This window comes from Ursus americanus, chromosome 16 (genome assembly GCF_024610735.1).
Source record: "Ursus americanus isolate L20-20 chromosome 16, mUrsAme1.1.p, whole genome shotgun sequence".
NCBI classification, from domain to species: Eukaryota; Metazoa; Chordata; class Mammalia; order Carnivora; family Ursidae; genus Ursus; species Ursus americanus.
In genome coordinates this window covers 21,378,878-21,450,966 of record NC_142142.1, presented here as the reverse complement: position 1 = coordinate 21,450,966, position 72,089 = coordinate 21,378,878, and the positions used below count along the sequence as shown (strand labels likewise).

Below are 72,089 nucleotides of genomic sequence, written 5' to 3'. Positions count from 1 at the left end.
GTGGCAATAAAGCTACCACTGTGATTAGGGTTAGAATACATGTAATCTTCTTAGCCTTAGTTGAAACTGTGAAAATCCCTTTCATCTTCAATTATTATTTATTTGGCCCTTTTCTCTGGAGGGCAAGGGGCTGTCTAATCCCCCAGGCTGAGCCTCAGGAGTCTGTATCAGTAGGAAAGAATGCCAACCTTGCATACCAGGAGCTGGAAGACCAACGGGCCATGGATTGGAGAGGCCGTGACCCTGATGGGGGTGGAGACGGGCAGCATCGGGAGCTTGCTTGCTCATGGTTATTCTCCAAGCGGACGGCTTTCAAAAGGGCCCAAGGCAAGTTCCTCACCATGTAAAGTTTTCCTAAGTGGAAGAGAATTAACAAACTGTAAAACCTTTTATTAAAACAAAACAACAATATGTAACCTTGAGTAAACGGAGGTACTATGGAGTGACTCAGCAGTAATTCAGCTGATTGAACTGTTGCCTTCCAGAAGGCTCTCATGTCAGCACAGCCAAGAGGTGCTCATTGGAGATGCACAGATTTTATTCCAGAACAGCTGAGAGTGTTGGAAGATGCGACATCAAGCTCAGATGCCTGGATTGGATTACCTTGGAGTACCTTAACTTCAGTGAGCCAGTAGTACAGGCTTGGTTAAAGAATTAGTTCATTGAAAGAAGGAAGCAGCAGCAAAAACCACTCAGCAGTGGCTGTCACCAGGAGCTCTGAACTCAGTGGAGGAGGCGCTCTTCCCTCTCTATAGCTGTTGTAGACACTAGTCCCCTGGGTCCTGGAGTTGTGAGTACCTGTAGCCTGGATCTTCCTGAGCCTTCTGGTACCCAACAACCTAGGAAGCTGATGCTTTTTTTTTTTCTTTTTCTTTTTTAAAACTTATCATGAAATTACCAGCCTCACGAAACCCAACAGACACATCTGGGAGGCGTCTGGTCCTCCTTGAAGCTCTATTCCCTGTAATATAGGCCAGTCTGTGTAACAGTAGGCCTTACCTGGGGGAGGTGATCCCAGCTGTCTAGCTAAGTATTTCTTCTCCAGGGGAACTGGCTGAGAGAAGCCGGCTTCTGACCCAGGTACCCAGCTGCTGACAAATCTGGGATCCAAACCCTTATCAACAGAAAGCTATTTCCAAACCCTATTAAAATGGGTAGACTGGAGTCTAAACAGACCAGAGCCAAGAGGGTTTTTTTTAAGAACAACAACAAAAACACACTCCCATCCTTCCTCTTTGCCCATGTTTTCTCTTTCCTTTGAGTTCTTCCTAACCCAAGCTTCTGAACTAAAGAGGGCCATTAGATAACTGCGGAGAAAGCAGCAAAAACTAGTCGTTTTCCCTACCCCCTAGCTTGCCCTGAAGTGAGTTTAGTTCACTGAAAGGGTCCTCCAGTATTGATCAAGGCAATTTAAGAATTCCTGCTCCCCAGTGGTCATCTTTTACCTCTTTCACAAAACTCCTAGGTATTGCTGAGGCTGGGGATTGTCAGAGCTTGCAAATCTATAGGCATCATACAATTACAGTGCTAAAGACTTTCAAGTGCAGTGGGGTCGGGGTGGGGAGAGCTGGTGAAGTTTCTAATAATGTTTAGGAAGCTGCTATGAAATTGTTTGCAAAAATCAATGAAGAATACTTATCGATCAAGGTATATATTTATGTTTTTGGAAGCTGTCACATTTTTAAAAAGTTGTGGCTAACAAAGAAACTTTCAGTGGAACACTTGGAAAAGCAAGTCAAGCAAGTCTTCCAGAAAGTAAGATAAAGAAACAAAAAGAATGAAACACTAAAAAAAAAAAAAAAAAAAAAAAAAAAGTCTTAATAATGACAGTTTAGAATTAGATTTAAAAAAATTCAAAGTACTGCAAATAGATAAAAAAGATCAAGTTATCAAAGAAATAATGCAAGAACACTGCTGCCAAAAAAAAAAAAAAGGCATGGGATTACTTAGTTACTTCAACAAAGGTGTATTACTGTAAAATTTCAAAATACCAAGAGTAAATAAAAATAAATAGTATTTCGGTAAGGTTCCTGACAGCTATACGTATAATCATGCACATATGTTTGCAAGGTTGGGATGATGTTGGGGGAACGTCACTGGCCACTCAGAGCCCCCACCCCCCACCCCAGCCTGAGAATATGGGTTCTGCTTGCCTCTCCTGCTTTCAGAGGCTGCTCCAGAGGCATAGCCTTGAGATAGTTATTATATAGCGTTGAGGATAACTGCACAGTATACCTGACCGAGCCCAGTTACGACCTCTTCATAAACTCCTAAGATTTGGAGGGCAGGTGTGGGGATTCATTCATCCTGCTGCCACGCAAGACCAGCCTTCTATATAAGTTCCCTTTGCTTATTAGAACAGCCACCTACCAGCCTGGAGTGGCCTGCCTCTATTCCTCTCTTCCTGCCCTCCAAGGATGGGGGCTGGCTTCAGATTACACCTGGGAAGCTCCCAGGAGGGTTGTGAACAGACAGATGATAACATAGATGTGTTTCATGTGAAATTTCAAAGTTTGCTTTTTTCCAAATAATATCCTAAACATTACATGGCACTAAGTATTTTTTTTCTTACAAATGTGATATTTAATAGCGATCAACTATTAAATTTTCTGGATATGACATTGTCTTTTTAATCAATTTTCTATTGATCGGTACTCGGGTGGCTACTAAAACTATTGTGCACAAATCTTTGAAAGACTGATTACTTTTTAGGCTGGATTCTTAAAAGAGGAAGAGCTGGTTAAAGGCATCTACTGTTTGTTGCATAATTACGCCTATTTTCAAGACTCTTCATGTATATGGCCCGATTGTCTTTGAGATGGTCTTACCTGTTTAGAGAAGGTATTCAAAAGGAGTCTGATAGTGTGGGGTGAAGCGACCAGGCCGACCTGGGAGTTAGTGGCAGAGTCAAAAATGGAACACAGCCCTTAAAACTTCTAGTCTAGCAGTCATGGGACTGCCCCCCCCCCTTCCCTTTGCTCTCTGTGGATCCCAGCAGCAATGCTCAAGTTCCTTGTAGAAAAAAGCAAGCAGCTTATTGCATCCAGGGCTCAAAGTGGTTGGCAGTAAGACATGGCCTCACATAGTTCGTATTTTCCATTGTCATTCAAACCTTTACTGTCTGCCCAAGCCAGGACAGTAAATGCAGCCGGGTCTGAAAGAAGACAGACCTCGTCTAGAGCCCGTGGGTGTGACACGGCAGGGACTGTGCCAGGTGCTGGTAAGATATATGATCAGTAGGATGGATTGGGAGGAAATCTCCAAAAGTAGTTCTGGCAGGATGCAGAGCCGGAACGGTGTACATAAACGCTGCTGTGATGTAGGTGTGCCGGAAGGAGAGGACCTTGTTGGACGTCAAGAGGTTTATCCTTTAGGATTTGGTTTGGTTGCATAGAACAGAAAACCACTCAGGAAGGGTTAAATAAGACCAAATTTGTTACTCTCAAACATAAAATCAGTTCAGAGGTTGTGAGTAGAGACGTGCCCTACTGGAAAAAATTATTTCTGAAGAAGATTGATCTCAGAGTGGTAACAGACAGGTCTAAGAAGGGGAAAGAGACCCAAGGGAGATTTCCTGAGGAAGCAGCCACTTGATGAGATGTCAAGAGGGACCAAAATGGAAAGCACAGGGTGAGTGGGAGGTATATCGGAAGGAAGAATCAGCAAATTGGTGTCCGAGTGGAAAAGCAGGACATGAGCAGGAAGGAGACGAGGAGGATACGAAGGTTTGGGAGAAGGCCATCTCTTTAGGGGAAAGACGATACCTCCTTTCAGGCAGCTGAGCCTGGGCTGCTGGGGCAGGAGCTCCAGGACAGCATGGGGAACCGTCTGACATTCTGGAGCGTGGGCCTCATTATGCCACCCATGAAATGGTGCCATGGTTCCCCTGGGAGGGCAAACATCTCAGCACTGATAAGATCAGTGGAATCAGGAGAAAGGTTGGCTGGAAAAAGACTGAAACCTAAAGCACCAATTCTGAGCACCTGGAGGAGAGGCCTAGAAAACACTGTTACACAATGATGGCTGAAGCCTGGAATGGGGCTGCTGGCCAACCTGCTCCAAGATCTGTTTGCTGTCCATTCATTTAAAAAAAATTTTTTTTCTTACTTTGAAATCAATAATGTTCCCTGTAAAAAAATATATAGAAAAGTAAAAAAAAAAAAAAAAAAAAAAAGTAATACAGCAAAGCAGTAACCTCATCATCCAGAGACAATCTCTGATAACAAATAGATTTTCCATACCTTTTTTTGGTGGGTATTTATGTATATATGTAAAATGGAAACTAGATAGTTAGATATGCCAAATCGGGTATTATATTTTATTTTTTTTCCAATTTTAAAATATTGTGAAAAATATGATGAACACCTTTCCAAGTCATTTGGTATTTTTCTTTTACCTCATTTTTATAAAGCTTGTATAATGTGCCATTGCGTATTTATGTCATTATGATATTTAACCTGATGCACATTTAGGAAGTTCCCATTCTGTTCTATGACAAGTAACACTGTAATATGCATTCGTGAAGTTAAATATGTACAAACCTCTAATGAATTTGTTACCATAAATTCATATCAATGGCATCATTCGGTCAAAGGACACATAACATTTTTAAGGTTCCTGATACATATAACCACATTTCCCTCCAATGGCTTTTTCTCAAATTATAGACCCACCACGATCATATGATCATATCCATTTCTTTGCATCTTTGTCAGTAATGGGCATTTTTAGTATTAAAATATATTTGCTTGAAAAGTGGAGGATGGTATCTCATTGTTTAATTTTCCTACTTCTATTATTCCTGGCTTTTCATTTTTCTTGTGTGGTGGTTTATTTATATTCCTGTCCGTTTATCTATTTGGATGTTTTAAAATAATTTACAAGAGCTTTTTATATATAAACTCTATTCCCTTTTTGTCTGTCTTAAAAGTTGCAAATTTTTCCTCAGTTTGCATTTACCATTTGTCTTGCCTCTGGTAATTTTTAATATATATACATTTAAAATGTTTTTCCTTTATGAATTCGGCCTTTTGCATAATGCTTAAAAATCCTTCGCCCTCAATAATATTGAATAGATGTTCACCTCTGTGTTCTAACAGAGTGGAGTAGAAGAAATGCACTTAGGAATTTGTCCAAGATAGAATCAGAGGACTCAGATGAGGGGAGGTGTGGGTAATTCAGAGGGAGGAGTCGAGTGTGACTGAGTTTTCAGGCTTGGTAGACTTTGGTGAGGGTGGAACCACGGACCAAAACCGGGAATACAGGAAAAGGAACAAGTCTGTTAGGGTAGATAATGTGCTCAGTTTTGCCTAAGCTGGACTTGACACATCTGCCAGAGAGCCTGGCAGAAGTGCCCCAAAGGCCGTATGGGATGCAGGAGAGGGTTGGAGTCTCAAACACAGATCTAGAAATCATCAGCAGACATTTGATAGTTTAGCAACATTTGCTTTTCAGTACATATCCTGGGCCAAACACAAGGTGAGGTACTTCACTGCCTAATTTCATGCAGGTGTCCTAAAAACTGCAGGAGGTGGAAATGATTATCCTCATTTTACACCTGAAGAGACAGTTTTACAGAAGCTACATTTCTTTATGGAAGTCCTACAGCTGGTTGGTGGTGAAGTTCAAATGGGAAACCAAGGTAAGTGGGCCTGATTCCAGAGTTGAATCCATAGTCTTGTTTGCTCCATTGCCACAGAAGTGGATGAGCTCAGGCAGGGAAAGGCAGAGCCCCACAGATGGAGACTAGCACACTTGAGTGGTGGGCAGCAGAGAAAGGAAGGAGCCAGTGAAGGGATCTGGGAAGGGGGCAGAAGGGGAGGTAGAGGCTATGTGTGTACTTGCTGACCAATGCTCTAACCAGAGTGCAAACATGTCGATGGTTGGGACTTTTTTTTTTCTCATTCAATTAGCCAACATATAGTACATCATTAGTTCCAGATGTAGAGTTCAATAATTCATAAGTTGCATATAACACCCAGTACGCATCACATCACAGGCCCTCTTTAATGCCCGTCACCCAGTAACCCCATCCTCCACACCTCCCCTCCAGCAACCCTCAGTTTCTTTCCCATAGTTAAGAGTCTCTCATGGTTTGTCTCCCTCTCTGATTTCTCCCCTTTCCGTTTTCCCTCCCTTCCCCTATGATCCTCTGTGCTATATTCTTATATTCCTCATATGAGTGAAACCATAATTGTCTTTCTTTTATTGACTTATTTTGCTCAGCATAACACCCTCCAGTTCCATCTACCTCAGTGTAAATGGTAAGATTTCATGGTAGGGACATTCTTGTGGATAAATCTGAGACCCCACTCCTGACCCTGACCCTCAAAAAAATTCTGTCATGGTGCTTTGCAGATAAATATTCTTGGATCAACACTCTGTCAGTAATTTTCTCTAGTTATCCTCTGAGCGAGATTATACCAGTCCCCTTGTCCCCACTTGTTCTGGGCTGGGGGCTCACTCCCAGGAGATCCTGACTATTATTAAACCGCTGCCTTCTCTGAGAGCATCAGAAGTAGACTCCTTGTCTTATGTGCTCTATGTTTGCTGACTCAGATCACTCCCACAAATGGATAGCATGCCATCCAAGTGGAGTGCTGCCTTTTTGCCTGTGTTGTTGAGGGAGGGTGCCATGTACCCTTTCATGTTTGAATCATGCATCTTTCTTTTTCTCCTTTATTGGATGTTTCCCTCCATACTTAGGACTTTGTAAAACAGAAATAGAATCACCCCTCCCCCCCCTTTTTATAGCCATGCTATCTGGGATAATAGCAGAAACAAAGCTGGAGAAGTCTGGATCTTGATTTTACCGCATGGCCACAGGAGTGTATAGAGTAGGAAAAGCAGGGATTTAGGAATCATGAGTTACAATTTTCATTCTGTCACTTTGGACAAATTATTTAAATTCTCCGATCCCCATTTCCCTCGTTACAAAGTGGGGATACCTACCAACAGTCTGGTTGGAAGGTTAAATAAGTGCATGGTAGGTACTCAATACAAGGAAGTTGAAACTCTGAGTCATATCAAGTCATTTTGCTCCGTGTTCTCAGATGCTTGTCTTTTGGCCATTCCATAGCCTATTTGTACTCGTCCATATTGGGTGGGTTAGGAGAAAAATAAATCCCAGCTCAGCCCCATCTGTTGAAAGCAAGTCAAATGTGTGCAGCTTTAGCATATAAGTTTAGCTGGTAATAAATCTGCTGAAAATGGTTTAGGGCATAATCTGCTTTTCTTGGTCCAAACTAAATGGTGGGTTCAAAAACTCACCTGCAATCAATTTCTGATGATAACCACTAAATATTCCATTATAGTTTTTCTTTCTGGGTAAAAAGTCCAACATCAAAATTCTCATAGACCAAAGTGTATTCATTTCAAGCACTTTCCATATAGAATCCATCTTGGCCTCTCTCCAAATAGTGTGAAAAGAGTTGCCTACTTCCAGATACCTGCTCAGTCCGGAGTCGATACTGGATATAACTCTCATTGCAAGTCAGTACAGGCTTCTGACAAGCTAGCAGATAAAAGGGGGACACTTTGAAGAGAACAAGAAATTTGTTCAGCCTTAACTTGGCAGAACTATTTATTAAAATGATGATTTAAGAGATTTTTTCAAATGTCACTCTTGGTTGTGGATCTCACTTGAGAGCTCTAGCCCTCTGCTTCAGGAATAAACATTCTTTTGGACAGCCCTGGCTTGTTTCTGTGGTTTGGTGTGATTATTAATAGGTCTCCCTTTCACTCTCAAGAGTCCCTGTTTGGATGATAAATTCTATGGTAATCTCTTAGAGGCCTTTTTCAGAAGATATATTGCTTGCATTAATCTATGAAATATTACCTTACCTTTCCTCCAACAGAGTCTTTGGTACCCTATCTTGAAGTCATTTAAGTAATTCTTCAGAGCAATCGTGAAGAGCCATATGAACTAATGAATAACTCCCTACTGCTCTGTTATTGGTGAAGGCAAATAAAGTAACTTTGTAGGGACTCACCTAGTGCAACAGCCCTGGGAGGGAAACATGCGGGCCTTACGTTTATGTTCGTAAAGCAATTTCCAATCTTTTAAATTAGTTTTACCACTGAATACATGCAAGAATACGCACCCATGTTGGATAGCAAGGGAATGGAGACCTAGAGAAATCTAATTCGGTGCTTTCTGGAATGGCCTTCCATGCTTGAATTCTGAGCACTTTGTGGTCTCATATAGCTTTTACAGCCTTGAGTCATCTCCCTTCCTGTTATTCAGGAGAGGGCATGCTGTGGTGTAGCAATTTGAGGGTAGTAAGATTATCAAAGCATCACCAGAGATGCTGTAAGGGTTTTTGTGGGAAACAGGTCTCCATGGTGCAGTGTGGCTGCTGGGAGGAGCCACATGGCACAACCCCAGCTATTCTCTCTGGAGGGAAGGAGAGCCGGCTTGTCAGGATAAAGCCAGGCATTCTCCCGAATAGTCCCAAGGTATCTGAGGTAGATGGATTCTCAGGTTGGGACCGATAGGTTCTTATGGCATCCCATAATCTGGGGGTAGAGGGAGGATAGGAGGCAAGGATGGTCGACCTATTGGCTAATGTCCTTTTCATTTAGAACTACTCTAGCCTGAATCTAGTGGATATTCTGTCCTCAACTTCCTGGCTCCCTGCTTGCAGCCTAGTTCTGAGGGAAGAAAAGTTCAAAGAGAAGGAAGGGGACACAGAAAGATATGCCATGCAAAAAATGTGCTTGGAGAGCCCTTATCTCTGGGGCAAATGTGGAGCAGCTGAGGAGAGAACGGAGCCATGAAACCGGAAGAAAACCGTGGCATGATGTTTGTTTTGAAATGGCCCTTCCACAGCCTTCTCCCAAATGTCCTAATTGGGTGGGGGGAGCAGATGGAATGCAGGATAGACAACGCCACAGCTCGGGCGGAAGGTGTCTAAAAGGCCCAGAGCTCTGACATGTGAGTCAGCAGTAAGCTCCAGAGATCTTGCAACCCAATTCCCGCATTTTACTTGGGGTCTTTCCTGATTTCACTAGCTGCTAGCCTGGCAAGCTCACCGAGCCGCTTTAGTCTAAAAGATTTAAAAAATATCAACCAAGAGTAATTTCTTCCCACTGTGAAGAATTGTCATGAGACCTAAATGAATGACTCTGGAAACAAATTGCAATACTTCCTGTCTAGCCAGGGAGCTCGCTGTCTCTGGTTACCCACTGCCCCCGACAGAGGGATCGCCTTCCCCCTGGAGATGCAGGGAGGCTAAAGCTTCAGGACCTGTTCCTTAATTTCTTCTTTTTGTTTGTTTGTTTTTTTTTGCTTAAAGACCACTCCCCCCCCCCCACCCAATTTTATAAGCTTCCGGTTTTGGAAAACCTGGGTCTGGGTCTGTCTGTCCGTCACAATGAATCTCACTGCCTGGTGCTCCAACATGCTCCTGATCAGCACAGGAGACCAGGTGAGGGTGGGGATGACTCAGCTGGGACGAGGCTGGGAAAACAGGCTGGGGCCTGTGAAGCAGTTGGGTCAGGCATAATAGTGAGGGCTGGCTCATGTAATGTCTCAAACTTCAACCCCCTCCTTGTTTCCACCACTGGCTCCTTGCCCAGATCAAACTTGTCTTCAGATCTACAGAGTCAGATTTTAGGTCTGGCGAGGGTCTTTGCCATTAAAGCTCATTTTTCAAGCTCTAAGAAGGGCCTAGGGACCCTCAGGTTTGTGAACTCCCCTCCCTGCAAAATGAAGCCACAGTGTTGGCCAATACCTTACGCAGGTAGAATACTTTGTTCACTCCTTAGATATAATCTGCCTGGTGTGTCCTTGCGTGGGCGGAAACCAAAGAAGGATGTCTACCAATCTAAGTATTCACTAAGACACAAACCAGAGCAATTCCGCACACCTTCACTTCATGCCCATTATGAGCAAAGCTTCTGAGTTACCCCCCGAGGGGCTAGAAAGCTGACAAGACATGATGCTGGTCCCCAGTATTTATATCAGAGAACGTGGTGTGAAAAGCTCGTCCCTCATTTGCTATTCCTAGCTGCCATTCAGCACCTACGACAGGCTGGGCACTTTGTTACATAGCCTCTACTTCTACCACCAACCCTAGAAGGTAGATGTCCTTACTCTCTTTTGTGGATGTGGAAACTGAGGTTATGGGACTTATCCGGGTCAGGCAGCTGGGGTATCCGTCTGCTTGTGAGGCCTGTGGAGGCTGAGGGACAGCATGTGCAGCGTCGGATGAAAACAGAAAGACAGTGGGCTGCCAAACGTTCTCTTCTCTGTTTCACACAAGCCTGTATTGGAATCCCGGTTTTATCACAGTGTGGGCTTGAGAAAGCTGCTCTCTGTCTTGCTTTTCTCATCTGTAAACTGGACAAAATACTTCCTGATACAGTTGGAAAGTTGAAATGAGATGGTGGGGACGTTGCTCAGTTCCTGGCACATTCGGGTACAAAATGACTCACTTTGGTACAGGGTGCTCATCCGCTCATTGCTTAGATCTGCAAGCCACTTCCTCAGAAATGGATGTTCCTACTGAATTGTTCCCTTCTCGGTGAGGCCTTCCCTGGCCACCCTATCTAGAAGGCCAACCCCAGTCCAACTCTTAATACCTGTTCCCCTACCTTATTTTATCACTGACTAATATGTTACAAATCGTACGCATTTATTTTTGTTTGTCTTGTCTGCCCCCATCCACAAGAAGGTAAAGTTCTTGAGACCAGGAATCTTGTGTTATTTCTGTATCATCCCAAGCACAAATATATATATTGGTTAAAAGAATACATTAAAAAACAAACAAAAAAACCCTCTTTGGCTCAGAAAATTGGCTTCTAATTTGGCTTTTTCCTAATTAGTGGTTGACACTGGGTGCATTACTTAAAATATCTAGGCCTCAGTTTCCTCCTTTGTAAAATGGGAAGAATAATGGTATCAATTTTAAGACTGCTCAGGTAATAAAGTGATATGTATATAAAAACTGGCATATAGCAAGTGGTGGATAAATATTTGCTATTGTTATCACTTAAAATAATCTGACTAGTTATTGAAATTGTCTTTCAATGTTGCCCAGAGCTTTTAGGATAGGAGAGGAGGAGGCTAAAAGCCAAGTATGCCCCCTGCATTTTCAGCCCCCTGGTTGCCCTTGTTAGGCTGCTGACAGTTGAATAGGTGTGAAAGTGCTGGATGTTCTCCCTGCAAGGCAGGTGACAGGTCTGGGTTACCATTATCACGTCACCGAGGAAGAAAGCAAACCGAGGCTTGCCCTAGGTCAAATGACTTGCCCAGGGCCACTCACTTCAAAAAACCAGGGCAGAAGGAACCCAAACCTGGATCTTGTCTCCTGAAATTGTATTGTCAGCTGCCTCTCTTCCAAGCTCTCTCTACAGTGCGGGCTGGGGGCGGGGCTGTGAGCTCAGGTGCCCTGGGTTCGCCAGGCTTGTCACTTTCATCTGCGGCAATGCACTGAACTTTTCCACACGCAGTTTTCCCGCACGGAAAACATGGAAAATAAAGCCCACACCTCAAAGCTTTGTCTTCGGGATCACAGGCAAGGAGGGGTCTTTGGAAACTGTAAAGTGCTGCACAAATAACCTTTGCAACAGGCATTAAGACTGGAGCCCCCTACGTGCCTTTTCCTGGAGACGCTCCACCCCCCTCCAAGGCGGCGCGGGGAAGGAAGGAGGATTAACCCCCTGGGCGCCTGTCTGGGCGTTTCTCCAGGCGGCCGGGGAGGAGTTCCGCCCCTCGCCCCCGCCCCGCCGCTCCTCTCCCTGGCGCCCGCACTCGTGCTCCCGGAGTCCGTCTCCCGCCCAGGCCCCGGCTGCGCTCCCCAGTCCGGCACGGCACGCGGGCTGCCCGCCAGGATGCAGGCCCCGCACAAGGAGCACCTGTACAAGCTGCTGGTGATCGGCGACCTGGGCGTGGGCAAGACCAGCATCATCAAGCGCTATGTGCACCAGAACTTTTCCTCGCACTACCGGGCCACCATAGGCGTGGACTTCGCGCTCAAGGTGCTCCACTGGGACCCGGAGACGGTGGTGCGCCTGCAGCTCTGGGACATCGCAGGTGAGCACCCCTCCTCGAGGGCAGGAGGGCCTCGCAGCGGGTCTGCAGTGCCCGGGCAGGGGGGCTGCGGTCCAGTCCCGGGTGCCGCACCGCACAAGACTTTTCCTGGTGGGTTGGAGACTTGGTTTCAAAGAAAACAAAAGTTTCTCTCTTGCTAAACTTCAAGTGCATTCCCTGGCGCGTTGGGGCTGTTGCTTGAACTCCCTCGCACACCCTCCCCTGGGATCTCTCTACCCAGTGCGGGCCTCCCCAGGGACGCAGAGAGAGAGAGAGAGAGAGAGAGAGAGAGAGAGAGAGAGAGAGACTGTTGGGAGTTCTCCGTCTCCAGCTCTTTTTCCGGGCGTGGGCGACGCTGCTGGTGACGCGGCCCTTAGTGTCATGCCCGCCACCAAGGGGGAAGCCCTTAGATCGGTTAACAGCGGGAACCAGGAGCGTTCCAGGCAGAGGGGCTTTCTTTACCCATTGCTCTTTTTAATCTCTTAATTTATTCCAACTCTTGCCCCCCTCTCAGTCAAGCGAGTTTGAGGTTCTCAGCTTTGAGGAATCCAAGGATCTTTGTGTGTATGTATTGGGGGTATCGTGTGTATGTATTATTTCTGTGTTTCTCTCTGGCCTCTGTAATCTATGAAAAGGAGCCTGTGGGGACGCCTGGGTGGCTCAGTTGGTGGAGTGTCTGCCTTTGACTCAGGTCATGATCCCGGGACCCTGGGATGGAGCCTGGCATGGGGCTCCCTGCTCAGTGGGGAGCCTGCTTCTCCCTCTCCCTCTGCCTGCTACTCCCCCTGCATGTGCTCCCTCTCTCTCTGTGTCAAATAAATAAATAAATAAAATCTTAAAAAAAAAAAAAGGAGCCTGTGTACCTACCTTAGGGGCACTTTTGTCAGAGTTTGACATTAGCCATAAGATTTCTTGATTTGCCTTTAAAATTTTCACTGAGAGATCTGGGAAATGAGAAGCTTCATTACAATGTTTGAAACCAGAATTTGCTTCTGAGGGTTTGTCCCCCCCCCCTCCCCCCCACCGCCCAGTTGGGCGGGGGGAGTCAGGCAAACGTGCGCCTACTCCAGGAGTGAGTCCTTGGACTGGAGCTGTTTGCAACCTGGGCATGTCCAACCCTTCATTACAGATCCTGGCTCTGCCGCTCAGGAACCTGCTCCGTGGCTTCAGACAAGTCCCTTCGGCTCACTTGCATCCCTGTTAAGTTGAAAGGGGTTGGACATGGCAGCTCAGAAATCTTCCTGCTCCGAAGTTTTCAGGTCCTTTGGGATTCTCTGTGAACAGTGCCACTTCACCTTGGACTGTTTCATGGCTTGTGGTACCAGGAACCTTTATAAGTGCTGGACCCAAACTGGCCACTTCTCTTTCAGAAAATAGGTTCCTTTTTAGCTGGTGTATTTGACTGGAAACACTTTATCATGGCTCGAAGCAAGAACAAATGTGGAAAATTTCTGAAAGGGCATTTCTGTTTCTGGGGACTTCAGTGCCTCTTTAATCATGAGCTGCCTAGTCTTATGATAAAACTTTTGGCGTTTGAACAGATTCCTACATCTGGAGTCATCTTCAGCAGCTCCAGTGGCATAAGGGTTATCAGAGACTGGACGATGTCATCAGCCACTATCCGATTTGGCTTTTCATCTAGAAAAGCCACTGTGAGTCTCTGCACTTTGGTTGTTGAATGTTTTAGCGTCTGAAAACTCTTCTGGTGCACTGATGTATCCAGAACTCAAGTTTAGAAGGAGCTTACCGTTTCAAAGGGGATGTAGCTATCATTCAGACTTTTGTGTCAAATGCAAGTAAGGATGTGACCTCAGGCATGTTAGAGAATGTCCATGAGTCTCAGTGTCCTCACCTAACAGAGAAGATAGAAAAGTATGGTAATTAAGAGCCTAAATTCCAGAGTCGAACCACTTTTGACTGTATCCCTGTTTTACCCCACATGTCCTGGATGATTTTAGGCAAGTTCCTTAACCTCCTGATCTCAGTTGCTTTATCCATAAATTAGGCAGAATGCTTTCTCCCAATAAGTGAGAAACGAGCAACCAACAAATGCCAGCTAAAGGTGATAATGCCTACTGTCTAGGAGAACTGCAAGGATTATTATCACACTAACATGTATAAATGCTAGGCAAGACGGACATGATATGAACGTGCTGACCAAGTTGTAATAAATGATGAGTCCTATATTACACCTGTGATATGTTCCAAAATACCCATTTTACAGCTTTATCCATAGTACAACATGCTGTCATGAGCAGTTTAAGTCCCAAGTTTAGAAATGCCTCCTGAGGCTCACCCAGGTATCTTAGTTGGTTAAGCATCTGCCTTCAGCTCAGGTCATGATCCTGGGGTCCTGGGATGGAGCCCTGCATTAGGCTCCCTGCTCAGCGGGGAGTCTGCTTCTCCCTTTCACTCTGTGCTTTCTCTCTCTCTAAAGTAAATAAATAAAATCTTAAAGAAACCCTACAACAACAACAAAAGAAATGCCTCCCAAGCCATGGTTCTGGACTGAAGTTGCTGTGGAGGCTATAGCGACGGAAGTCTGTGGAAGTAAGATATCCAACGAGCTTTGGGAAGTCAGTTGGATGGATACAGTGGCACCTCCGTAGGGGAACTTCTTTTTCCCAGAGCTCTGATGTTCAGTGGTAACCTGTCTTTGGCAGCCTCCAGCCCAAAGACCCTGGGAGCTGAGTTAGAAGCTGGGATCAGGCACCGCTCGTTGTGGGGAATTTGGGCCCTTGTGGGAAGGATGATTGGAGCATCATGGTGACATGATTCAAGCTACAGAGGTAGCCCTGTGAGGAGTGAATTCATATGAAATCCAACCTCAAGTGCCCACTCAGACTCTAGTCAGTTAAGTGTACCTTACAGCACCTTCAGATCAGCCTGTCTGTGCAGACATAGGAATGCTTCTCTCCCTTCTTTGGGCTCAACTCTGCTGTGTGTATGGAAAGAACAGGTGAGACTAAAAGGTGAACAGATGAACCTCACTTTGACATGGTTGGGAGTATGGATGAGATAGAGGGGACAGGCCCTGTCTTGATAGAATATCAGATCCATCTGCCATGGAGGGAATTTTGCTCATTAGATTTTTGATATTCATTCGATTCAATGCCAACTCAGGGCCTATTTGTCCAACTAAATTCCATAATATATCTCCTGTAGCCACTTTGGCCAGTCTGTTCCTGAAAGACTCCAAAAAATACCTCTCAGGGGGCGGCTGGCTGCCTCAGCCTGTAGAGCATGCGACTCTTGATCTCCTGGTCATGAGTTCCAGCCCCACATTGGGTTTAGAGATTACTTAATAAAAACAAAACAAAACAAAACACTTTTTTTTTTCCCTTTTTTTAGATACCTGTCAGGGCTTGTGAAGTAGGCCTGAAAACCAAAATGGTAAATACCACAAACCTCACTAGGAATGGCAATTGTCCTGAATCCCAAAGATTCCATCATAGAAGAGCAGCTGGGTCAGCTCTGGGTTCCCATGCTCTTGATAGCGTCAAGAGAAATTAAGTCACTCCATCCAAGGCCACCTACCTATTAAGTGGAAGAGCCAGATTAATATAGTTCTGTGTGACTTGGAATCATGCCATAGCTCTTCAAGACCACAGGCCTGTGAGTGCCTGGGGCACAGTTGGCCCACTGGGCTTATACCCTCCTCCCCTTTAAAGGTGTTGCTTCTTTAGATTTACTTACGGTTATCCTTGCCTTCTTCCTATTTCTAACATGTTTTTGGTTATTAATCAGAATGACTGTGCAGGTAGTGGGAGGAAATAGAATGAAAATCTATTTCTGAAAATTTGATTCTTGGCTATAGGGTTTTTAAAATAGATTTATCAGGAAAAAAGTAAATAAAAGGTTCACATTTGAGACTCTCCTATTCCTCTTCAAATCTGATACTATAATTACTCCATTAACATTTTCAAAGAGAACTCTACAATTTTGTCTAGAACTCTCAGTGTGCTTTGGGACCCCAGCTGCAGGAATTGGGGCAGTCACAGTAATAGTAGCTAATATTTCTTAAGCATTTATTCTTACAGTTGTCCACACATACTTAATTTTGAATTCCCCAGTAACATAGCTGGGTAAGTGGTAGCGCTGGAATTTAAAATTTGGCCATGGAATCCAGTACCCAGTTTCCTAACAGCTTTGCTCATTCCCACAATTTAAAAATAAAATACTTTTGGGGTGCATGGGGGGCTCTCTCAATTAAGCATCTGACTCTTGATTTTGCCTCAGGTCATGATCTCAGGATTGCGAGACTGAGCCCTGCGTCAGGTTCCATGCTGGGCATGAAGCCTGCTTAAGATTCTCTCTCTCCCTCCCCCACTCTTGCTCTCTCTCACTCTCTCTCTCAAATAAATAAATATTTTAAAAATTTTAAAAAATTTTAAAAATACTTTATTTTTTAAAGATTTTAATTTATTTATTTGAGAGAGAGAGCAGGAATGGGGTGAAGGGCAGAGGAAGAAGCAGACTCGCTGAGCAGCCACCGCAGAGAGCCCAATGTGAGGCTAGATCCGGGGACTCCGGGATCAGGACCCAAGCTGAAAGGCAGACACTTAACTGACTGAGCCACCTAGGTGCCCTGAAAATAAAATACTTTAGATATATTCTTTTTTTTAAAAAGATATATTTATTTATTTGAGAGAGAGAGAGTGCATGAGAGCAGGGGGGAGGGGCAGCGAGGGGGTGGGTAGAGAATCTCAAGCGGACTCCCTGCTGAGCTCAAGCCAGGCATGGAGCTCAATCTCAGGACGCTGAGATCAGGACCTGAACTGAAATCAAGAGTCGGATGCTTAACTGACTGAGCCATCCAGGCGCCCCTAGACATATTCTAAATATATCTTAAAAATATACTACTTGATGTTGGACAAGCCGTGGGAGATTGCTAGACCTCAGTTGCCTCATCTATAAAAGGCTCTTGTGTCATTCTCCTGTGATAGCACATATTTGTATTATGTAATCTCTTGCAGTTTCTGGCAGTTCTAATATATTTGCTGTGTGCCCAGGTAGTATGGGGCAGCTTATTCCAACTTCTTCCCTTGTTAGCTTTGGGTCTGGTGGGAGTCATGTAAACGTCTGTGCCTTGTTTTCCTGTCTGTAAACTTGGGACAGTCGCAGAACATGCTGCTTAGAATTGTTAAAAGAATGAAATGAGGTAATTCATTTGAAGTTGGGCCTGCCTGACACAGAAAACATGCTGAATAAATGTTAGCTATTACTCTTGTTCTTAATTGTTATTACAAACTACCTGCACATTCATTTTCCTGCTAGGTCTGCCCAGCATCGCTAAGGATACAGACAGATCAGGTAGTATTGCATCTATTTTATATTAGAGAAGAACAAGAATCAGAGAGGTAAGGGACTTGCCCATTGTTGCAAGAGTTAGCAAGTGGCAGAGGAGCAAAGTGGCCGAGGAAAAATACTGTCCTCAGGGCACATCGATGCTAACTTTCCCTGCCTAAACTGTGCGACAAAGAAACATTGGAGGACATTATCCAATGGGCAGAGCGATGGGAAGGAAGCCTGGGCCTAGAGTCAGGAGCCCCGGGACACTGAGTCCCCATGCCAGTGACCATGAGATTCATCTGGATCACAGTGCTGTGTTGTTTCAGGGTTTATAAAATGCTTCCGCATTGTGAAATTCAACGGCGTGGGGGGGGGAAGGTTTTGGACTTGACTATCTCTGCAGTGTCTATTTCTAAAAGACTGTAATTCTCCAAGGATTTTTAGAAGAAGGGTTTTAAATGTCAACATAATAGATCTAGAAATGTAGAAAGAGCTAAATTTGGCAACCGCATGTCAAGCAAAAAAAAAAAAAAAATGCATGTCAAGTTTGGGCCACTCTCTGGTGGGCAGTTTATTGCCTTATTTCTAGCCTGGCTAATTATAGATTTTCTAAATACCATGTGGACTAACATGGTTTGTGCTCAGGGGTAAGCAGTATGTACACGGAGCAAGATGGGGAACTTTCTAAGTAGGGTGAATGATGTGTGGGCAAAGCACCTCAGGGCTTTTTGCAGGGCAATCAGTAGTATCCCTGTCACAGACACAAGAGCATTAGGCCTGTGGGACATATCCACTCATCTAGGTTTTAGAGGACTAGTTCTGACAGGAGGGCACAAGCAGTCTGACCAAGGAGAGCTAAGTCATTTGAGAGAAGGATGGCATGGGGAGGAACAGCTCTAAGGGGCGTGGCTGGTTTCTTCAGCACAGATGTATATGAAGTGGCCAGTGTGTGTTAGAGACTGTTCTAGGTGAGGAGAAGACAAGGAAGGATAAAGAATTGAACAAGAGCTGGTTCCTGACCTCAAGAAGTTCACGGTTCAGTGGGCATGGTGGCATCAAAGCAAATCACTGTAACAGCGAATGAACTGTATCAATAGGCCACTCCAAAATATTCTGGTGGCGCAGAGGGGGTTCTGCCTGCCTGAGCTTAAAACTGAGGAGGTGGGATAAAACCTCTAGCTCATGGGATATTTCTAGTGCTCTTACCCAGTACCGCTTACTCCCTGTGAGTGATTTCAGGGCTGTGCAGCTCGAGGCAGAAGTTCCTCCTCTGGCTCTCTTTAATTCTGTCTCCTCTTGAGGACCTTACATGTTCCCATGGTTTTAAACTTTATGCAGGTGACTCCAAAAATGTGCATCTAACCTTGACTTCTCATGACCTTCAGACCTACAATTTGGTCTCCCTGCTGACCATCTCCATGATGATCTCTCACATATATTGCAATATCAAAATGTCATAGCAAAGTGGCATAAAAAAACAAAGATTGTTGTTTTTTCTCTATTAGTGAAGTAATATATGCTCAATATAGAAAGATTGGAAAGTAGAAGAGAAAACAACAGTAACAACAACAAAGGAATACAGAGAACATCCACATTCATCCCTATTAATGATAAGTAGTAAAGGATGCTATTTGTAGGTCTAAACTAGGCATCTTTCCCCACTCACTGGGCTTGGTATATACCTTTCCTGTAGTCACTTGGACTTTAAACCTCTGCCATCTTTTCTTCTTTGACTCCCCCAGTCAGATAGTGATTATACTTCACCTGCCACTGCTCTAGACCAAGGACAGCACTATTATTACTTCCCTGTTCTTCTGTAATAGCCACTTGGCTCGTTCTAGTCTCTTCTTCCTTCAGTTGTTATGTGTACCAAGGTCAAGTTCATCTTTCCAGAACATCACCTTGGTGGCTCCCCATTGCCTATAGATTATGTATGTCATGAAAAGAGGAATTAAAACACTAGAGATGGAGTGATAGGAGGGCTGATGGCTAGAAAAAGGACAGATTTCAAATCATAGAGCCATTGAGGGAGGAGTTAGTGGGGTCCTAGCAAGTAGGAAGTGACTGCTGGAGTCCTTGAGGTCTGACCAGGTCAAAAGGAAACCCAGGATCCATTTCACTTTGGCTTGTCATGAGGACAGCTATTGTCATTAAGGGTTGAAGCGGTACTTAAATACTTGTTTTTGTTTTATTTTACTGAATTTTATTTAAAAAGTCATTTTAAAATTTGAGCATTTGAGAAGTGTAAGATTTTACCTAGGAAAATTTATTCATTCACTTGATAAGCAGAAGGACTTAGGGATAAACAAAATGTATCAATTTTCGCACTTACGGAATCTGATAGTCTGGTGGGACATAAAAATATTTAAAACAGAGAGATAATTATTTAATCACTGTTTTAATGAGTGTTCTGAAGGGGAGTATCAGGTGCTAAAGGAAAGTCAAAACAGGACATCTACCCTAGCTGTGGTGTGGAGGTGAGGAGACACGGTGCGGCCCACGGTAATCCGGCATAAAGGTTACAACATGGGAGGAGGTGTTGGTGAGGGAGCAGCAGACAAACCATGAAAGGACCTATATGCTAAGCTAAAGGTTAAAAGTGATCTCTTAGTTGATCAATTTGCCAGGGCAATTTTTGCAATTTAAACACCACAGTGATTGTGACAAATAGGTCTTCTTATTTCCAATTTTGGAGGTGAAAAACCTGGGCTAAGCCCAGGTAGAACATGGTGCCTGGTACATAGTGGCTGCTCAGTGAAAGTGGTTTGATACTGGCGTCATCACTCACCTGAAAAGTTTTTGAGAGTAGTTGTTTTGTAGAAAGGCTTAGAGCCCTTTCTCTCCCTCTTCTGATGATTCACTCTGGGGAATCCTGCAAAGCTTTCAAGTCCTTAAGAACCGCCCTGCCCCCCACTCCCCTTTTTTTCTTTCTTTCTCTTGATTCTGAGATGGAAACTCCCAGAGGGATATGCTGGCCCTGCTACTCCTGGGGTGGAAATCCTCTTTATTCCATCAAGGCAAGATCCTCATGTTCTAGGTTGGTGTACTAGTGTCCGACTTGGCAAGGTCAAGACTGTAACTGTAGCCTGGGTTTCACATTACTGAGTTCCACTTTTTTTTTTTTTCCAGCTGTTTGAAAATTTAATTAAGAAACGATATGATCTTAAATTACTCTTTGAAAAAAAACTCAGGTTTTAACTTCCACCATTCCCCACTCCTTTTAGTTTTTAACTCCCAGGTAGTAATCAAATTCTATCTCTTCTGTCTTGAAAACTAACTCTGTCTTATTCCTCTATGAGTGGCCTTGTCTTCACGACTCATCGGGACTACTGTAGCAGCTTCCGAATACCCGTCCCTTCCTCAAGCTTTTCCCCACATTGGTTTATAACACATTCCAGTCTCATCTCTCAGACCTGATCTTGACCATTCCAGGCTCATATGATTGTCACTGGCTAAATACACTTTCCTCTTTTTCACTTAGATGACTCCTATGGATTCTTGGTCACTCAACCCATCTCACATCCCTTAAGAAATGTCTATTGAGCCCATGTGCCCATGGGAGGCACTGTTTCTCTGCGCCCATAATAGCTATGCTCATCCTGGAATAGAAGCCTTCTACTACCTCACTGGAATGTCTTCTTCTCCCAGTCTGTAACCCTAGATCCCGCGTAGTTCTTGAGAGTTAGCAGGTCCTCAGTGAGTGTTGTTCATTCAAAGTTTTCTAGTCAACTATTTCGTCATTGCTTTAATTCCAAGATATATTATTGACCTAAAAATTTCTCCAGTAAAACAAAGCAAAACAAAAACCCTTTGATTTGTTGATGCCTGAGATTTCATAATTTTATGAATATTAATGTATTAAAAATATATACACTGTAAAATTAATAAATACAGTAGTCACTTTTCTGAAGGTGGCATTCTGTTTCAGTTTTTCATCATAAAAACTGGGGAGTGACCTTAAAGACCATTCTTAAAAGCTGCACTTCATCATTTAACCAAGTCCTCATAATTTAGAATGAAGTGTTATTCATTTGGAGGTCAAATGGCAAAGCTGTCTTTATGATATTTTGATATATTAGATGAAGTAATAATTTTGAAGGGTAATTTTCACAGTTAAGATCTTGAGGGCTCATCAAACCAAACTGTTCCTTTTACAGAAGAGAAAGCTATGCTCTGAAAAGGGGTTTGCATTAGTTTCTCAGGCTTTTAGAGCTAGTCAATGGTAGGCCTGGAACCAGAATGCAGGCATCTCTGGTTTATTAATAATGAGATTTGAAAAAAAAAAAAATAATGAGATTTGAAGAATTAAAAGCTGATTTTTTCACACTAGATATTTTGGTGTAGTCTTAAGCACTAAGGCACAAAAGTGATTGAATTTAGTGGGCACCCAGCCCTCTGAAAATTCATGCAATGAAGAAGAGAGGGTGATGGGACTGGGAGCGCCCAGAGACATACACAGTCTGGCTCAAATAACATCCCTAATATTGGGATGCCTGCATGGCTCAGTCAGTTAAGCGTCTGCCTTCAGCTCAGGTCATGATCCCAGGGTCCTGGGATCGAGTCCCACGTCGGGCTCCCTGCTCAGTGGGGAGTCTGCTTCTCCCTCTCCCTCTGCCTTCCACTCCTCCTGCTTGTGCTCTCTCTCTCTTTTTCTCTCTGACAAATAAATAAATAAAATCTTAAAAAAAATCCCTAATATTATTTTCCTCTGCTCTCCATTATGAGGCTGAAAATTTGGCTATTGAACTCTTGCTTTCTTGTTCACACCCCATGTTCATTGCCTCTGTGCCTTTGCTCCTGCTTTTCTTGCTGGTTCACATACCCTTCCCTTTATTTCCACATATCCAAATCCTATGATGTGTAAGATCCATCTAGAAGGGCAACTCCTCTACAGGCTTCCCTAATTCTCTCATTCTTCTTCCCTTGAATCTCATGCAACTTTTTTTTTTTCTCCCTGTAGCACTTCTTCCTTTAGCCTTATATTAAGAGTTACTTCCAACCTTTCCAGATATCTCTGGTGTGGTTTAGCAGACCTTGCCACAGGTTGTGACATGATTTAATGAAATGACTGTGGAGTCAGCAAAGAGGTAGAGAAGGAGAAAGCACGATATAAGGGGAGAACCAAGCAAGGGCAGGTTTTTTTGGAAGCAAAGGAGAAAGAATTTTAGGAGAGGTTAGTCAATAGTTTCAAACGTTTGAGAGAAATCAGAATTATTTCTTTTTGCTCTGAGTCCCTACTTTTTGCAGTCTCTTTGAGCCCTAAACATTATCTAACCTTTCTTCCTCATCAGCCTTGCACAGAACTGCTCTCTCAAGAAAAGTGATGAAAAACTTAGCTTCTTATGCAGTTCCTCAGCCTAATGTGGACAAAGAAATATCCGTAGTGGGAGGGATCCACACAATTTGCAATCTAATTTAAAAGGGCAAAATTTAAAGGAAATTGACAAATTATTTGTTGGGAAGACTATCTTTCCCTACAATGTAATGTGTTATTAATCGCTGACATTGATGGAGCGTCAGGCATGGTACTATGTGTTTTTATGTATCATTTCATTTATTGCTCACAATGAGTGGCTCTGGTAGGTCCTGTTACTATCCCCATCACAGAGCCAAGAGAACTATGCTTAGACAAGCTAGAAAACACATAGTCAAGGAAAAAAAACCACATAAAACTTTTCAAAAGTCATACAGGTCATGAGGGATAGTGCTGGGTAGGAACTGAGATTTATTTGCTGTTTTCTAACTACTTCGTTCTACTGTTTCCTGAGTGATACAGCAGTGCAGTCTGTTTTCACATTCCAGAGATTAAGTTGCATTTAGAAGATGCACATTATTTATTTTAAAGAAATAATGTACTTATTTTTGTATCCTTATGCTTTTGGATAAAGCTAAGAATTAAATGAGCTTGAGCTGAATTCTTTGCACACATCACCTCTGGGACCGTGGGGTTGGCTTGGCTTAATAACAATGATCTTTCTTTCTTTTTTTTAATAAAGATTTTATGTATTTATTTGAGAGAGAGAGAGAGCATGAGCCGCGGTGGGGGTGGTGGCAGGAAGGAAAAAGAGAGGGAGAAGCAGACTCCCTGCTTAGCAGGGGGCCCAACACAGGGCTTGATCCCAGGACCCTGAGAGCATGACCTGAGCCGAAGGCAGACACTTAACCAACTGAGCCACCCAGGCGCCCCCCCAAGTTCTCTTTATTAAGTAGCTAGCACCAAACAGTTCAATAAGTATTATGTTCTAACAACTTAGTAGGTATTTGAAAAAAAATTGGAACACAAATTTAAAAAAATTTAAATTTTGTTTTTAATAACTATAATTATTTATTATTGGAAGACGTGTGCCTTTGGGCCATGGAACAACATCTCAAAATTTTGAGTCAGAGTAGACATGACCACTCTCATTTCCTGTTTCACGTTGATTTTCACATGATTCTTGCTTTTTATCATACAAACTGTGAAAACCTCAGTTTCAAAAGGATAGGATCGCATCAGAAGGAATGTAGCTTGGTCTAATGTTAAAATTGTGAACTATCTCAAGCGAGTCGTCCCTGAGGTGTTTGATTGGCTTGAGTACCACTGTGTTTGCCTTGAAATTTTAAAATATCCTATTTATCCTATTGCACCCGTGTGAGTTCACTGACACACCCCAGAGCACCTTTGTACATGTTTTGGGAATTACAGCTCTAGGAGAATCTGGAAATTCTTTTAAGAGTGAAACCCTTAGAGTCTAGTCCTGAGTCCTGGACTTCGGAGCTATTTGTAAAAGTGTTATACCTTGTGAGTTTTTTACTGTCTTGTGAGTTTTTTATGAAAACATCTTTGAAGGTTAGTTAGAGGTGATGTCTCACATGCTAAGTAATTCAAACATACCTTTTTCTTAATACATTTGAGCTTATAGTTCAGTGGAGATATTTTTAGGTTGTTTGTTAGGTATTTGTTTAAGTTGAAATTAGTTTAAGTAACAATATGGGATGCTGATTGTTTTACCTTGATTCATGCTGACCTCTCTTCTGTGACTTGGTTTCATTCCTTCCCACTCTCCAGTATTGGACATTACATTATTCTCTATTCAAGTGAATTATTTCATCTAAGCTGAGTAGTGTCGGACCTCAGTCAAAATAAATTCTGACAGAAAAATCTGGGATACTGGGGTATTAACTGTCTCTTACTGTCTCTGTCTCTGTTTCTCTCCCTCACACATACAGCCTGAAATTTAAATATAAATATAGAATTTAATTAGATATTTTGAAATTTATTTTAAAAATAGGTCAATTCAATTAATCCATCTGTCTTTTCTATAATGTTATTGTTTATGACACCTGAAGAACCAATTGTTACTTTTTATGTCGTCTTACTCTTGCACGCTTCAGCTTAATTCAGTGCAGTGCCTCCAGATTTACCGTCTTGTTGAATAGAGGTAAGATTGGCCTATAGGAGATGACAATCAGTAGTAAGGTGAAATGGGGGAACAAAAGAAGTTGCAGAAAGAGCTTGAGTGGTTCTGAATTGGGGACAGATTTTTTTTCCAAAGTGAATCTTAAGAATGAGCAGTAGTTTAGTACGCAGAGAAAATAAATGAGTTGGATCAAGATCTTACTTTATTCAGTTCTCTCCTCTCCCTGCTGGGGTTCCCCCTCACCAATAAGAAATCAATGTCAGTTGTTGTTTCATTACATAATGAGTACTTGTATTATAGTTCCCTTCTATTGTGCAGGTTGTTGTGAGCGTAGCCTACGAGCCTGCGAGTGTGTGTGCAATGGAGACATAAGGGAACGGCACTTGAGTAATTCAATAGTGGGCTCAAGGAGGCTCAGTGCAATCAGGGACATAGGCTACAGAGATCTGCAGCACATAAAAAAGCAGTACAAGGCAGGGATGGCCTGCATAAGTGGGGGGACAAGTGATATAGTCAGTGCTAGGTGAGTATAATGGAGGAAGAGGTGACTGTGGGGCCAAGTTAATCAGAAAGCTCCAAGAAGGTAGGGCTTGGTACAACCTTGAAGAATAGTTAGGATTTAGTTAGGTAAACAGTAAGGAAATGGGTCTGTTCCGTTGGGAGTGGAGGGTGCCATGGAATGAATGTGAATGAAAGCAAGAAGCAGGATTTAGAGGAGCGCCAGGCAAGGCATAGTTTTGGGCTGGACCTTGACCTCAGTCTGAGGATTATTTGCCTTTAACTTGTAGATCAAGGTGTGCAACTTTGAAAATCCCATAGGACCCCAGAGGGTAAAGTAAATGAACTCTTTTCTCTACCTGGGGACTTGATCCCAGGATCCTGGGATCATGACCTGAGCCCAAGGCAAACACTTAATCAACTGAGCCACCCAGGTGCCCCATCTGACTCTTAATTTTGGTTCAGGTCATGATCTCAGGGTCATGAAGCCCCATGTCAGTCTCTGCACTGAGTGTGGAGCCTACTTAAGATTATCTCTCTCCCTCTCCCCCAACCCCTGCTCATGCCCTCTCTCTCTCTCTCAAAAAACCAAAAACAAAACAAATATATATATATATATATAGTCAACTTGTTCTTCAGGATTTTACAGTGCTATGGTGGAGACTGAAGCATAGCTATATAGCATGATAAATGTGAATAGGGTAAGATAAAGAAAATGCTGTGGGGTGGTGAAAAGGATTCATTAGTTTCAGCTGGGAGGCCAGGGGAGGTTGACCCAATATAATGACATTTCAGGGCACAGTTGTAGCATGCACAGCATTTCACTGAACAGAGTGGGAGGAAAGATGGGGAAGGAATTCTGGCTTTGGGAGCAGTTGTATAAAAAAGCAAGAAAATCCAGGGAGTAATGGAGGATGTGTTTTAGAAAGAGTAGTACTCCAGTGTGGTTTGGCCATGGAGCATGTTGAAGGAAGTGATAGGAGGAGTTTGGAAAGATGGTCGGAGCCAAAGTCTCCTTGTGTGTTAATATTGAAGGTGTCTCTTTCGAGCATGTAAGAGTCATTGAAGGGCTAAAGCAGTGGAGCATTCTGGTAATGTTTACATTTTGAAAGTGGATTCTGAGAGAAGTAGAGTTTTAAGACTTCTCCTAGGGAGTGCTTAAAAACAGATTCCTGGGCCCCACACAAAACTAGCAGGGTAAGAATCTCTGAAGAGCAGGGCCCAGGGAATGGGTATTCTATAAATACCTAAGAGGAATTTTCTTTCCAGCTTTATTGAGATATAATTGGCATATAACATTGTGTAAATTTAAGCTGTACAACGTGATGGTTTGATATATTTATATATTTCAAAATGATTACCACGATAGGATGAACACCTCCATCACCTCACATGATTACCATTTTTTTGGTATGTGGTGAGAATATTTAAGAGCTACTCTCTTAGCAACTTCCAAGTATATAATACAGTATTATTAACTATAATCACCATACTGTACATTAGATCTCCAGAACTTATTTATCTTATAACTGGAAGTTTATACCCTTTGGCCAACATCTCCCTATATCTCCTACTCCCAGTCCTGGCAACCACCTTTCTAGTCTCTGTTTCTACAAGTTTGGCTTTTTTTTTTTTTTTTTTTTGAGAGAGACAGAGAGACAGAGAGAGCACATGAGTGGTGGGGGGTAGGTGAGGAAGGGCAGAAGGAGAGGGAAAGAGGGAATCCCAAGTAGGCTCCACACTGGGGCTCCAATGCGGGACTCGATCTCATGTCCTGAACTGAAATCGAGAGACAGACGCTTACACGACTGAGCCACCCAGGTGCCCCTACAAGTTTGCCTTTTTGGATTCCATATGTAAGTGAGATCATACAGTATTTTTTTTCTCTGACTTATTTCACCTAGTATAATGTTCTCATTGCTTTTGCCCATGTTGTTGCAAAAGGCAGGATTTCCTTCCTTTCCATGGCTGATAATATTCCACTGTATGTATATACCGCATTTTCTTTATTCAGTCCTTTACTGATGGACACTTAAGAAGTTTCCACATCTCACTCCTTATGAACAATGCTGCAGTGAACATGGGGGTTCAGATAGCTCTTGAAGATAGTGATTTCATTTCCTTCCAATGTGTGTCCCTCTGGTGGTCTCTTATGCTGCCAGAATGTCTGAAAACCTGTGATTACATTTATTTTAAGGGAAAGCAGGAGCAACAAGAGCGGAGATGCTGAGAGCCTCAGCTGGGGAGCTGTCAGGGCTCCAGGTGAGGGCCCGAATGGGAGCAGTAGCAGTGCTGATGGAGGGGCGGGGCAATCAGGACCTGCTTCTGAAGAAAAAGCATTGGTAGAATGTTGGAAACCCTTTAGGCAGAGGTGAGGAAAGAGTCAGAAGATGACTTGAAGGTACCGCTCTGGGGGGCAGTGTTACTATTGATGCCAAGAACTGGAGGGAACACCAGGGCGTAGCAGGTGGAGAGCCAGACGCCTGCATCCGAGGAGGTTGATGAGAGGGGTTCCCAGAGGCAATAATGAATTTAGTTTCAGGTATCCAAACCACTTTCTCTGTTTTACCAATGAGGAAAACTGAGACTCAGAATGGTAGAGTGACTGCTCTGAGCTCACAGAGCTAGTAGGTTAGTGGCGGAGTGGTAAAAGAATGGGCCCAGTTTAACAGAACACCCAATTCACTGCCTCCTGTTGTTTCTATGCTTATGTAGAGGATTCCCAACTTGGTTATGCCCACTGAGAACATCTCTAAAGTACTAATTACCAAGTGAAAATACCATTAAATACACATTAGGACTATATTACCTGTGTATATTTTTAGCTGAGTCTGTGATACCAAATGGACCCATTAAGGCTGTTGGGACAGAGGCCAAGCATTAATTTACTAGGAATATTTTAACTCTAGAAGCAGGAAAGCAGGAAGGGACTTTAGAGGTCAGCCAGAACAAATTCATTTTACAGGTGAGAGAACCGACTCTCAAAAAGAGAAATGGCATTTGTCTAAGTCTGCACTGGTAACCAGCAATTAAGACTAAGACCCATGTCTTCTGGCTATTCAGTTTATTGCCTTCTGCAGTAAGATTGTCCAAATGATTGCTGCAGCCATTGTATTAACTTTTGTGATTCAGTTCATTGCTTTGTCATTTAACTTTCCTGAAAGCTGGACACTGAATCATGAGTCATATCGACATGGCCATGGATGTGTGTGCAGAGTCTAAGAGAAATGGGAGCCTACATGGAGAATTGTATCATTTTCAGCGCAGGCATCTAGCATGACACGTCTTAGTTTAGAAGTTCCTCAAGGGCAAAAAACTATGTATTTGCAGCACAAAACACAGAGCCTGAGCCATATTAGCTATTCAGTAAATGTGTGTTGAATGAGTGATCTAATCCCACTGGAAATTTTTGAACTATGTTTTTTTTTGTTGTTGTTGTTTGTTTGTCTTAAGTAAATTACCTATAATAAATTCATCAGGTCTCTACATTGCCCATATGTAAGCACTCATGAAAAGTCACATGGTTCTCATTCTTTTAATAAGAAACAGCAGGGAAAGCTATCAACTGACAAAGGAGGGATAAAATGTGAGCTCTGGAAATGCCCTTGTCTGAACGTGACCTCTTGCTGGAGCACCGGAAATACAAACTTTTCAAGTCTCCGGGCCCAGTGACCTCAATATACAAAGATCACTTTTTTCTCCTTGTTTCTGATCTGGCACACTTACCCTCACAAACTCAAACACGCACAGACACATACACACAAACACACAGATGGTCCTTTTTGAATTCCTACAAAGGTGTTAAGCCTATACATTGCTTTTTTGCATAGTCTTAAAAACGACGCTTTGCCATATATTTGAACTGTAAAAATATTTCTTCTTGAGGACCTCCTTACTCTACTATGAAAACCTCTGGACAAGCAGATTACTGAATAACCCATGACTTTGCCTTTCATCTGATTAGTTCCCTGCAAGGGATCATAAGACAACTGCACAAAGCCCAGAGGCCGTCAGAGTCCTGCATGATCACAGAGGGCTTTTTTCCCCCTATCTTCCTGAAATGTCATGGCCATCCTGAGCAGCATCAAAGGGGATCACTGTTTGTATTAGGAACTAAAAAAGGAAAGGAAATAAAAGAAATTTAAAATTCATTTGGGAGAAATGAAAGTTCATCTGCGGGTTGTGTGTCATATGAAGAGTATTATACTACTTTCTTTCATTGGCTAGATGATTGTGGGGGGACAAAGAAAAGCTTCTGTGGTAAAACCCTGTAAGAAATGTTTTAGGATCGTCATGTGCTGGCCCTTACAGAATGCTCTTCTGTCCAGTGACACCCACTAGGACGACTAGGGCAGAACCCTGACCTGCATCCATTTTCACCAAGTGCTCATGGATCATGACCTCAGAATCTCCAGTGCTCATGCCCATGTGACTATAACAACCTGCAAAAGAGTTGTTTTTTGGGTTTTTTTTTTTTTTTTTTTTTAGGATTTACTTCTTTATTTGACAGAGAGAGCACAAGCAGGGGGAGTTGCAGAGGGAAAGGGAGAAGCAGACTCCCGGTTGAGCAGGGAGCCCAATGAGAGGCTCTATCCCAGGACCCTTGGATCATGAACAGATCAGAAGGCAGATGTTTAACCGACTGAACCACTCAGGTGCCCACAAACGAGTTCGTTAACATGAATAAAAACTCAGCATCACAACACCTTGTGCTCAAAGTTAAGTGTGAGGTGTCCTCAGAGATGATGATCTGGATGTTCTTCAGTACCTGCCAGTTTTGGCACTTTATTCTTTTTGCAACAAGTTGGCTTATTAAATGTGCACTTTGCTTTGCTTTAATTTATATAACTTTAAAAGACTCTTACCATAAATAAATGACCAAATCAGACTAAAAGGCCTTTGTTTGGTCCTACACTTCTGGAGTTTTGGGTTCAAAAAATACAAACCGAGGCTTTATTAGCTCCTGTCTTCAGCTACTACCAGTGGCTTGAGTTACAGACAATAGGATTCATTTCATTTTGTTAATCGGCGGAAATCCCAGTAATTTTTTGCCATAAACTCTGCTCTGAAACACTACCTACATCATATTGTCTTTCATAATTTTTAACATGCTGGAGAAAGGCAGGGAAATCTCAAGGGCTAATTAGTTCTAAGGTCCCGTGCTGGGTGCTTTCTGTATGTTCATTCATTTCATCCACACGACAGCCCTGTGAGGTACACATTATCGCTGCCATTTCGCAGAGGAAGGCTAACCTATTGTGTTAACAAACTGGCCAACATTCACTTAAAAAATTAAGAATCAGAGCAAAAGTGATTCTAGGTGATTGGTCTAAATAAGACCAATGCCTGCCTCTCCCTCGCTCTTTCTTTCTCTGTCCAAGGGGTTTTCTTATCCAGTAGACTGTAGAGCACTTAAGGCCATCTAGTTTACTGTTGTATTCCAAGCATGTAGTCTGGAGACTGGCATTGATATAAATACCTGTTATCTGTTTAGTTGAGTTGAGTGGGACACTCTTGGTACATAAGCCTGGAAGAGAGATAGTCTAAGACTAATGGTTTAGTAGTTGAGAGTATTCAATGTCGGCAAATGACTATGGGCTTGGATTCAAAAAGATCTGAATCTCAGTTCAGATTTGAATTCCAACTTCAAAGCTCACCAGCTGTATGATTTTGAACAAGTTACTTAGCCTCTTGAGGGCTCAACATTCTCACTGTAAAATGGGGGTAATAATTGTACCTTCATGATTATTTGTGTAAACTGCATTTTGATGGTTAGTAAATATAAATAAATGCTAGCTACTACTACGCTTAATTGGAATTGACTGGGGGCGCCTTTTAACATATTACATAATTTAGTTATCTTTATTACGTTTATAATATATAATCTATCACCCCACTAAAATGTAAGCTCCATGATGGCAGGGATTTTCATGTTTTAATGGTCGTATCCCAAGTGCTTAGAGCAGTGTTGTCCAGGAGAGCATTCAGGGATAATGGACATGTTCTATATCGGAGTCGTCTACTCCTGTAGCCACTGGCCAGACGTTATACCACACACTTGAAATGTAGGTAGCTAGAGTGACTGAGGAACTGAATTGGAAACTGTTTTTAATTTTAATTAATTTAAACCTGAGTAGCCATGTGTGGCTAGTGGCATTCTGTACTAGCACAGTTCTAGAACATTACATGGTATACAGGAGTTTCAGTAAATACATACTTGTTAAATGAATGAATCCATTCTGGATTCAAAGATCCAAAACAAAGGGGCATGATTATGTAGTCCGCTAACTCTGTAAAGATGAGCACTGAAGCACTTTCCTGAGCGATCTGCTCATACTGGAGGCCTCATGAGGTTCCAATATGTGATTCCGTTTACAATCGTAATAAGGTTTTGATTTCTATTTCTTTTTGGTGATAGGTCAAGAAAGATTTGGAAACATGACAAGGGTCTATTACCGAGAAGCTATGGGTGCATTTATTGTCTTCGATGTCACCAGGCCAGCTACATTTGAAGCAGTGACAAAGTGGAAAAATGATTTGGACTCAAAGTTAAGTCTCCCTAATGGCAAGCCAGTTTCAGTGGTTTTGTTGGCCAACAAATGTGACCAGGGGAAGGATGTGCTCATGAACAATGGCCTCAAGATGGACCAGTTCTGCAAGGAGCATGGTTTCGTAGGATGGTTTGAAACATCAGCAAAGGTAATGTGACCTTAAAGGAGAAACTTACTAGGCAAGATGCACAAAGAAAACAATCCTATAATCATTGTCATCATCATCATGATAGTAATACGTGTTTGTCCAATGATTTGTAGTTCCCAAATTGCTTGAGGCTCTTTCTCATCTCAAGGGGATGAGTGGACAGGGCAGAAATTACTATCCGCAATTTAGGATGATTTTGCTTAAGAGAGCAAAAAGCGACTTGTACATGGTCTCAGTGATAATAGCTAATAACTGTGTTTGTTTATTGAATACTTATTATATGTCAGGCATGTTTTATATGCATTTTCTCAATTAGTCCTCATACAACCCTATTAGATAAGTGAGATTTTAGAGTAAGTGAAAGAAATGGGCCTCTCATTCAGTGTCACTGCCTTATCCATGTATTAATTTACTCCATCAATATTTAATATATTCTTCTGTATGCCGGGAATGGTGCTTTGCCCTAGAAATGAAAAAATAGCAAGAATGTGGAGCTATCACATTGGGAATAGTGGAGTAGTGGAGTGAGAGCGTAGACAGCAAGTATAATTGCAAAGAACATTGTGTTGTTCCACACTGCTCACGCTTCTGGGGGCAGAGGAGTAGCAGGGTGTGGGGCACAGTCAGGGCTGGAAGACGAAGAGCCCGATGTGTAATGATAAGGAATTTATTTTTCCCATTATGCCCCATGCTGCTATCTCATTTGTCCGAGGCATGGTTTTTTCTCTACTTCCTTTTGTTTTTGCTTATATTTTTGTATCTCAGTATCAGAGAGAGAGAAAAAAGCTTTTATGGTAAATTTTGAAAGTTAAAAAAAAGCATAAATTAAAGAATAAATGTTTCACTGTATTTTTCTTCTATTTCCTGTGTGCATGTATTTTACATTAGTATATTTTAATATACATATATATTAAATAAAATATAAATATAAAATATATGAAATAATTTATGTTTTATATTTATAAATGAATTGTATACTGAAATATATTATATATTCATATAATATGTATCTATTTTACATATAAATGTATAAATATATTTTACATTATTAGTATTGCATTCTGCATAGTTTTATATCATAATTTTCCCATTTTTATTTATTTGTGGAAAACATAGTAAAAACTTATGGAGCATGGGCCCTGTGCTAGTTGCTTGAGATTCAGCTGTGAATAAGATAGGCATTGTCTCGGTACTTACAGGTAGCACACTCAGGCCTTATTGTAAACATTTATGCAATCATTAGAGAATGGTTTGAAAATATAACATGAATGGACGTCATTCAGATAGACTGAGGAGGAGTCTGTGACCCATTTTATGCTAGAGAGCCATACCCCAGGTACTAGGGGAAGATAGACAGGAGGCATGTCAACCTGGAGACAGAGTAACGTGGTAGTCGTTGCATTCCTATGGGAAAATGGCAAGGCTTTGAATGAGGTAAATGCTGTAGGGATTGGAAGGAAAAACCTAATTTGAGACTCTCACTGCAGTTTATTTTTTTAAAAGATAATTATTTATTTAGAGAGAGAGAGAGCACAAACAGGGGGAGGGGCAGAGGGAGAGGAAGAAGCAGGCTCCCCGCCGAGTGTATAGTCCAACATGGGGCTCGATCCCAGGACCCTGGGATTAGGATCTGAGCAGAAGGCAGACACTCAACCAACAGAGAAACCCAGGCACCCCTTGTTGAAGTTTAAACACCAGTGGATATTAAGCAACTGCATGGGTTGGGGGATGATGGAGATGGAGAAGACAGTGGTGGTGCCACTTTCTCAGTCATCGTTAGGATGCTCTTTTGTTCCGGCCACGTGACCTGGATGGTCTCAGTGTCTGCCTCCTCTCTCAGTGGTGTCTTTGAGCTGGCCTGTGTCTGGAAGTTGCTACTTTCAGAAGTTCCTGGGTTTTTTGCCTTCCTTCTTGGCGCCACGGCACACTAGTATGCTTTTCTCCTTCTCTCTTCCAAAACCCTTTGTTTCCCCTATTTCTTAGGATTTTTCCTTTGATTCATGACACAGTATCCATCATTTGCTGTTGTCTTTCTGCTTTTCTTGTCAATGAACACTTTTGGTTTATTCATTTGAGGGATGATTCCTGTAAAGAGAGAAATTTAGAGCAAAACTCACAGGTCTGATGAGGTTACAGAAATTTGAGAAATATGACTTTGTTTTTTGAATGCAGGGCTTGAACTCGTGACTCTGAGGTCAAGACCTGAGCAGGGATCAAGAGTCAGATGCTCAACGGACTGAGCCACCCAGACACCCCAGAAATATGACATTTTTTATAGTTTGATTTTTGGACGTTAGTCTGGCTTTTTTCATTTTTAGTGGCAAAATGCGTGTGAATTCACCTGCTCTCCTTATTCCTTAGCTCCGCACTGTTTCATTCTATGGTTTCTGCATATCCCTTCAAATTCCTTTGTTTCCAAAGAATTTCTCTCTTGCCTGGGAGCTCCAGGTACAGGGGTACAAGAGTAGGATTTTAGAGAACTCCTTCTCTCAATAGGTTACTTTATGTCTGAAGGGCAAACTGGAATGAATGACTCATATCTATATGGGTGAGGGAGTCTTCCATCACTCACTCACTCATTCATTCATTCATTCATTCATTCAACAAATGTTATTGAACAGCTGTTCTGTACCAAGCTCTGGGAATACAGAAATGTATAAAACAGAATCCTGACTTCATGGGTAATGATAACAAACAATAAAGTATAAGTAAAATATATAGGGTGTTAGATAGGGGAAAAGTGTTAGCGAAAAAAAAAAAAGAGAGAGAGAAGAAAAGAAAGGAAAAGACCTATGAATTTGTAGGGAGGACTAAACTTGCTTGTGGACCAAAGAACCTCTTGGCCATTTTCTTTCACCTCACTCAGACATTTCTTGCTCAACGCAACAGTGAAACTCTGCTTAAGAACATGAGGTTCATTAACTTAAGGCCTGACTGACCCACTGTACTTAGATACGGGATTTTTAATCCTCCAAATCCCTGCCAGTGTAAACTTTGAAGAGAAGCTTTGTGCAGAGAGGGTGGAGGGATTTCACAAGCCTGAAGTGCGTTGAAATGCTAAAGAGGGTACAAGGCCTCATTGTACTGCATTCAACGTCTTCTTCCCTCCAAATGTACTGCTATTCAGATTGTCCTGAATGTCTTAATAATGAGCATGTTTTCCCGGTGCCAGGTTAGTATTCAAAGTTAACATCTAGAATCTCAGGAACAATACTGCAGCGTTGATGCTGGAGTGTCAAACTGCTCCGAAAGTCTTTTTAAAAGATCTCTGATAAAACTCTGCTTCACTTCTGAGGTTAGTATCACAGCATTTACAAAATAGAGGCCCAGATCAGACTGTCTACATGAAGACAAGATGGCAGCATTTGGAGACTGCGATCCACTCCTCCTTTGATTACAAGGTTTGGGATCAGGGAACATTTCCCATAGAGATCTTTCTCTTAGAAAGTGAATCTACTGGGGCGCCTGGGTGGCGCAGTCATTAAGCATCTGCCTTCGGCTCAGGGCATGATCCCGGCGTTCCGGGATCGAGCCCCACATCAGGCTCCTCCACTAGGAGCCTGCTTCTTCCTCTCCCACTCCCCCTGCTTGTGTTCCCTCTCTCGCTGGCTGTCTCTCTCTATCAAATAAATAAATAAAATCTTAAAAAAAAAAAAAAGAAAGTGAATCTACTAATAAATAAAGTCCTTTTGTGTGATGTCGTAATCATTCAGTCTGGTGATAAACATCTGATTTCCTTTTTTTTACATCTCTAAAACTTCAGATGTGCCAAAGAGACCCCATAGCCACGTCTTGCGGCAGTCCTGTGGCTTGGCCATTTCTATTTTATGTATTCCTGTGCCCAAGGCCAGTCTTGACAGTACATTTTGGTAGATTTGTCTCTTTAGGATGAGAAGCTTGGTCTATTCTTGTTGGACCATCCCTGGTGTTGGGAGCCCTATCTTCTGGGGCTTTCTCGGTGGCCGACGGGGCCCTGCTACCTGCTGACCCATTTCCCTGATATATTGTTGATGCCCATGGCCTGAATCTCTACCAGTTGCTTCTTTAAGATTCACTTTTATGGCCACACCCACCCACCTTCTAGGGTTGTCGAGAGCATTAAGTGACATAATGTATGTTATGCCTGATTACACATATACACCATACCTACCCTTCCAACATAACATTCCTGTCATCTGTTGCCACAGCCCGTCCACTGGTCTGGATGTCACCATCCGTACTTCGCTCTGATGCACACAGCAGCCACACTTGGTGGAAGAGTCTGTTTCTATACCTTAGCCCTTTCCAGGCTGTTCCATCCTGCTTTTATGGTGCATTGATTCATGCGTGACTGTGTTTAGAAACAAGACACCAGGGAAATGCCTGGGTAGATGGGAAATAGTGGAAAAGTAATATCTATCCAATGGTGGTGACAGGAACCAAGGTCACAGAAAGAGCTGCAGTGCCCCTGGCTCATGCTCCCCTCCACCTTGTGTGCTACTCCTGGCAGATTTCTGTTCTATGTATAGTGACTTTTTAGGTCTGCCCTCTTTCTCAGAATGTTCTAAAATCAATGGATACCCCAGGAAGAAACTTTCTTATATTAAACTCCAACCAATTTTAGTGTCTTCCCTGCAGTTAAAAATAAAAATGTTGATGTGTGTCCTTCTGGGGGAAGGAGTATACTCAGCAGTAGCTCTCTATAAGAAGTTATTCATTTTTTACAGGGAGGAGTTGGTTGTCCTCCGTGTAGTGGATATTTTTCACGTGTTTTGGATTTCTAGCGATTATTACACGTTTGCTATTTTGGGGAACTTCTAGCTATAGCAGGCTTACCTCCCCAGGAAGAACCCATAAAACTTTCTTTTTTTGCTCTCTGCAGCCAGAACACAGGCATATGACCTAGATTCCACCAGTCATACTGATTGAGCAGCTAGACGAAGAAGGTGCAATATAAAATCCACTTTTTAGTGGGGGTGGGAGCTAGGTGGAGGCAGAACAGACCTCCATCCTTGGGAGACAGCAAAGTTTGCAGGGTCCTGTGCTTGACCCAGAAAGAGAATCACTACTGGCCCTGGGGACAGTTGCATTTAAGTTGAGCTTCTTGAAGCTTTGTGGATTTATAGGACCCAGTGCTCAATGGTGGCTGGCAGCTGTGTCCTCAGCAGGCCTGTTTTATGTGGGGTTTTAGTTTCTGGAAGCTTAGGCTTGAGCCTGTTTCTTTAGACTGCTGAATTGTCCTGCAAGCTACACAATATCTCTTAAGTAAGCTATTTCATATTTAACCAGCTTCAGATTCTGTATCTTGCAACCGAGAACCTGGATTAATATACATGGTCAAATACATTTGAGAAAACCAACCTGAACAACAGCTTCCCTTGCTGGGGGACTTCTTGGGACTTTGATATTCTAATGTGCATTCTGAACCTCCAGTAAGAACCATGGCTGTATTTCTTGCTGTTTTCTATGTGGGAGCTTCATGCGAAGATTTTTATGCATATGAACTCATTCAATCCTTAGCATGAACCTATGGAGTAGGCATTATTTACCATTTGAAAGGAAAAAGTTGAGAGGTAGGTGACTTCTCTAAAGCTGTATAACTACTACCTTATTTTTTTTTATTCTAACATACTGTTTATTCTTTCGTATGTTAACATTTCAAAATCAAAATATGCCCTAGAGCCAGTGTAGATTTCTAAAATGATGGTGTGTCATACAAATAATGGCTTTTTCTAGTATCTTCTCCAAGAGGGGACTGGACCATGCAGAAGTTCCTAAATATATTTGATTATGTACAATACTTAACAAAATATGGGACATGCTTAGGAAATGCTGGTCTAGAATTCTCATTTAAAGTGAAAGTTTTCCGCATTTCATCGTTTACTGAGCTCTTTATTGTTATTATTGTTATTATTATTACTACTACTACTGCTGCTTTGCGGGCTGAAATATGCAACAGTTAAGAAGTGGCTAGTGTTTCTGGAAGCTGCTTGAAGAGTAGTATCACATATCATTTATTTTCTAGGCTTCTAGAAAATAGGCACTTAGAAGCATAATGTCCTTATACAAATTGGAAATGCATAGATAATTGCACCTGAGTATGCGTAGAGAGTTATTCTAATTCATTTTTTAATGGGTTAAGTATAGTACACCATTTTTTAAAAAAAAAACCCTTTTGTTTTTAAATTGGGCAGTAGACCATCCCCGATTATTCCCATTTTTCAAATATCAAACCATGAAAAAATTCTTGACAGTCACTGGTGCATTCACTGATTCAACACAATTTGTATTGAGTGACTGTCCAGATCTGTGCTGTGAATGATGTATGTTAAGGCCTTTCTGAGTTCAGAGCATGCTATGATGTGCCAGTTCTTATTCTTAAAATGTCAGAATTTCCTATAGGAAATAGATATTCCAGGTTTTAGGCATCCGTCTCCAAAGAATTTAGATGAGGTTGTAGGATGTGCCTCTACTAACTTACTTGCTCCCAGCACATTTAACCTTGGATTTTTAGCTGATTTGATGAGAGCTGTCTGTACTTAAGGACATAAAAGGAAGGGCCCAATCTGAAATCTAAAATCAGAGCAAAGTTGTAAGACATCATTTAAAGGAAATGATGGCGGGGTGCCTGGATGGCTCAGTTGGTTAAGGGCTGACTCTTGGTTTCAGCTCAGGTCATAATTTCAGGGTCCTGGGATTGAGCCCTGTGTTAGACTCTGCGCTCAGCGTGGACTCTGCTTGAGATTCTTCCTCCCTCTCTCTCTGCCTCTCCCCCTGCTCTTTCTCTCTCTAAAATAAATAAATAAATAAATAAATAAATAAATAAATAAATAAATAAATAAAATCTTTAAAATTATAAAAATAAAGGAAATGATGGCCGTGTTTAATGGTCACAAACATTGCATATGATGAACTCCAGTCTGTAGTACAACCATTTGAATCATTGCTTCTGACAGATACTTAATGCCCTACAATGAAAGGTGGAAATTGTTTCTTAAGTTGAGAGTAGCATAAGTGCAAGAGCCTCAAACTCAAGCTAGTTATCTACTTAGGAATCAGTCTAAATTAATAATAATATTTTAATTTTTATCTTTAACTAAATTGGTTCTCCAGAGGTTTTCTAGGTCTATGCTTATAATTTCGTAGATAGTCTGAGATCCAACTGTGACTAAAACACTATAGGAAAGTAGATATGGATGCTCAGAGGATATCATCCTAGCTTGGTGTTCAGGAGGCAAGGTGTGATGTATGTCCTTCTTTCCTGTGTGGTTCCCATTGTCATTACTTAAAGCTTAGGTCTTTCTTGTCTTACACTTGGACAATTTTAATAGTCTATCTCCAGACTTTGCCCATGGTAGTCTGTACTGTATGGTGCTAAAACTCAAACTACCCAAGATAATTCGAGATCTTCTCCAGGCTCAACTTCTTGATTCAAATTTAGACACCTTAGAACAGGGGTCAGTGAACTATAGCCTGCAGCCCAGGTATAGCCTGCCCCCTATCTTGTAAATGAAGTATTATCAGAACACAGCCATGCTCATTAATTCACGTTTCTCAAGTCAGCTTTCCTGCTGGATCTTGATCTCCAACCAAGACTTCCTTCCCAAACTTCAGACTTCATATCCTTCTGGATCTCTACCTGGATAGCGCCCAGACAACTCTTCAAACCCAATACATTTGGAACTAAATTCATCATCTGATGTGGAGACCTAATGGCCACCTGGACATCTAAGCCATGGTCCCTTAGAACCAGGTTACTCACCCTTCAGAAATACCCCATTCCTGAGCATAGAAAACCCCACAGTGAGGTTCTTTCTTGCCCCTCCAGGCCTGTCTCTGGCTACCTTGTCCCTCCGTTTGTCCCCTAGAGATACTAAATTGCATCACATCCCCTGTTCGCATTTAGCTATTCCCCCTGTCTGGGACATGCTTCCTATAGTTATGCACCTGTCTCTTGATTCTTCCCTCAGGACTCGGCTCAAGCACTCTCTGTTACTGGCTCTTAGGTAGTTTCCCTCATCTCTTACCACAGTTATGTTAAGGTTCTTTTTCTGGGTGCCTGGCCCCTGCACTGCACTGGGAAACCCTTCCAGTCATCCACCAGCTCAGTGGCTTGTACATGCAGTGGTCATGTTGTCAGTGGTTATTGGACGGAACAGAACTGTTCGCTGCACTTCTTTTCAAGGACTCTTTCAGGAGATTCTCTTACTATATTATTCTTTTCCCTATCCTTTGCGGGGTATTTCTGTCCTTAGAGAGCTGTGCAGAAGCAGAAAAATTAATTTACTGCTGTATTTCCCAGGAGGACTCCACATTATATAACTCCTTTCATCCAGAAAGCTCTATAGACACTTTGCACAGCAGGGAGGTTGTAGTGCCCTGCAGTGTGCAGGAGGAGCAGGGAAGGAAAATGAAGATGAGGGAAATGACCCCCCTTCATGCCTTGGGCCCTAGACAGGAACTGCAGGATTGTTTGCTTGGCCATGCCACATAGCAGCCCGCAAGAATCTCCCATTAGCCTGTGGATCTTATTATCCAGCATATTCCTCCTTCACACCCCAGGACCACAATTTAGCAATGTTCTCCTCATTGAAATTCCCATCATTTTGTTTACAGGCATCTCTCATTTTCCTCAGTTACTGTCATTTGAGCTATCAATGGCTATCATATTGATTTTTTCTAACTACTAGTAAAATGGAGTTCCAGAGAGGCTTTTCGATGATTTTCATTGGAGAAACCAGGCCGAGACTTCAGATCCAGTTCAGAACTCAATCCAGTTATTTTTTTTTTTAAAGATTCATTTATTTATTGTGGAGAGAGATTGAGAGAGCACAAGTCGGGGGGGGGAGGGAGAGAATCTCAAGCAGACTTCCTGCTGAGCATGGAGCCCAGTGTGGGGCTCAATCTTACCACCCTTAGGTCATGAACTGAGCCAAAATCAAGAGTTGGACGCTTAATTGACTGAGCCACCCAGGCACCCCCAGTGACAATGATTCTTGAAGAGCTGTACATCAGGAACTCCTGAGGAGCTTGCTAAGATTGCACACAGCTCAGCCCTGCTCTGAGGTGTCTGGAGGGGCACAAAATGTATGTTTTCAGAAAATAGTCCTTTGGTGATTTTGATATGCACCCTAGTTAAATGCCTCGTGTTATACTTTGTTCATTCATTCACCCATTTATTCATTCATTCATTCCTGAAGTATTCCTTGAATAGCTACTATGTATTCAGGTAGGCACTTTGCCAAGCAGTGGGGCACTGATGCCAAAGGGCACAGATTCTTCCCATTGAGAAGTTCCCAGTCTCCTGGAAGGAAACTCACATAAACAAATACTTATAATACAGTATCAATTTCTATAAAAACTGGCAACTCTTTGCAAGCTGTGGGAACACTTGAAGGAAAGGCTGTTACCTCTGCCCAAGAGCGAGACAGCTTCCTTGTCACCAAGGATGAGAGAGTCCCCAAAGGAAGACCCAAGGGGGACTAGTGAGAGGAGCTCCTTTTTAAGGGATGCTATGCAGAGGGGCATTAGAAGCCACTGTTGGGATATTCTTAAAAGTGAAAACAAGCTTTTCATCTTTATTCTAATATTTTTTTTTAAGATTTTATTTATTTGAGAGAGAGAAAAAAAAGCCATGAGTTGGGGGTGGGGCAAAGGGAGAGGGATCAGCAGACTCCCCAGTGAGCAGGGAGCCCGCCCTGGGACCTGATCCCAAGACCCTGAGATCATGACCTGAGCCGAAGGTGGATGCTCAACCAGCTCAGCCACCCAAGCGCCCCTCTGAGGTATCTTAAGTAAGAACATGCTGCTGCTGCAGAATTAATAGCTTTATCACTCAACAGAAAATTGTCAATACAGGACCACAAAGAATCTTACTATGAAGGATAATAGTTAAGCTTTATATTTATGAAACACACTCTTAACTGTTCATACCAGAACTTGTCCTAAGTGCTTTATTTGTTTCATTTACTTTTCACAAACCCTTATGACTGAGATGCTGTTATTACGCCAGTTTTACAAATTAAGGAGCTGAGGCTTAGAGACATTGAATGATTTACCCATGATCATATAGGTAGCAAGTGGCAGAGTCGGAATTAGGATACAGATCCCTCTATTCAAAGCCCTTGTTCTTGAAAATCCACTACATTATCCATTATGTTCAGGTTTCTAAAACTGTGTCGAAATCTCTTGAATGCTGCTGCGCATTTTCTCATTCTTTTGATTCTTGAGATTCTAATTGAAATATTGTGTTTGTTTGGCATCGTTTTTTCCGTGTTTTGGTAAGGAAAGGGAGTACATATATTCCCTCAGTCTGCGTGTTTACCTGGAAGGTACCCGTGCTCATTGGCCTTTTGTTGATTGTCTACTTCATTTCTGACTCAATCTTAGTCATTATATAATTTAACTCACTAGTTTCTTTTAAAATTAGGGTTATTTTATCCTCATTTTGTAATGTGGAAACTGAAGCATAGCAGAATTTAAGTAACTTACCCAAAGTCACACAACTAGTGCGTCTCAGAGCGAGGGTTTACACTCAGGTCTGATTGATTCTGGATGTGCCTGGTGTTTTCCATACCAGCGTTCTACCTTGAAAAGAAAAACAACAAGCACAAGCTCTGTCTCCTTTGTTGGAACCATTGTCAGAACTTCTGGGAAGGGTATGGGTTTTGTTACTAAGACATATTTGCCTTCCCCCTCCCTGTGTTACTTCATTTTTCTTTCAGTATTGATTTTGTTTGTCCCTGTTTTGTGGTCCTTTACCTTCTTTGATGTGTCTTGTTTGCCATCTTTGAAACAAGTGGCCTTAGATTTGTGGGCAGTAGCCCTGCTCTCCCAAGGCCTCCTGTTTCATCTCTGTCTGCTTCACTGACTAGTGAGGTATTGATTTCTTGGGCTAGCCTGCTGGGATTGGAGGAAAAACCAATATCCCATTAGATATAGATGAGAAGCAGCAGCAGCTTCTCAGCAGCCTGTTCATTGACCTAACATGCTAGACACTATTCAAAGACTAGGTTAGCCTGACGTGTCCAGGGATATCTTGAAGTGATTAGATTGTCCTAGGTATAAGGTAGAAAAGCCAATGAGAAAAATCAAGCATTGTAAATCTATTTCCTTGAACTAAATGAGGTAGAATCATCTTTCGAGAATCATTTGCCTGTCAAAGTTTGCTCCAGGGGAAGGAGATTCTCTATGGAGAACTTTTCTAATTCTTGATCCCTTTGAATTTTCTAGGGTAGGCACAATCTTTGTGAACCATAAGGCAAGTCTTCTGGTTTTCATCTTTCCCAGGGTTCCCAAGATAAAAGACAGGGTGTCAGCAATGGGGTGCCTAGCATTACCTATAAAATATGTTTCTGAAACATTGTGTGTAAATCCCATTTTTAAAAAACACCCCAAGAAGCTCATTATGACTGCTCTCCCTGGGTGAGTCCCTTTGGAAAGGAAGAGTGCCTTTGGAAAGAGAATTATCACCCTCTCGTTCATCTGGTTATAAGTTTAGTTCTTATGTTTCAGATTTTGTAAAGGACAGACATGAGAAGTAATGTCAAATGATCAAGGTCTAAAGAGATCTACTGTTACCACAGTAAGAGAAGCCCATACTTAACCCCCAAATTATCATGTCCTTATACCTTTCTCTACCATTGAACAGAAACATAGGGAAAGTAGATCTGGAGAGTACTTCAAAATTATCTTGTGGTAGAACTACTTATTTTAGAGTTTCATTCATTCATTCTTCAAATAGTCATTGAGCACCTCTTTTCTATGTGACAGGCACTGTTTTAGGCACCAGAGTTATACCAGGGAACACGACAGATAAAATCCCTGCCTTCTTGGGGCTTGCATTGTAATGGTGGAGACAGGTAATAAAAAGATGAGTAAGTGCAATGTATAGTTTGTCAGTGGAGCTAAGTGCTGAGGAGAAAATTCAAGCAGAGAAGGAGTATAGAGCTGGTATGGTCATATGCATGGGATACAGGAAAGAGTTCAAAGAAAAGAAGGCACTTTTAGGCAGATGACCAGGGAAGGTTTCACTTGAAGGGGTTTTGTTTTGTTTTGTTTTGTTTTGTTTTGTTTTGTTTTGTTGTTTTGTTTTGTTTTGTTTTGTTTTGTTTTGTCAGAGAGGTGACTAGGGTCATGCTGAGTCTTTGGAGCATTGTAACAACTTTGGGTTTGCTTTGACTGAGATGGGAAGACACTGCATTTGATGAGATATGTGATATGATTTGATTTAAACAATCATTTGGGCAGTTAAGTTGAGCCTGGATGGTAGTGGGAAAAACTGCAAGCAGGACGTTAGTTAGGGCTCTATTGCAGCATCTACTGAAGAGAAAATTGTGGGAAGTAGTGAAACTTGACATGTAGTTTTGAACAGGTAGCAGATAGGATTTCCTGACAATTTGGATGGAGGTTATGCAAGAAAGAGAGAATTTGGGGAGGGATCCACAGTTTTGGGCCTGAACTGCTAGAAGAGAGCTGCCATTTTCTAAGGTAGGAATCCTGAGATGTGGAGGGGTCAGTGCAGAGATATTGAGACTTAGGGTTTTTTTTTTAATTGTATTTATTTATTTGTCAGAGAAAGAGAGAGAGATACAGCACAAGCAGGGGGAACAGCAGGCAGAGGGAGAAGCAGGCTCCCCGCTGAGTAAGGAACCCAAAATGGAACTTGATCCTGGGATCATGACCTGAACCAAAGGCAGCTGCTTAACCGACTGAGCCACTCAGGCATCCTGAGACTTAGTTTTATATATGTTAAAATCTAAAGACATCTAAGAGCCGGTGTCCAGTAGATGGTTGTGCATGATTCTGGAGTTGAGGAGAAAAGTGCAAGAGGCAGGTCAGAGGACCAAGTACTGATCTCTGGGTACTCCCACATTCAGATGAGAAAATGAGACCTATTTTCAGAAGTAGTAGAGGGCACGGGTATTTTTTGAAAAAGCTAAGATTGGAACTCAGTGAACTTTTCTCAGTGTAGAAACCTAATAAGATCACATGTAAGTAGCCTGAAATTTCCTCTTCTTTTCCTGTGCTATTCTCAGTAATAAGGTGGGAAAATGATAGACAAGAGAAAAGATTACATGGCATAGGCTTTCTCCTGAAGGCATCGGACTTGGGTTTACTCGCTTTGTTTCCGCTAGTTGGTGGGTCTAAAAAGCAAAGGAGGAAAGTGATGAAATGGTTTTCTGCCTCAATGCTATCAACAGTGCACTTTCTTCCAAGTTACTGGGCAGTCTAACCTAAGCCATGGTGTCCAGGGTATGATTGGAGTGTGGCTTTCACTTGGTTTTAGAGAGGTGGGAGATATTCAAATGGACCTCTGAGAGCAATGATGCAAACTTAGGTTTCATTTACAAACTTTGTAAATTAAGTTCATCATGTAGACTGCAAGCCAGCTTTTATTTGCCACGAATGTTCAAAATGATGATATTTAACATTTGAATAGTACTTGCAAATTTAGGAAGTTTCTAACATTTGCTTTCTAAATTGGCTTTCACAAATCCTCTGAATTTTCACTCTTTTGTGAAACTCTTTTCTAAGAACTCCTGCTTGTTTTCATATGAAATGGCTTTAAGAACCCTTATCATTCTGATTCCCTACCTGGATGCTTTGTAATTGGTCCATCTGCCTTTTTTTAGTGTAGTTGCCAGGGCTGTTGATAACATACCAGACAGACTGGACAGAGCATGGTATAATGAAGCTTTAACCTACCTTGCTTGCGTCACATTTTAAATTTTACATAGTATTATATTGCATTAATTTATTTTAACAGCTGTAGCAAGCTGTTGACACATGCTATACTCGTGGTCATTGAAAAGCCTCCTTATTTTTGCAAATGGTGTGCTGTCAAATAAGATATTAGGCTACTGATTTAAGCTGCTGATCATTTAAGCCCAAGTGTCGAATTTTATACTAATACCTATTAAATTTTCTTCTCAGGCTTTAATCTATGATTCCAGTTTCATTTTTAATCTATTATTTTTGCTAGAAGTAAAGTGTCAATTTCAGTTAAGGTTATGTCCATAGTCGTTTGGAAAAGACCCTATAAACAATGACAGATGGCTGTTGACTGGGGGTTGCTCTCAGATTGTAGAGGGTGACGTCAGTTTCTAGCCACGTGGCCTTTCACAAGATGGCAGTTTACCTCTCCAAGGTCAGAAGGAGAATCTCTCCCCAGTCATCTACAGTGGAGTCTAATGCAAGGTAACCTAATTAAGGGAGCGAGTATCCTATCATATTCATAGTTCCTAGCTCTACTCAATGGTCATGGACCCCAGGAGGTGGGAATCTTGGGGATAGCTTAACTTCTGCCTGTTATCCCGGTTTCTAGACAGGAACAAGTCTTCTGGATAAGTTAAGGGCAAAAGACATGTAAACAATTGAGTTTGCCCACCCCACCTCCTCTTTTTTAAAATTCAGGAAACAATAGTTCTACCAGAAGTTTACCAAGTAGACCTCTGTGTATATTTTAGTCATAATTACCCTTAGCACAAAGAAGCCAGGGAAATCAAGTTTTTTGCTACCTACCTGTAATCAGGGTTCTGTTAGAAAGGAAGAGGAAATACCGTATAATATGTAGATAGCCGGGGCATGAGTGGAAATGCCAAAGTTGAGAAAGTAAATCTTACCTAGTTTAGGAAAAATGGGACTTAATGATGAAAAACAAAATCACACAGAAGCTCCCTCCCAGGATTGATCACTGTTAGTATCGTTTCCTGATTGCATCATGTTATATGCAACTTTAAAATTTATCATGATCATTTTCCATGGCAAACTCTTTGTAAATGTAATTTTTAGTAGCTGAATAATATTGCATCATAAGGATGTGCCATAACATCCCCTCTAATTGACCCTCCTTTTCTTATTCTGCATTTAGGCAGTTTTCAGTTTTCACTGTTATAAATAATGTCCTATGAGCATCTTTATTCATAAATTATTTTATGTATTTAAATTTTTTAATTGGGTTTTATTCTTAATAGATTACTAGATCAAAGGGAATAAATGTTTGTATGGTTCTGATTACATACTTTCATATAGATTTTCAAAAATGATGAGCTAATTTATATCTCTATAAGAATACTCTAAAATCCACATTTCATCACATCACTTCTGTCTCTTACCTGTGGGTCTAACAAAAATTTGCTCATTATACCTTTTATGACTTCAACCAAACTTCTGATAAAAATGAGGCTAGCTCCCAATAGGGGTTTGAGCTCGGTGCCACTACCTACTCACTTTACTTCGGAGCCAGTCCATAGCCACCTTGTTCACAGGATGTGATGAGGGGCATTATAATAAACATAACATTTGAAAGGCAGGCTCCAGATTGCTCAATCTGAAATCATTATTATTAGAAGAGAAGGAAGTGAGTTGGTTATGTTAGGTCTGCCTTCTCTGTGTCATCTGTTAACCTTGCATCACGTTATTTAAGCATTAGGCTTTCCCTTCATGGTCAGTGCTTTTGCTCTGAATAAACCCCAATGCTGTCTTCTTCTGCTCTTATCTTTTTCTCCAAGCATGTCCTTAGACTTGGTTTGTGCATCCTGACCCTATTTGAGTGAGTTCAGACCCCCCTTGAATCTGTTCTGAGTTTACTTCCCTTCTACCTGTTTTACATGTTATTTTTAAGCCTAATCTTAGCTGAGATGTTCCTGTAGTCAAACTGGTTTCTTTTCTATCTCCTTCCTCTTTCTTTTTCACTGGATTACTCATGACTGTAGAGTTAGAATGTATGTTTCTGAGCTTCTCGTCCTTATTTTTCTCCAGACTCAATCTTATGGATTGCTTTTCATCTGTGAGAAAAACCTATGTAAGTTTCCATTCATTTGCCATAATTTTATTTTCCAGTTCATGAAATATTTATAGATGTGCTATTTCCTTCCTGTTGTGTCTGGGCTTTGAGAGTAAAGTAAAGATATTGGGACCTACACTATTCATGGTTCAAGATCAATCACTCCTCTGTTCCACACCTTTGAATGTGAACACTAACATGGTATGTACACCTTATAAATAACTTATAAAGTAACCAGAATTATAAAATAGATGAATAAAATTATCTATAATCAAACGGCCAACTGATTTCACTGTTAACATTTTAATCTGTTCCTATTAGTTAGAAATGGGGTCTATTAAAAAGAACTCCATCCTGGGGCGCCTGGGTAGCGCAGTTGTTAAGCTTCTGCCTTCGGCTCAGGTCATGATCCCGGCGTTCCATGATCAAGTCCCACATCGGGCTCCTCCGCTGGGAGCCCGCTTCTTCCTCTCCCACTCTCCTGCTGTGTTCCCTCTTTCGCTGGCTGTCTCTCTGTCACATAAATAAAATCTTAAAAAAAAAAAAAAAAAAGAACTCCATTATCTCTTTTAGGCTATACTTACTCTTAGATTGTCAACACATAGAATTGGCTTATTAGCTGTAGACCTAAAGCGGCATATACACAATACCAGCAGAAGAAGGAAGAGAGAAAAAGTAAAAGGAACCCAGGGTCCGTAAGAAAAGCTAAGTTGTCTTCTGAATCATATTTTATAATGCAAGAAAGCATGTAATACACCTCAAATGGTTCTCAGGAACACAGTTAAGATTTTTAAAGTTTGCATTTGAAACAGAAATGTTCTTTACCTGGCAAAGTTAGTGTCCTTTTGAATTGACTTAATTCAGTGGAAATCTTTAAAAATAACCAGAAAATCAGAACTAAGGTTAAGTCTTCAGTTCCAAGAGCCTCTTTTATTCCTTTAAAAAAAAAATTATTAAGCAGCTACTTCATCCCTTTCTGAAGAGGTACTTCTTTTCAGATCATGTGTTTTAACTCTACTTACCTCTTTGTGCATGTCAGTTGTGCACTTATTCTGCATATGTAAAACTTATCAGATGCCACTAGATATGTATCTGCTTAATGCGTAACGTTATGGAAAAAGTATTTTTCTGTTTCTTTTTAAAATCATACCTTGCTTATATCCATCTACAATGTGAATACATACATTAGCGTAAGGGATTATAAATGTCCATAAAGCTGTATAATAAATATAACAGGGAGTTTCCTGATTTTGCAGTGATTCCTCCATGGCCAGTTTTGGGGTTTCTACTCCCAAACATCCCCTTTCAGGTCCCCCCACAGGTCATCCAAATGGAAGTTACCATTTCCTGCAGACTCTCTCTCTCTCAAGCCACTGTAATTGGCCAATAGTGTCCACATGACCTAAGTGAGGCCCCTCCTGGGGCCGTTCTCTCCTGGACTCGGAATTGCTTTAGTCTCAAAATCTTGAGTGTGAACAGGTGACTGAAGCCAGGCTCATCCGGGTTCCTCCCCAGCACTCCTCCAACTGAGTTTGGGGTTAAGAGGCCCTTTCCTTTGGGGGGCAAAGCTGTGAGGATGTAAGCCCAGAAGCTGCTGGAAGCTCCACTTTCTATTCAAAAAGCTGCTGGGCAGATGGAGAAAAATGAAGCTGACCTGATGGTGTTTGAAAGCCTAATTTTATTTCCGAAGCTTCTTGGATTTGCCTGGATCTTTCAGCAATTCTGTCCCTCCTGGGAGCTACCCTTCAGATGACCTAGGCAATTTGATGGGTTTTTGATTTTTTGCAACCAAAAATTTATGGCTAATCATGTTGATAGAGTGCACTTGCTCTAGTAAGTGATTGCTTAAATAAACGTCTTGTTCTTAAACTCTCAATTTGAGAAATCTTTCCCATTAAGGGAACATTATTCTTAGACTCCCACCAGTTTAACTGCATTAGTCAAGGGCTGGAGATAGTCTCGAGTCACCTTCAATCCTGTTTGGAAGAAAGGCAGAATATAAATTCTGTCCTTTCACAGCTGATGAGACTGATGCCAAAGAGAAGACTCGACCTGTTCATAGTGAGTAAGCTAGTTTGTCGCGACATCAGGGCTAGGACCCAGCTCCCTTAATTAATTATCTGTCTAATGCTGTCCTGAGTTTAAAGAAAGTTCAGTATAATTGACTTCAACATAAAAGATATCACAATATTTTCTTGTGATTTTAATTGGTATTAGTCCATTTCTCTTTCCCTTTCACAGCTCAGTTCATTCATAAATTACTTGGTGAGCACGTAGTGCCAACAGGCTCTATATAAACTGCTGCTTACATTCCAAGTTTATAAAAGTGCCACTTCTGCTCTCAGGAAGTTTAATATCTAGTGAGAAGGTAAGCTGCTAGATGTCATTGCAACATGCATGATTAAAGCTACCGTACAGGCTGCTATAGAAGCACCTAAGAGACCTATCCAGCATCGGCCAGGGAAGGCTCCTCAGAGGGGATCATGTCAGGACCTTATCATCACCAATCAGGCCCTTTGTCTCTAACTTTATTATAAGCATTATCTCTCTCTACTCTCTTAGTCATATTTTTAAATACACAAACTTCATTTGGGGCTAAGCTCAGAAAAAGGGAAAAAGGGAAAAATACCTAGCACTACCTAGGTAAAGGTAGAAAACCACAAGTATAACACAGAGTCAGTTACTAAATGTGTCTATCCACTCCACCCCTTGGCCATCCGCAAATGCTTCTAGCTATGCCACCACTACTCCCCATCAGTAATTGCCAAATTGTGCATGGGACAACACTAGCTCTGTAAGACAGAACATGAGATAAGACTTCTGTGATCAGATGAGTTGATGCAATATTGCATACTTGTTCTCTACTTGGAGGTGGAAGAGGAAAGGGGAACTGCTTGTTTCTCTCCAACCTTCCCATTCCAACCTGAATCCACCTCTCCTAGATTCACATTATTGTTGCAGACTTTTAACCTCTGCTCCTGTCTGCTGTGTTGCTTTGGTTCCCCTCTTGTCCTCCCATCCAAGATGCCAAAACTCTTCTCCATTTAATGCAAGAAGTTCAATCACATGCCACATTCTGTGAGCTTCTAGGACTCTGAGGAATCCAGTGATACTGAAACATTTTTGAATTATTTTCAACTTGACTTTTCATAAAATTATTTAACCATAGATGCCTTTTTTTTCCTGTACCATGTTATGAAACTTCAGAACCCACTTTGACATACCTTACTCTAATAAAGAAGTATGTTATGTTTGTCCTTCCAAACATTCTCATATATGACTTAATATTTAAGCAATGTTGTGTTATTCCTCAAGTGTTCCCGCCAACCCCCTCCTCTGCCCCAGAGCTTTTATTTGCTGACACAATTGCTGAGTTCTTTCACATAGCTCACCTGGTTTTATTAACATCTTCAGCAACCTTGTGAAATTGACATTATTTTTCTCACAATTATAGGTAAAGAAACTGAGGCACCAATCATGCATGATTGCATGCGTGGTGATTTTTGGTGACTTTCCTGCAGTTACATAGCTAGCAATTGGCAGAGGTAGTTAGTTCTGAGTCCTCTTACTGTATCTTTCCTCTTAAATAAATAAATACACAAATAATAAAAATTCAAGGTACTAAGAACTTAGATTCTAAAACTGGGAAATGTACCCAAATTTCACTTAAAAGTTCGAAACAGAATAAAATGAAATCCTTGTGAATCAGCTAGACATCAGTAGTTACTTATTTCCAAATGAGCTATGTTCACTCTGTAGGCAGAGGGCCTACAGATAGAGGAGTAAGAATAATCCAAGCAAAATCACATTGAGAGAATGGCTTGTGGCTTAGTTCAGTTGAAGCCCAGCTAATGTAAGGGGCGCCGGTGGAGATGAGCCAAGAGAATTAAGTTGGAGTGCTGTTCGTTGGCTCTCAGTTTAGTGGTTTGGACTGATTCTGATTAGGCAATGTGAGCCAACAAAGTTTTTTGAGCTGCGAATCAGGGTGAGGTATGACTGTCACTACTCTTTAGTTAGACTAGTTGGGAGACAGTCTGGAAGGAACATGGAAAACAATTGCCATAGGAAGAAAAGTGGAGGCATGAGACCATAGAAGAGACTACGTTGGTCCTGGCTTAGAGCACAGTGTGCCCTAGTGACTGTGAGATGGAGCGCTTCACCATCATTGTTTCTAAGCAGAGGCAGCAGAGGCCTGGACTAATAAAATAATCACATGATGACTGGTGCCATAGTGTATTAATGTGAAGATTGTAGAGACTCTGATGAATAGTGCCTTGTCCATGAAAAGGGATCAATGATTATTTGCTGAATAATTATTTCATTTAGTCATATGATATTTCAATATTATATGATATTTCAATATTATATGATAAGAACCACGAAATGAAATATCTCCTCCTCCTTTGCTATTACAAGTTTATAGAATGAAGGAAAGGGTAGTGTTTTTCTACATCAGAAAAAAGAAAATTATATAGCACATGCTAAGTGCTACTACAGGGAGATTGCTGAGTCTAAGAATGACTTGTTATCTGACTGTGAAATTTAGGAGTTAGACACCAGAGAGATGTAGGGAAGTGTAGACTTAGGTCCTTGGGTTGAGGACAGAGTTCTGATAGTTCACTAGTAGCATGACATTCAAACATTAAAAAGGTGCTAAAAGATGGATTTGTTTACTTTTATCAACACATCACCTTTTACACATAGTCTTTTGCTATATGTTTTCACCCAAGCTAATGTTATTCTAACAATGGTGGTAGAAAGAGTTTCATTTATGCTATCTTGAAAAGCAAAGGTTTCAAACCCTACTAGAGAGTTAGTTGAGGGCTGGGCAAAAAGGCTGTATTAAAAAAAAAAAAAAGATAAAGGACAGGCCTGAGAAGTAATTGTGAAGCTCGAATTGACCATTCATTCAGTTTCATAAAAGTTCTTAAGAAAAGATGACATTAAAATATTCACATATAATATATAGTCATAAATATATATGATTTTGCCCAATTTCTACTCCTGCCCCATATATAATTATTTCTAATCCTCATAATTCTGTCAGGTGGGTGCTATTATCTTTATGTTATGGATGACACCCGAGAAAAGTTAATATTTTGCCCAAGTTCGTCATCTAGTTACTGAATAGTGGAATCCACTTGAAATAGTTTTTCAAACATCAGGGTATAAAGACTTATTTTTCAAAGAGCAAAATCAGCATCCAATGTAGGTCTGTTCAACTGCAAAGCCTTTAGTGGTTCAGCTTGATTTTTATAAAATGGTTCAGTCAGTCTTCCTTCCATTTCACCCAAAAAGAATGGTGTCAAATCATAACTGGAAAACAAGATAAGAACGGGCAGTTAGACTTGAGAAATAAATCCTGTGATGAATATGTTTTCCTTTTCACTCCCTGCAAAAATTGCCCACATCTAAAATTGTTTTCAGGTTGAAACCTGGACTTGGTACTCTTTGGAGGGCCCTTGTTAACTTGTTCATTCATTCACTTGTTAGAATTAAGACATTTACCCAATATCTTTACCAATATCTTCCAAAGATATCTACTCCCAGAAAATTACCCAGTATCTTTCAGGTGCCGAAGGTCTGTGAGCCACTGTGCTACACACTGAGGTGTAGCCATGAAGCCCACAGGAGCCCCCAGTGCCAGGGAGGATACAAACTAACAAGCCATTACATACTGACTGGTGGCAGGTGCCAGAGTAGAGGGGTGCTTGTCCCCAGCCCAGGGGAGTCAGAGGCAACCTCTAGTGAGAGGTGATCACTGAAGAATGACCTGAAGGGAGAAGATGAAAAGAAGCAGACACTTTGGGGGGGGCTTGTATTTATCTGAGGACATATACGTAATGTCTAAATGCTTCCCCTGTGTGTATCATTTAATTCTTCAATTCTAACAAGACCCCTATGATGTTTAGTTATCATTAGCCTCATTTTACAGATGAAGCAGGAGAGACTCAGGATTTGAATCTGCCCTTGGTCCCCCAATCAGTGACAATACCAGATTTTAAAGCTTGACTCCAAAGCTCATTCTCTTTCCATTATATCCTGCTGCTTCCTGGGACAACAATATTCCACTCTCCATCCTCAGACTTGGTACATGGAGGTGTCAGAATGAAAGCATTTAATTATGCCAAAAATGAATTATTAAATTGATAATTTCTGCTCATAGTTAGCACTCGATAAATGTTACTTTAACTTGGAATTGAATAAGTCCAGCAAATCCTATGGACACACAGCTTATCCTATATGTGTCCTGGTCTTCTAATTTGTAAAAGAGATTAGAAATATATCCACCTTCCAGCATGTATTCAGGGTGAAAAGAGGTTATTCATGAAGGAAACATACCATAGTACCCGAATAAGTGTTCAATACACGTTAGCAAGTACTACTATTAATATTTTGTGTCTAGTGGGCCATTTATCTTCTCAAACTGATGTATGAGAAAGTATTGTAACTGAAGGCTGCTTATGTCTTCATTAACAGAGTTTATAAAGTCTGGCCAAATGATAGTTTTTATGCTTATGTTTATTCTTTGTTTTCTTTTCAAGACTCATTATTGGGTACTCTGCCACTGTTTCAGTATGGGACTCACAGTGAGGGAAATTTAAAAAAGAAACAAAAAACACTGTATTAAAGCCAAATGTTAATAGCGGCCAAATCTAGGAATGCTTTGATTCTTTATAGCCATTAGCGGTAAGTTATACATTACACATTGAATTTGGCGATGTATCCTGGGAATGGTAAACTCTAAGAAAGATCTTGGGAACTGTGCCTGCCCAACAACTAGTGTTGTCAGTCTGATGTGGGAGAAGAGACGGGGATGGTGAACTCACATTCCTAAAGGAGCCAGGAAGTTAAGGAAATGAGTAACGTAGGGGGCAAACTGGAAAGTGTGCATATGTGTAGATGAAAGACATTTACAATTATAAATAAATAAATAAATACCTGTAGGCCAAACGTACCACGTTGCAACTGCTCATTCATAATTTTTGAAATTTAGAAAGAAAGCACTGGCTATCCAGAGAGGAGACTTGCATCTTCATTCTTTCCACAGACATTTACAGAGAGGAGTGTGGCGCAGTGGGTTAAGAGTAAGGACTCTGGGTTCCGTTCAGGCTTTCCTGTTTAATAGCGTTGACCTTTCAGGGGTCACAGGAGAAGGGTCTGAGCATGGGCTGGGGAACCAGATGCCAAAAGTTTGGCTTGCTGGCTGTGTAACCATGGGAAAAATTTTAAACTCTCCATCCCTCTGTTTCCTCACCTGAGTTTTTGTGAGGATTAACTTAGTTCATTAAGGGGAAGTATGTAATGGTCACTAAGTTTCCACAGGTGTCAGCTAACTGACACAGATGGACACAGATGATAGGCACTGGTAAGTGCCAGGTGGGTAGAAAGTGCCAAGGAGCCCTGACAATACATTTCATAGTGCTGAGAGAAGGTACTTGGAAGAGATAATGTTTCTAGAGACAAGGAATGTGCAAACAGCAAGAGCTAAGAGGTAGTCTGTGTGATGCCAGGCAAGTCACTTTCCTTCTCTGTTGCCTTGATTTCTGGATGTGTCAAAGAGGGCAAGTTGAATTAGTAATAGCTGATTTCCCTGGTAATTGGAAAGCCTGGGGGTATTTCATGGCTGAAGTGGGGTTCCTGAGGCTGCTAGAGGGATGACAGAGAGATCAGGGAAGAGATATGTAAAGTACGAGGTCCCAGGACTACAGAGGAGGGGAGAAATGAGGTAGGAAATGAACTTGGACATCTAGTGCCTGGAGGACAGGGGCTGAGGCAGGGCTATGGTGGGGCGGGGGAGCTTGTCGGAGGGATACAGTCTTTGGAACTGCTTTTATCTGTGAACTTTTCTCTTCTTCACCAGTATCTACATGCTGATATTTTGACTCTGTCCTGTCATTGGAATCAGTGACAATTTGACTCGATCTGCCCTTCCCAGTCTACCTAGTTAGGTAGACTAAAAGTAACTTTCAGACAACAGGACATCACGAGGACCTGGTTTATCCAAAGCACACTGTCCAGTGTAAAACCATGGGGTTGGGATTCAGGCAGACTTTGCTTGGGCACTAACCAACTGTTGGTCATAGGCTCTAAGAAGTCAGCAGGGAGAAGGAAAGAAAATACAGAGCCTCCAAGGATTGGAGCTGGAAGCCAGGTTCTGTCCCTTCCTGTCCCCGACACTTTGTGTGTGTCATTTAGCCTCTGTGCACCTCTCTTACGTCATCCGTAAAAGAAGGGCAATGCCTCCCACCTCAGCTTTATTGTGAAAATTAAATGAAATGCCAACTTCTGAGAACCACATCTGAGATAGAGGGCTCAGTTTAGAGGAGCCCCAGTAGAAGCTCACGATTGGGGGGAAGCAGTTACAGGAAGGATGGGGGGAATGATATTAGGGGTGAGGAAGGAAAGAGGCACAAAGCAAAGACACATCTGTCTGCCGTGCCCTCCCCATATTAGATATGAACTAAAGCAAATGAAAGCAGGCAAACTGTTTTAGCACTTATGTGTTCTATAAACAAGTACTGAATCTTAGAGAAAGGATTTGAAAACCCCTGTTCTGCATGAGACTTCTTTCAGTGGTGGTGTTATCCTGGGGGCCATCTGTTCTAATTAAAATTTCACGGGGATGAGGAATTTAGTGCCCTCACCTCAGAGCCTCTGGTACACTTGGTGTTTTGTTTGAGGTTGATGCATTTGGAAAGATTAGAGGAGGATGAATTCTTTGCCAGTTTCTAACTAGGTAGATGTGAAGGGTTTCTGCTAGGATATTTTTGCTCTCTGGCACTGGGGGTCAGAGATTAAATAATTTGCCACCAGACAGATGTTCTGAAGAGCTAATTAAAACACTGACAAGTCCCCAAAACCTCAGATAGTTAGATTTATATGCCATCATCTACAGGAAGTTCACAATCACGGCAGCCTAAAATCACTATTAAATGATACTTCCAGAAAGTTCACTTCTGAAATAAAAAGAAGTGCCGTTAAAGACATTCTTAATTATACGAGTGTGTCTCAGATCTGGATGCACATTTTAAAGAAATGGAGCATCTTTTTAAAAAATATCCATGCTGGGCCCCATCCCAGACCAATTATCTCGATGTCCAGGAGGAGGGCCCCAGCAATAGATTTTTTTTTTACTCTTCAAATGATTTGAATATGCAGCCAGGATTGAGAACTAGTGATTTAGAAATAAAACTATTTTAATATCTGTCATAATCCTGGAGATACTGCAATGTAATGTATGGGAACAGGATAGGAAGTGGAGTTAGGCCAATCTTGGCTGGCAAAAGATAGATTGACCAAGGTCATGTACTGCTCTGGGTAAGTTACCTAACCTTGTTAAAGCTTGAAGTTTTTTACCTTTAAAATCTGGCTGTTAACTTTTTAATAGATTTTTATGAGGATTGGATGTGAGCATTATTTCATAACTAAAGCACCTACTATATGCCCAGCATAGAGTCGATGCTCAATAACTGTAATAGTTACTACCATTGGTTTTTACTAAAATGCTTTGTTAGGAATCTTAAACCTTTTTCTCAGGCGTGTTTACTGACGTGAATGAAAATGTTCTGAGCAGAGGCACAAAGACGGGCACACATAAACCTAACAGTCTGCACAATAGACCATCTTGTCACACTGCAATTTGTAAATAAATCAGTCAGATTCAGTCTAAGTGTACATATCTTGAGGGTCATGGACTATATAAATTTCCTCCTGGAGATGTTACTACTCTCTAGAATAAATGCAAATAAAATCCCCAGGTCATATTTTGCGATTAAGCCAGCAGCTTTGTTTCTTCACAACACCTAGAAAATGTGGACTTGGCTGTGTCCGCTTGAATGCCAAGGAGCTCAATCAATTATATTGCAATGTAATTGCCCAAAGGGTCTGAGCTTGTAGTTCTACCAGGCAGGCTTTAGCGATCCATGCTAGCCCTGGACAGAAGGAGAGAGGAAGTTTGCTCTGTCTTGCCATTCCTTCTCCATGTTTAGGACCTTGGCTGTGACTTCAATGGTGTATAGAGAGACAGTAGGACCAACAATACTGGTCAGCTTTACTGGAGGCCCTGACTGAATGCTCTTACTTTTTTATGCTGGAAAATTGTGCTCAGACCATACTGTTCCTTATTTATTTGGGGAACTATTTTGGAGGAGCTAAGATGAGGGTCTGGCTCCAAGCCTGTGCTCTCAGCATTTTATACCTTGCTTTTTGTAGTAAGCATATGGTAACTATTGTGGTAGGTATTCCTGTTGACTCTTCTCCCTGGACTCACACCTGGCCCCATATTTAACTAGCATGTGTCTTGAGGTCAGCCAAGTACCTGGTCTCCTCAGGTGCAAAATGAAGAAATAGAATACACACAGTCCTGTGTTCTCCTGATGATTAGATGAGAATATTGTGATAACATTTATTGAATGTGTATGCTATGCCCTTGTCTGAGTACTTGTCTGACTAGTTCACATGTTGTAAATTAACTTACAATCACCTGTAAAGTAGATATCTTAGTTCTCTGTTGACAGATGAGGACGCTGAGGCATGGAGTGGTTAAAGTAATTTTTCCAAGGTCAAGTTTGACATCATGCCTGTGCTCAAAACACTACATACCAGGCCTTTTTGTAGAATGCATGTGGTAAATAATAGTGTTTGCCCCTCTTCTAAGTTCCCTCTTTCAATTTCTAATCTGAATTAGGTATGCCGTGGCAACAGCGCCATGGTTCATCCGATAGGTACTTATTAAATACTTACTGATAGATTAATAGATCAAGCCAGGTGCTGAGCGTCTGCACAGTCCTGTGTAGTAATGGATGCGCATCATATTGTGTATATTGACACTTCATCTGCAGAAAACCCTCAGTGCCTCTACCTGGCCCTCTTAGCATTCAAGTCTCCACTGTGATCTAGCGCCAGATGCCCTTTCCAACCTTATTGTGTACCTCTGCTGTTTACACAAACCTTGCTAGTGTTTACACTCAATTAAGGATGAGACTTATTTTATCGTCTTTTTCTTTGTGTGTCTACTACTTAGTGGGAATCTGAACAATAGCAGTTGAATGGGCGAAAGAATGTCGCTCAGCCATCATGAGCGGCCATGTAGTCCATGTTGTTCATCTATACGCCACCTGCAAGCAGGCACTAACACTCCGTGGCTCTGATGGTTTCCTTTGTCGACAGCCCCATCCCCCATGGACCCATGTCTTAGTCCTGACACCAACTAGCCTCCACTAGGTGTGTTAAACTTCACAAACAACTTCAGCAGCATCATCTTATCTTTTACTAAAATGATCCTGCTGGGCTGCCAGTAATTGGGCTTAGGTTTTTGTTGTCTTTCTGACAATACTGATGAATTTTCGTAAATTTATCCACACTTGCATTTCACTCACCTCATTAGATTTTGTCAATTTGCACATTAATGAAAGAAAACTGTACTTAAATGGCATGTTAATATATGAGTGGAAGTTTAAAGAATTCAACAGATTAGTTTAACTTAACATTGTATGTGAAGGGGGGCCCTTTTTAATGCTTAAAACTTGTTTTTCCTTCCACACAACCATGTTTTTCTTCTAATGTATGAAAGAGAAAAGAACTAAGATTGATTTAGCATCTACTGGGCCTAACACTGTGGTAAGAACTTTTACTTGTTATTGCACTTGATCTTCAAAACAATCTTGGAAAGGAGTATAGCATGGTAAGAGCCATGCTTTGATGTCAGAAAGACTTAGGCGTGAGTTCTGGCCCCAAGCCACCCACTGTGTGATCTTGGGGAAGTTTCTTAATGATGCTGGCAAGAGAGTGCTTCAGGACCAGCCCAGAGGGTCTTTGGCTGTGCATAGGATGGATATCAAATGTGAGCCAATAGGAGGTGTGAGCAGAGTTTGTTAAAGATACAGAGAGAGCAGATACAGATGGAGTGTCTGGGACACTCGGAAAGGAAAGGAGCATGAGTCTTGAGGTCAGTGCTCTGGCGTATGTGCCCTCTCAGGCATCCAGGAACCAGTTAGAACAAAGATGAGGGCCCAGGTGTCATTCCTTGGAGCCAGGGGTCCTTGGTGTCAAGATGTCTGGAATATGCATGTGATAGCTTTGACTGGTCATCCTCACCTGGTCCTGTCCTTAGATGTGATCTATTCTAGAGAAATCATTAACTCCTTGTCCCTTACAAGGAGGACATACACTGTATTCATCTTGAGGCATGTGTAAAGTGAGGTGGGGGTGCAGGTGTTATCAAGAATAGAAGCAGGAAAAGAAGCACAAAGCAGATTTTTATGAAGCCCTTTAGTTTCCCAGTCTCATTAATCTACCTAAACTTAAGATTTCTTATCTGTAAACATATATAATGACATCTTATGTTTGGTATTTGAGGTGAAATTTTGTTGGCTCCTTCCCTACACGCAAGCAATAGCCAAATGGGAACCCAAGTGTTGGTTTATTAATGGCTGGGCAACCACTCAAATGTAGGGCTTCTTCAGTGTGATATGCTGGCCCGTGAGGCCAAGGCCTGGAAGGCTGAGTGAGGCTACCCATTCACATTTTCCTAGAATTAGAGGCAGTAGAGGACCTGGAACAGGCTTCTAATTGGTCACATAAACAAGTGACTGGGCTTAAGAACAGACGTTGAGCTGGGTCTCTGCCAAAGAGCCAGGCCCCGTCCAGGTCAGATTACTGCCTGAGAGAAGATAGTCCAAGTGTGACCCCTGAGCATGACACCAGGCAGGGGAAGAGTGACAGAAGGCATGCCAAGCATGGGCAATGACTTAAAGGCACAGTAACCCACCCAGTATGAAGCAGCAGAAGGTGGCTGATCTCTGTGGACTGGCTTCCATGGAATGAGGCACATATTTGATCTAAAGGTAGCAAGACCATCCCCAGGCCCACCCTAACAATAACAACAAAATCAGTAAGAAAAAAACAAACTCATACCATATGGGGCTTTAAATGGGATTAAGTAAGATTATGTGTCTAAAGTACCCAGCATGTACACATTGTGCAAGCACCAATGACTACTATCCCTTGTAATAAGAAGCAATTTTTCATTAAGTAAGTATTGTCATCAAGGCCATTGCATAGATGAGGGATGGAAGGCTCAGAGACATGAATTCTGGTCTGGTATAAAAACCACCACCAACAAGGACATGACAAACAAGCAAAAAAAGCAACTAGAATTTTACCTTGTTTTAAATTTAGAAAAAACATTTTCTCTAAGGCTCTATTAATGAGAGAAAATAATCAGTCTATTTCCTGGAACTCCAAAAATTACCTTAAGCTTTTGTAGCAGGTGAACTCAGGACTGGACTTGAAGGATGAGGAACATGCTAGTGACAATTTACATCTAATGCCATTAGCCATAGATAACATTTGGAAGCATCACTACCTCTTACATTTTCCATGTAGTATGACTTCATGCAGTGATCTCAAAATATATCAACAACTGTGACATACATACAAAATTCAGAGATAAAGTAGTTATACTTTAGACTGGACAAGGTCTTGTAGTAAAACAATTTGATAAAGTCCTTATCTCTTTACATTGACTATGAGGAAGCACTCAGAGAAGTTCTACAAATTTGACTTTACTGGAGATTGGGGTTTTTTGTTTAGTATGCCAGTAGTAAACATTCTGTATTGCTCAGTTTTTTGATTAGCAGAGGTAAAGAAGCAAGTTAATCTAGAGTAGCTGAATAAACAATGTATTTTATTTTATTTTTTTAAAAGATCATTTATTTATTTATTTGAGAGAGAGAGAGCACAAGCAGGAGGGACAGAGGGAGAGAGAATCTCAAGCAGACTCCATGCTGAGCACAGAGCCTGACGCGGGCTTGATCTCCCCATCCTGGGATCATGACCTGAGCTGAAACCAAGAGTTGGATGCTTAACTGACTATGCCATTCACGCGCCTCAATAAACAATGTATTTTAGATTTAAATGTTTGCTCCATATTTTCTCCAAATTGAAGCTTATTTTATTCTTGAACACATATTCAAATTTCTATTCATATTTTCCTTTGAAGAGTTATATCCATCTGGATTGTCTAGGTAATATCCAGTGATGACTCTAAATCTCAGGGGCTTGAAACAAGGTCATAATTTTCGCTCATGCTACATACATCATCATGGGATACTTGGCTCCTCTTGATCCTCATTCACAGACCCGGGCCAAGAGAATTTCCATCTCTGTGCTTCCATGATTGCAGAAGCAGGGAGGAAAGAACATGGCAAAGTAAGCATTACCCTTTATTACTTCTATTCAAAAGTGAGACATGTCATTTTTCCTCACATTTCATTGTCTGATGAAAGTCACATGTCCATGACTGACTTCAAAGAGGTCAAAGCAGTGCACTCCTACCATTTGATCAACAGGCGGCGAGCCAGAAAATACTTGTGAAATCACTGCTGACCACTAGAAGGGGTGTATTATTATTCCTATTTCCTATCAAGGTCACAAAAGTAGTGTGTGGCAGAGGGCAATTATGAACCAAAGTCAGCATGAAGACTTATGTGACTTACATAATATTTTGCTATAGTGTAAGAGTATGTAAAAATAAGAAAATCGCCCTCTAACTTACATTCAACCTACTAAAAGTAAGTGAGACCACCAAACGCTATTTCGCATGAGGGACAAAACAAGTATGTTTGCTTTTGTGAAGGACTAAAAAGTAAGGTCTTGGAAGGAATGAGAGTGAGGGGAATAGAAAGAGGATACATGGAGAGGGTATAGAAGAGGTATTTAAGTGAACTGCCAAAAAATATCGCCCTTTGCCACATATAGGTCTCTGCTCTAGCATTATTTTAGAATATTGATAAGAAAAGTTGTTTGTTTTTTTCCCCACTGTAGGAGAATATCAATATTGATGAAGCCTCCAGATGCCTGGTGAAACATATACTTGCAAATGAGTGCGACCTAATGGAGTCCATTGAGCCGGACATCGTGAAGCCCCATCTCACGTCGCCCAAGATTGTCAGCTGCTCCAGCTGTGCCAAATCCTAGGAGGCTTCTTTGCTGGCATCTGACAGAAATAATCCCATTATCTCATGTCTCAATTCTTACCAATTTGAGTAAATGTCGGGATAGGGATACACATGCGGCAAGCATAGCCGGTACCTTTCCTAGAAGAGAGAAAAATAGCAAAATTTCTTTTTTATGTTTTTCCCAGCATCAGCACAGTGTTTACAGGCTTGTTAAATATTTAGTCTGTTACAGAATTCTGTCTTGGAGCCAACCACGATTCTGCAGGGCCAGCATCGGCCCTGTTACTTGCTTCTTGGAATCAGCCAAGGCCTTGGGTCTTAAAGAGAAAGGGGAGAGGAGCGGACTAGTTGTCAAGTTAAGCGCTGGCTTTCACTTTGCCCCTAGTGCCTTTGTCCAGATTTCAGTACATCCTCTGCTGGGCTGACAGGCCTATTAAGTAGAAACAGTTTTTTTCTCCAGAGTTGACCTCCATTTTCAACAGACCGAAGAGTCGTCTCCAATTTAGCCCGTCAGAGTCATGTACGCTGGTTTCCTCTGCTTTTGTGGCTTTTATTGTCAGTCGCCATGCCCTAAATGTTGGTTTAACTGAAAACTGTATGAAAAGACCTGCCTCCATATGTGCCTTTCTTTTAGCTTTCTCTGACTCAAGCTGTGGGGCTCTTCTGTTCATGTAATATATATTATATATATTTTCACAAGTGGAAAATAAAACATTAAAAGATGCTGTTTCCCTATTTCTGAAAAGGCTGTAAGTGTCTTAGTGTTGTGATTTTTTTCTTTGTGTATCCATGGTTCTCAAGACCCATTTCTAAAATGTTGTTTCAGAAAGGGGATGAGAAACACACACTTAAAGGAACTTCTGAGCACTATTATACTGAGATGAGTCTTTGTATTGTTCATATCAGCATTTAGGCCAAGCAGTATATCTATATTTTCTTGGTTAAGCAGAGGAATATATTCTCTTATCTTCTGATCAAGAAAGGTTCCACACCCATCGACATGGAAAGAAATAACTAAAATATGCATGGTAACATTTTGGTTTATACAATGGCTATGGTGCTGATATGCTGTGGGTAGCTACTACTTTGTAATGGCATTGAATGGCAGCATTGAGGGGCATCTGGGTGGCTCAGTGGGATAAGTGTCTGACTCTTGATTTCAGCTCAGGTCATGATCTTAGGGTCATGAGATAGAGCCCTGCATTGGGCTCCTCGCTGAGTGTGGAGTCTGCTTGGGATTCTCTCTTTCCCTCTGCCCCTCCTCACTCATGTGCTCTCTCTCTCTTTTTTCCCTTGTCTTTCTCAAAAAAAAAAAAAAAAAAAAAAGAATGGCAGCACTGATATTCATAATATATTACAGGAGCTTATCTTTTGTAATATGTTTTTAAATGTCCTGTCCATATATTATCTTGGCATTCACTGTTTCTAAAAGCACCAACCACTCGGCTTCTTGTTATAAGTGTTTGTGATCCAGTGCCTGAGGCATTCTCTGGCCTCTGGAGTACTTGACACATGAGGCAGGCAGGTGAGAAATTCCAGGAGTTAATGTCTCCAGGAGCAGCTCTCAACCAATGATAGCAGGATTGGGGGATGAGTACCCTAGGTTCCTTGTCCCTCCGGAACAACATTCTGAGGCATGGTTTATGAAGTCTCACAGAAGTCCTCAGTGGGTTTAAGCCCCTGGTCTCACAGGGGAAATCTTCCAGCTGACTCATCCTGTACAGCCTTCCTTTTCTTTTTTCCTCACTTCCTCTACTGGTCCTTCCTAGGTTCACTTCCCAAACTACTTTCACTCAAGTCCTTGTTTCAAGGTCTTATGGGAGAACCCAAACCCAGCCTAAGTTAGCTGGGACAAAGATGGCCTAAGAAGCAGATTCTCAACACCAGCTTCTCGAACCAAATCATTCAGCACCCAAGTGGTAGCAAGGACCCCATTGCTGGTAAACAATGAGGTGGAGCTAATCCCCAGCAAACTGCAGCGCCATAATTACTAAGACATCATCAGGTGGATTAGGATAGAATATAGATGGAAAGAAAGTCTGTTGCTCTTGTGTTCGAAAGACATGAGATTGTAGAGTCAGTTAACTTCCAGAAACTCTGCAGGAGGAAACCTTATAGGCTTGAGTCAGCCAATACTCATCTCAGGATTTGGTGTAAAAGCGTGAAGATCTCCAAACAACAATCAAAATGATCTTCATTTCCTTCAGCTACAGAATAGACAGGATGGATGCTGAAAATCAGGCCTAAGAGTTGATTCTAGGAGAGGCAGACTTTTAAAGGAGACTGACTTCACAAAGCTAGCAAGTCTCCTCCACTAAAATCAGAATTCTTGTAGGAAAGGAGTCAGACACTGAAATATAGAAGGGGATATTTGGACAGATGCTTTTAAGAGTCTTGACCCCAAAGATTCTTCTGAAACTGTGGTCCAGGAAGAAAAGGCCCTTACCCTTTCCTAGAGGAGAACAGTTTTTTGCCACATCAATGTTCCACCTGAGTAGGATGTTTTATAAGGTGATGCTTTTCCTTCTCAAATTCTGCTCCCATCTGCCCTCATTGCTTCTAGACAAACAGCTAAGATCAAGTCTCAGTATAAACTGAGTAGAAAAGTAGCAAAGTTCTATGTTGCAGGATGAAATGGATTATTAATCAAATGAACTACAGAGCCTGGCTAATAAGTACTGGTAGGAATCTGGAGAATGTTCCTGATTTGGTCTTGAGATGCAATCAAGGAGGACAGAATGTAGCACCAGATGATAGATAATCTATTTCTTTGAGAGCACTCTCTAATGAGTTAATTTTTAATATTCTGGCAAGTGAACTTGGAGCTGATCCCAACACGCTACTAGAATAGTTCTTTGAAGCTGAAAAACAATGTTGGCCTGAAATAAATGATGTGGAGATGCCAGAACTACCTTGGCAAATTATCCGGGGAGAGTTCCAAGGTCTCAGAGAGGACGGCATATTATAATGTATTTATTTTGTGATGTCAGAGAAACTACCAGCTGATTATGTTCTCAGGAAAGCCCAAACACACTCCCTTCACTAAAACAGTAAGAAGCATCCCCACAAGAGGGATACCAGCATCAATGAGAAGCTCTGTGGTGACTCTGTACAGATTTGATGTTGTAAGTATGTTGCTGAGTTTCACTGGGAATGACACGGACATGGTTAAGATTCACTATGTGAGGCTCGATCTCACATCCCTGAGATCATGATCTGAGCCTAAATCCAGTTGGTGGCTTAACTGATGGAGCACACTGGCACCCCAAGAGATTTTCATTTTTGATTGAGCTTCAACCACTAATAGTTCTTAAAACATCAAATCATCCAGGCAATACTTTTCATTACTGTTTAATCTCTTTTTTTCTTTCTAAACATCCACTGAAATGTGATGTCTAATATGCATGATGAGATTAGAACTGCCTTCTAGCCCTAATCCACCACAGAAAATTGTGATTTACACAGTCTTCAAAATGAGTATCCATTGATTTATTGATTCCCTTACTCCCCCAACAATTATTTATTGAACGATGACTTTATTCCCAGTACTCGGCTAGACACTTTTCTGGAGATACAAATGACTAAGTTGTGGTCTCAGATCTTTTTATTTTTATTTTTTTTTGCAAGAAGATCCTATAATCTTTAAAATATGGAATGCTTCATGATTTTGCATGTCATTCGTGCACAGTGCCATGCTAATCTTCTCCGTATTGTTCCAATTTTAGGATATGTGCTGCCAAGTTTAGCCCCGTGTCTCAGATCTTAAGGTAGGAACTCAAATATGCAAACAATTTACCATGTATCAGGAGAGAAGTCAAATGTCCAAACCAAGATTATATCTTCTAAAAACATAAGTTGTTTTTAAATGCAGGGACTGCAGCTCCAATTGTGTTTAGGGAAATAGAATGTATGTGCCTCCCATTCTCTTCCTAAAACACCGGGATTGTAGCCACACAGACTGTTTCGTTCAGCTAGTGCTTCCTGCTGTTTACAATATTCTTTGCCTTTTTTTGGCCTGGAAATCCTACCCATTCTTCAAGGATTGGCATAATGGCACAGCCTTGTAGCCTTGTAGGTCTCTATAAGTAATTCAAATCTATTTCCACACTTGCTTAGCTCTTGATTATCATCACTCACATGCTACATTATAGTGATATATTAACTGTTATTTATAGAATACATACTATGGGACAGTCACTGATATGTACACTTTCCTTTATTATGTCATTTAATCCCCACGACAACCCTACATGGAATTATACATCTCCTCATTTTATATATGTAGAAATTGAAGAACATAGATACTGAGCAACTTGCCAAAACTCACACAGCTACAGACTGATAAGTCAAGGAGTCCAACCCTGGGAGCCTAATCACAATGTCCCTGCTCTTAACTGTGACGCTAAACTGTCTCCTCTTAGATTTCTGGACAGGGCTATGTTGTGAATGCAGAGCACAATAGTCAGCCCAGGAAATGCTAATAGAGCTTACCATATGCCAGACACTGCTAAGCGCCTCTCTTACCTACTGGGAGAGGTGGTGTCCTTTTGTGATAATACATGAAAAACACTTAGCATAGTGCCTAAACCATAGTAAGTAATTGATACATGTGGTTATTATGATACTATTCTGTCTGTTTAGTTATTTATTAAATCCAATTAGTGGGAATAAAGCTCTCAGATTAAAATGGCAGATATTTTTGGAGGTATCAAAATTAGGACAATAATAAATCTATAGAGATAGAAAGAAGATTCATGGTTGCCCAGGCCTAAGGAGATTAGGCGTGACTGCTAAAGGGTATAGGTTTTCTTTTGGTGTGATGGTAATGATCTAAAATTGATAGTGGTGATGCTCACACAACATTGTGAATTTATTAAAATCCATTGAATGGTATACTTTAAATGGGTGAAATGTATCATATGCAAATAAGTAACAAAGTCGTGATAAGAAAAAAACTAGGACCATAGGAGAAAGCGGTATGTGGTTATCGTTTCCCCCAGTGCATGATCTTGACACTCCATGGAGAATTGTCCTGCTGTTCGTCCCCCGGGAGGAATCTCACGAGGTGCCCTTTACCACTGCTGGCATCTGCCCGGGTAGTCATCACATCTGAATTCATGACTTGGTCTCAGATATTGGAACTAGGGTTATACCTGGATTTGGATTTGGCTACATCTGAGCTGTTGGGGTCTGAAAATATCCTTTGTTTTCTGGGCTCCCTGGGCACAGAAAATTCCCCAACATTAGAAAGGAGTGTAAGAAATCCCAGCAAAAAGGTCAGAGGTGTTGATGGACTAAGCTTAAGTAACTCTCAAAGATGAGGGCAAAATAGGTCTGGGAAGTAGATACACACCATCTCACTTGATGACTCTGAAAATTTCCATTTCAACAGACCAACTTATTTCGTTCAATTGTGTTGATTTTCAGAATATTAATCCCCAGGCCCAGGACTTAGTATATTTCTAAGTGCAATATACTCCTTGAAACTGTAATTAATAGTAGACATAAGACTCTGGAATTCAAATTTCCAACTGGCCCAGATTATGTTAAATGTTCTATTAAAACAAAATGTTCTTACAAAAGGGCTTAAAGAAAGCATATGAAAGTATTTTTCCCAAATATGAAATATTGAAGCATTGTATTGCTTGTAATACAATACACTGTTTTCTGTTTTTTCTTGGACTGCACTTTTAAGAAGTTACTTTATACCAGATGTATTACATCCTCCAATTTGTATTCCCTGAACTCTTTAATCAAACAGCTATCAAGTGACTGCTCTGAACAAGTTGCTGCATTTGATGTGTTTAAGTAGATCCCATGTCAAGGTCTCTACTAAAATGCATAGTGCTTATTATATGTTAGTTTCTTTCCTTCCTCTGTGATAGTTGTTGTCATGGAAACATGAAGACTAAAAGTCATGGGTCCATGCTCTTTAAGTTTTGCTATTTCCTTGGGGAGATGGGGATGGGTTAACAAGACAGGCAAAAGATATGGTTACAGATAAAAAAAAAAAAAGAAAAAAGAAAGGTCGTTTTTGTCCACTACCTGACATTCTTCATTTTTATTTTATTATTAGAATAAATGTTAATAGTTATTTATTGCTCAGGTCTTATATCTTTTCTAAACAAAATGCCATTTCATCATCGTGATCTCCCTAGGGGGGCGAAGGGTGATTTCATGATTTATGGATAAGAAAACAGGATGATAGAGAACAATGGTCATATATCATATGATTCTGGATGGGACTTTTAGTCAGTGTATCTGCCCTTTTGGCCACAGTGGGCTAATCAGAGTACCTCATTCTTCCTGGCTAAAGTAACAGATATAGGGGTATGCTCGTGATTCAGCTAAACCACTCAAAGTTCTCTCTTGTGCCTTCCCCTCCAAAGCTTTAAGAAAGGGTCCATAGGAAATGGTCATAATTTTCTCACACCATAGAACATGTGACAGTTAGGTGAGCACATGACAATATGGATAAAGAGTCAAGAATGAGAGAAAGGAGGGCAGGAAGAAATGAAAACCTGATCTGTCCCTTAGCCCAGCTGTGCCTGAATCCTGACTTAACCTTTAACTAGCATGATGCAATAAATTCCTCTTTGGTTTCTTTGTTCCTCTGTTCAGGGTAGGTTAAGTTGATATTCTGCCACTTGTAACTCAGATGCCCCCAACTAATATGGCCACATGGTCATTAAAAGTGGAGCTAGTGATGTTGAGCATCTTTTATGTATCTGTTGGTCATCTGTTTGTCTTCTTTAAAAAAATGTCAATTCAGGTCCTCTGCAATTTTTAAATTTGAATTATTTGTGTTTTTTGTGTGTTCAGGTGTATAAGTTCTTTATATATTTTGGATATTAACCCTTTATTGAATATATCATTTGCAAATATCTTTTCCCATTCAGTAGGCTGCCTTTTTGTTTTGTTGATGGCTTCCTTCACTGTGCAAAACTTTTTATTTTGATGTAATCCCAATAATTTAATTTTGCTTTTGTTTCCCTTAAGAAACAAATCTAGAAAAATGTTTCTATGGCTGATGACAAAGAAATTACTGCCTATGTGCCTTCTAGGATTTGTATAGTTTTAGGTCTCACATTTAGGTCTTTAATCTATTTTGAGTTTATTTTTGTGTATGGTGTAAGAAGATGGTCCAGTTTCATTTTTTTTGCATGTAGCTGTCCAGTTTTCCCAACATCATTTGTTGAAGAGACTTTTTTCCATTGTATGTTTTTGCTTCCTTTGTTCTAGAATAATTGACTGTATAATCATGAGTTTATTTCTGGACTCTCTATTCTATTTTTGATCTAAGCGTCTATTCTTGTGCCAGTACTGTATTGTTTCAATTACTAAAGCTTTGTAGTATGTCTTGGAATCTGGGATTGTGATACCTCCAGCTTTGTTTTTCTTTCTTAAGATTGGTTAGGCTATTCATCACTAATTATCAGGGAAATGTAAATTAAAACCACAACAAGATACCACTTTACACCTCTCAGAATGGCTAAAATCAAAAACACAAGAAAAAACAAGTGTTGACAAGGTTGTAGAGAACAAGGAATCCTCATGCACTATTGGTAGGAATGCAAACTGACATAGCCACTGTGGAAAACAGCGTGGAGTTTCCTCAAAAAAATTAAAAAAAGAATTACCAATTGATTCCAGTAATTCCACTACTGGGTATTTACCCAAAGAAAATGAAAACACTAATTTAAAAAGATATGTGCACCTCTATGTTTATTGCAGAATTACTTGCAATAGCCAAATTATGGAAGCAACCCAACTGTCTATTGGTAGATGAATGGGTAAAGAAGATGAGGTATATATATATATATATATATATATATATATATATATATATATATATATATATATAATGGAATATATTCAGCCACAAAAAAAGAGTGAAATCTTGACATTTGCAATGACAGGGATGGAATTAGAGAGTATAATGCCAAGCGAAAGAAGTCAGTCAGAGAAAGACAAATACCATATGATCTCATTCATATGTGGATTTAATAAAATAAATGAACAAAGAAAGGAAAAGAGAAGACAAACAAACAAACTAGACTCTTAAATCCAGGGAACAAAGTAGTGGTTGTCAGAGTGGAGGTGGGTGGGGGAATGGGTGCAAGAGAACATTAAGAGTGTACTTATCATGATGAGCACTGAGAAATGTACAGAATTGTTAAATCACACTGTATATCTGAAACTAATATAACACTATATGTTAATTATATTTGAATTAAAAAAGGGGAGTTAAGACTTGTACCCAGTGTTTCTGTGTACATGGTCCTCCTAGTCCATGTTCTTGACCATAATGTTTATTTACAATAACAACTCCCACTTAAATGGAAGACTCTGGTATTGGAAGCTTTACTCCAAGTATTCTTCTAGTAGGGAAATATGTAAAGACATAGTTGTTGGAAGAACAGGTGTTTTATGCTAATAATAACTAAGCAGTCAGTTTCCCCAAAATAAATAGATAAATAGTGACAAGTGGTTTACAGAATAAAAATAAAACACATAATTACTTTCGGGGACTAGGTGACATTGTGAAATTACAGTTGAGGAAGTTCTAACAGACACATCATACCACATGTTGCATTTAAATTAACATTTAAAAATTAATATAAAAATACTTTAACCAGATGGTGTTTGCCTATAAAAATCAGGAGGTAGTTGTTCTTAAAAGTCCGTAAAGTATGATCTGGGAATCTCTCTTTCAGAGAGAGAGAGAGAATATTGAGTGGGATCAAAAAAGGATGGAAAATAAAAGACTCGTAAAAACGTAATGTGGGGTCATAGAATCTCCCAAAAGAAGCGTAAGAAGGAATTTGAGAAATGCTTTAAATAAAGATTAATTTGAACGGAAGTGATATTCAACTATAATCTTTGGCAAAAGAATCAAAGGGAGAGAACAAAACTTAAGCTACATTTAGAAATGCTTTATTTAGACATAAGTACACGAAGATCTACAGTGAGGCTATGGGGGACACAGCCACTTGAATATGACAAGAGAAGGAAATAATGCTCAATCACAGGTACTGAAAAATCCTCATAGTGGATTATTATTTAAAATACCATTTATTTGGTACCTATTTTTTTTGCCAAAGATGTACATATGCTACTTAATCTCCATAGCAACAGAGATATTTAGAGAGTCCTAATCAGAGAGATATTTAGAGACTCTCCAAAGGTCACACAGCCAGCAAGTGGCAGAGCAAGTCCTCAAACTCCAGACTAGCTTACTCAAAAAACTTTATTTTCAATATGCTTCTATGTGACCATATTTTATATGACTATAGGTTTAGATGGCACTGATTTTCAAGTTGTATATTTCGTGTATGTATCAGTTAAGGTTCGGTAGAGAAACAGACATTATACAGTAAATTGAGCAGTGAATATTTAACATAAGGAATTATTAACTAGCAAAAGCAAATTAATTA

At 41.1% G+C, this 72,089-nt stretch overlaps 1 protein-coding gene and 1 non-coding gene across 2 annotated transcripts; one reads left to right on the top strand and one right to left on the bottom strand.

The window, feature by feature from the left end:
- Positions 1-11,614: 11,614 nt before the first annotated feature.
- RAB38 (RAB38, member RAS oncogene family) lies at positions 11,615-63,394 on the top strand. The gene is made up of 3 exons (XM_045815591.2): positions 11,615-12,037; positions 31,643-31,923; positions 62,519-63,394. Exons 1-3 carry the CDS (start codon positions 11,836-11,838, stop codon positions 62,669-62,671), a joined length of 636 nt encoding a protein of 211 aa, XP_045671547.1. The 5' UTR covers positions 11,615-11,835; the 3' UTR covers positions 62,672-63,394.
- Positions 63,395-66,295: 2,901 nt separating this feature from the next.
- Positions 66,296-66,401, bottom strand: LOC123803872 (U6 spliceosomal RNA). The gene has a single exon (XR_006782989.1). It is a non-coding gene; the product is annotated as a U6 spliceosomal RNA (small nuclear RNA).
- Between the last annotated feature and the right edge of the window lie 5,688 nt (positions 66,402-72,089).

Bases quoted from the DNA above. Each gene is read 5' to 3' on its own strand.
- RAB38 (XM_045815591.2), top strand. From the start codon at position 11,836: ATGCAGGCCCCGCACAAGGAGCACCTGTACAAGCTGCTGGTGATCGGC. The intron at 12,038-31,642 runs GTGAGCACCCCT...TTTTGGTGATAG, and splicing joins GCAGCTCTGGGACATCGCAG to GTCAAGAAAGATTTGGAAAC. The intron at 31,924-62,518 runs GTAATGTGACCT...TCCCCACTGTAG, and splicing joins GGTTTGAAACATCAGCAAAG to GAGAATATCAATATTGATGA.